We start from the raw sequence: 72,089 nt of genomic DNA on the forward strand, positions 1-72,089 counted from the left end.
TGCTTTTTGCAAGTGACCGATGGGGATTTTGTCAATGCCAATGGCATGCAAGTAACACTCCAGATTATTTTGGAAGTATTATTATATTATGCCCTGTTGGGTCATTATTTCAATCCTTAGCTAAACAGAAAAACAGAATGACCGAGGGTGGGCAAAAAACAATGGGACAAAAGTGATTTTTGACTTCCTACTGGCTTCTCCATTGACCTGCCTTCTGGGAATGTGGCAGGAAGCATTGGAAACCTCCCTCCCTCTCTCCTCCTTCTTTTCTTTTCTTGTTTTCTTTCTTCTTGTTCTACTTGTTCTTCTTTTCCCCTTCCTTCCTTCCTTCCTTCCTTCCTTCCTTCCTTCCTTCCTTCCTTCCTTCCTTCCCTCCTCCTCCTCCTCCTTCTTCTTCCTCCTCTTCCTCTCTCCCTCCCTCCCTTTTTCTTCTTTCTTTCTTCCCCTCCCTCCCTCCCTTTTCCTTCCTCCCTTCCTTCCTTCCTTCCTTCCTTCCTTCCTTCCTTTTCCTCCTTCTTCTTCCTCCTTCTCCTCTCTCCCTCCCTCCCTTTTTCTTCTTTCTTTCTTCCCCTCCCTCCCTCCCTTTTTCCTTCCTTCCTTCCTTCCTTCCTTCCTTCCTTCCTTCCTTCCTTCCTTCCTTCCTTCCTTCCTTCCTTCCTTCCTTCCTTTTCCATATTCTACCCTACCCTACCCTATTTCTCCTCCTCTCTCCTCCCTCCCCCTCCATCTGCCCTTCCTTCTCCTGGGGGAGCTGTCAACATTGGGAAACATTGATGGCTACCGATCAGGGCTCACGTTTTATCTCCATAGAATCTCTGCCAGTTTTTTAATTTGTATAAAGAAGCCAAGATCCGCTTTCATAACCATAAATATGTAAATGCTTAAAAGGCCATTTGGTTGTCTTTGGATTCTTCTTTCATCAGTAAATCATTCATGGTCCTCTAATGTAAGAAACACAGAGATGTTAAGGTAAAAGAAGAGAATGCTTTCTCTCATTGTTAAAATAAAGTACAGTGATTTGTGTTCCATATCCAAGAACGATGAAGGCTACAGGCATTTCCCCTTGTTAAATATTTACTAAGTGAAGCCTGGTTCGTAGAGTATTGATGGCAGATTCACTATAGACAAGTATAACTTTCAGCCAGGGAGATAGAACTATTAAAATATAGGCATTACTCTTCTAAAACAGTAGCTGCATAAAGTTTGGGAGAACTTGATCCATCCATATGGGGTCACCAATTATATTTTATCATCATGTGTTTGGAGAACTGAGACCATGGGATCTGTTTATGATTCAAAAAAACCTCAAAAATTGAGGATTTATTTATTTACCCAAGATTTATTAATGAAATAAATCTTGGGTAAATACTGTCAGGAGAACAGTGGGGTTCTAATTCAAGCCAAGGGTTGTGAAAGAATAAATCCAGACAGCTGTGAGAAAAAAAAAAGATTTATTGATTTCCCAAAGCAAACTAGCTACACAAAAAATGGGATACAGACAAGCTGCTTTATAGGGGAGTTTGTCCTTGGTATGGGTCTTGAGGGGTGTATTCTAGAATGACATTTGAAGAGTGTGATTGTGTGTTGACTTCAGAAAAGGGGGCTTGATTAAATCAAGTGATGTGGATTGGATGTCTTTGTTTGAACGGGTGAGTTTTATCATTACGTTTACATTGCGTTAAATGAGTTTTGCATGTTTGCTTGTGTGTGTTTACAATTTGAAGTGTTTCATTAATTCTTATATTTGCTGTTAAGGTTAAAGGATTTTGGAGGCTGTAAATCAATAATTTTGTGGAAACTTGGGTTAGTTAATGTATAGAATAGAATAGAATAGAATAGAATAGAATAGAATAGAATAGAATGGAATGGAATGGAATGGAATGGAATGGAATGGAATGGAATGGAATAGAATGGAAAATATGGAATGGAATGGAATGGAAATAGAATGGAATGGAATCGAATGGAATGGAATAGAATAGAATAGAATAGAATAGAATGGAATGGAATGGAGGGGTGGGGTGGAGAGGGGAGAAGAGAAGAGAAGAGAATAACAGAGTTGGAAGGGACCCTGGAGGTCTTTATTTATTTTTTATTTATTTATTTTTGTCAATTGCTTACAAGATATTAGGTATAAGTAAAAACATAGTTATGAATACATGGATACATATAAGAAAAATAAAAAATAAAAGAAACAATAGGACATGGACAGTAGACACGTTGGTGCACTTATGCACGCCCCCTACAGACCTCTTAGGAAAGGGGTGAGGTCAATAGTAGACAGTCTAAGGTTAAAGTTTTTGGGGTTTGGGGAAGAAACCACAGAGTCAGGTAGAGTATTCCAGACATTGACTATTCTGTTGCTGAAGTCGTATTTCCTGCAATCAAGTTTGGTGCGGTTAACCTTGAGTTTGTATCTATTGTTTGCTCTTGTATTGTTATGGTTGAAGCTGAAGTGTTCATTGACAGGTAAGTCATTGCAATGTATGATTTTATATACCATACTTAGATCAGACCAAAGACGGCGTAATTCAAGGTTTTCTAGGTCTAGAATTTCGAGTCTGGTGGCATAAGGTATTCTACAACGAGTAGAGGAGTGGAGAACTCTTCTTGTGAAATATTTCTGGACTTTCTCAACTGTGTTAATATCAGATACGTAATGTGGGTTCCAGACCAGGGGTGGGATACAACAGGGTTAACTACTGGTTCGGGATTTATGAGCTTCCCTGCCCTTTTCTGCCTGCTGTGAGCCACGTGCCTGTTAATCGTCATTAGCACGCTGTGTGCCAAGAAGCAGCCTTTGAAACAGCCCTCTTTTCTTGTTTTTTTTTAACTGCAGCTGTGCCTCGTGAAGTTGAAAAATCAGGAAATAAAGATCAGGTAAGAGCCCAGGTGGGTGGGTGGGAAAAACATCAGCAGGCATAGAACCGGTTCTATGTCTGCTGCTCTTCAGAGCTACCGGTTCTACAGAGGTGGACAGAACCAGTAGAAACCCACCCCTGTTCCAGACTGATGAGCTGTATTCGAGTATGGGTCTAGCAAATGTTTTTTATGCTCTAGTTATTAGTGTAATATTACCAGAGAAAAAGCTACGTAAGATTAGGTTAACAACTCTTAACGTCTTTTTGGCTATGTAGTTATAGTGGGCTCTAACACTTAAAGAGGTTGGCTTTAATAGTGTCGTTGTTGCAGTCTTTACCATTAGGTCCTTTCAGGGGTGGGATGGACCTTGAGTCTTTTAGTTTGTTGTTTACAAAATTGTAGAAAGCACGGGTGGAATTGGTGCATAGAAGGTTTTCTTCTTGTTTAATGTGATAATTGGTGCATTCAGTTTTTATCTGGTGGCATAAATTTTTGTATTGGCTTTTGAAATTGGCAACGTGACCAGATTTGTTTTTCCGCCAAAGTGATTTCTTTTTGGATTGAAGCTTCCTTATTGTTATGGGTAATTTGTTTTTTTCTGGTTTTGGGAGTTGTTAATGGTACATATAGTTTGATGACTCTTTTGACTTCAAGTAAAAATATGTTGTAATGGTCTTCTACAGTATTGCATCCAGTGAATAGAAATTGCCAATCAAGGGATGAGAGATCATTGTTTATAAGATCATAGTTGCCTTTTTTTAAGTTATAATTGGGGATTCCGTCTTGATGGTTTCTGTGTGGACGTATGTTGAGACAAAAGTCTATCATGTTGTGGTCACTGTTGGAAAAGGGTTCTTTAATTTGTATTCCGTAAATTGAATTCAAACTATTGCAGAAGATGAGATCAAGGCAGTTGTTAAGTCTACTGTTGTTGGTTACTAGTTGTTCCAGTCCCAGATTTGTTACTGCATTGTAGAAGGTTGCATGTGTGGGTTCAGTTGTACATTCGTTTCGGGTCCAGTTAATATGAGGTAAATTGAAGTCACCAAGAAAGATAAAAGCGTGTGGGCAGGATGCTGCCCATGTTAGTAGTGTATTTAGCTTGTTTGCATGTTTGATGTCATAATCAGGGGCTCTGTAACATAGTAAGAACCGAAATGTGATATTTAAGGACAGTTCACAGACGATTGTCTCAGGAATAGCAAGCTTCTGGGTAACTTGGATGTTTTTTAGATGTAGGGACTTTTTACAGAAGTTAGCAACACCACCTCCTCTGCGGATTTCACGATCTGATCAGTAAACATGATAGTCTCTTACTGTGGTAATGGAGTCAGAGAGAGATGCATTGAGCCATGTTTCACAGACAAATATTATAATGTCGAATTTAGCCATATTTAGTAGGAGGAGAAATTCAGGTATTTTATTTACAAGGCTTCTTGCATTGAGTTGCTTGCATTTAAAGCCAGTTGTGGTTGGAATAGAGGTAGTTAGGGGTGTGCGTGCCTAGTTTTGAGTGATGTTGGATTGGATGGGGTGGGGTTGTAAATCAATAACTTTGTGGAAACTTGGGTTAGTTAATGTATAGAATGGAATGGAATGGAACGGAACGGAACGGAACGGAACAGAACAGAACAGAACAGAACAGAACAGAACAGAATAGAATAGAATAGAATAGAATAGAAAATATGGAACGGAACAGAACAGAATATGGAATGGAATGGAATGGAGGGGAGGGGAGGGGAGGAGAAGAGAATAACAGAGTTGGAAGGGACCTTGGAGGTCTTCTAGTCCAACCTCCTGCTTAGGCAGGAAATCCTACACCCCTTCAGACAAAATGGTTATCCAATCTCTCTTAAAAACTTCCAGTGTTGGAGCATTTACAACTTCTGGAAGCAAGTCGTTCCACTGATTAATTATTCTGACAGTCAGGAAATTTCTCCTTAGTTCTAGATTGCTCCTCTCCTTGTTTAGTTTCCCTCCATTGCTTCTTTTCCTTCCCTCAGATGCTTTGGAGAATAGCTTGACTCCCTCTTCTTTGTGGCAGCCCCTGAGATATTGAAAGACTGCTGTCATGTCACCACTAGTCACTTCTCTTTTCATTAAACTAGACGTACCCAATTCCAGTAACCGTTCTTTAGATGTTTCCCTATACATTATAAATTCTTCCCACAATGCATTATGCAAACATTCGTCAGCTAGTTATTTAGTCTGGCTGTCCCTGGGATAAGAATGCCCCCCCTTTTATGGACAACTCATATTTACAAAGGGGCTGCTAGTTATTAAAAATGATGGACCACATTTTCCCTGTGAAGAAGGGTCTTTTTAACATGAGCATGATGTCTTTACAGCTTGGGCCGTCAATCATCCTTGTATCACTGACTCGTCCTGGTCTGACTTTTAATTCCAGAGGTGCCATAAAAATCTGGACCAACAATTCTTTCTTTGGAGAATTCAGAATCTTCAAGAGATTTTTTTAAAAAAATAAATTATCCTTAGAAGATTCTTTGAAGAACCATCTTTCTCATCCAATGTTCCATACTAGGCAACATAGAGACTTCTGTGTTAAATTTAATCCATTTTAATAGCTGATTTCCAGGCTATATATTTATTGAACAATTTAGGGACATAAAGAACTTCCTTAACCCTGTTGTGGATTATCACCAACAGATCAACAGATCACACACTGATAGAGATCCAGAAACATTCTTTCGTAGCAATTCTAAGCCTGTTATTAATCAACCTCTTTGGGCAAATTCAATTCCTAAAACTGCATTATGAGAAGAAGGAAGGGGGGGAAAACACCTTTTTCCAATACAGAGATGATATATCAAGGTGTGCGCTGAAGAATCCAGAAGCCCCTCATAATTATAGAAGGCAGGAGTTGTGTCTAAACCTCTGATTATTCTTAAAACTGTAAAATTGTGATCCACTTCTGATCACCTCTGGTCATTTGCTCACAGAGCCTTACCCATCAAGATTCCTGTGTTGTGGTTCGCTGGCAGCCTGTGCAGACAGCAGCAGAATCAGAAAGTGGAAAAGAACTGGAACCAGTCCAGGAGTCTGGAGAGGACTCGGACGAGGGTCCTGTGTCCGAAGCAGAGATGGGGCCAGGACCATCTGGGAGTTGTGTGCTGACTGGCAGCAGTGAGGCAGAGGAACAAAGGGAGCCTGTTCCCAGTGTGCATGTGCGCAGAGCTGCTAGAAGGCAAGAGCAGCTGAGACAAAAGGAGCGACTCAGGAGTAAGGCTTGGAGGTGATTGCCCCTCCCATAAGATATAAAGGAAGTGCAAAGGTAGAGAAACCTTTGCAGGAAGCAAAGTCGTTCGCTCTGTTTGGATTAAACCTTGAAACTCTGTGTGGACTTTGTACTTCGGTTAGTTTTTTACAATTAATTTGGCACTTTAGTTGTTGGCAGCAATTCAAAGGAGAGAAAGGTGGGTGCTTATCTCGAGGGACTGTTTATGGGCTGGGAATGAACATAATTCCCAGCGTTGAAATAAAAAGAGACTTGTTTGGACTAAGCGTGTGCTTAATTATGGTCTCAGGCAGCCTTAGTCAGAACTCCCTGTGGCTATTTGGCATTTTTATTTTACAGGTTGTCCTTGAGTTATGACCACAACTGAGCCCAGAATTTATGTAGCTAAGTGAAACATTTATTAAGTGAGTTTTGCCCTATTTTATGAATTTTCTTGGCGCAATTGTTTAAAGGAATTGTTACATTGCTTATGTTAGAAACATGATTGTTAAGTGAATCTGGCTTCCACATTGACTTTGCTTGTCAGAAGGTCCCCAAAGGGGATCACCTGGACACCGCAACCGTCATAAATGTGAGTCAGTGGACGAGCACCTGAATTTTGATCATGTGACCATGGGGATGCTGTAATGGTTGTTAAGTGTGAAAAATATAGGCAAATTAATTCCACCCTGAAACTAAATGAGATTTGATCTTTCTTTATGAATAAGGTAAAAGGTAAAGGTTCCCCTCACACATACATGCTAGTAGTTTCCAGCTGTAGGGGGCGGTGCTCATCTCCGTTTCAAAGTCGAAGAGCCAGCGCTGTCCGAAGACGTCTCCGTGGTCATGTGGTCGGCATGACTAAATGCTTGAAGGCTCACGGAATGCTGTTCCCTTCCCACCAAAGTGGTCCCTATTTCCCCACCTGCATTTTTACATGCTTTCGAACTGCTAGGTTGGCAGAAGATGGAACAAGGAACAGGAGCTCACTCCGTCACGCAGCGCTCGGGATTCGAACTGCCGAACCGCCGAACTTTCTGATCGACAAGCTCAGCGTCTTAGCCACTGAGCCACCACGTCCCTGTTCTTTATGAATATGTGACTGCAATAATAATCACTCTCTTACTTCTTCCCTTTTACTCCTTCTTCTATGGGATCGATCTTTTGATCATTGGCCCAGGGCCCTTAATTCCCAACTTCTCTTTCATTCCTCTCTTCTGAATGCTTCGATAATTAAACCCTTCCTTCCATCCATCCATCCATCCATCCATCCATCCATCCATCCATCCGCCCACCTATGTATCCATCCATCTCCCAGCTCACGCGAGTGAGCCAGGCAAATGGAGCTGGTGGTATTTTTCACAGCGATGAGGCGCACGTTTCCTTGTCACTTAATGGGGGCCTGTGCAATCCCACGCAGGGAACATAATGCGTCCCCCCAGCGAAAATTTGCATAAAGGATAAATAAGAGAATCACAATGTGAAGTTTATTCATTTTTAAATCCTGCCGTGTTTGTGATTGAAGGCCCAAGCTCAGATGTTTTCCTGATGTGTACCATTAAGGCTCAGGGCTGTGCCTAATGCCTCTTCTGGTACTCCAAGGGGACATAATGTGGACATTTCCCACACTGGGGTCTCATTTTCAGCATGTACCACTTGACTGGGGAGCATGTGTGTGTGTGTGTGTGTGTGTGTGTGTGTGGTGTGTGTGTGAGCTACATTATCTTGCAGCAGGCCCGTTCTCTTTAATTTGCTATAACTGAGCCAGCACATTAAATACAAAACATATTAATGTTTTCAAAACAATAAACCCTGGAGGGTCTTTACCCCTTTTGCATCAAAGGAGGGGGTTCATTCCTAGAGGGATGGTGCAGGCATTTTGCCAGGCCAAGACTAGCATGGAGGAGGCTGGCATGAATGCAGCTGACGGAGGGACGCTTTCCCGTTGAACCGACTTAGAGGAGACGGTGAGAACCAAAACAATCTGACCGCCGTACTGAAGATATGGGTTATTACACCGACTTGCATTCGTGGCTGTGATCCTATTGGAGATATTTTAACAGTCCAAAAAGGTATTGTGATGACCCAGGGTGGGATACAAAATAAACAAAGGCACAAAAACAGGTGAAGTCCCTTTAATTCCTTCCACTTGGCTTCAAAGCTCCAAATATCCTTGATTAGAGACAAAAAATCTCCCCCACAAACAGTTGCAAAAAGGAGGAAATACCGTTTAAACTAAAAATACCTATAAATTATAAATAGAAAAAATAACACAAACCACACTGAAGCAATCAAGGGAACCAGGCAAGATAAGGGCTTGAAGACGTCCACAGATATTGGAATACACACTGGGACAGACACCAAACTCAGCTAAGAAAGGACAGACTAGAAATATTTCTACACTTTGTTTCCAGCACTGGCCCATACGCATGTCCGTCCTTTTAACCAGTTCTCAGAACTGCAGCCCATGAAGGGGATCAAGACCCTTTCCTCCACTGTAGACCACACCATTCACATTTCTCCCTTATTCTCTCCTCCCTGCGTGCCCTAGGATGGAGAAGGGATGGGCCTGGCTCCTCCTCTGACTGCCCAGCTGGCCTGTGCCCTTCCCCAGCTTCCTCCACAACCTCCGGAGCCACACTTCCACTCCCAGTTGGCTGTTCCTCCTCTCCCTCGGAGTCAGTCTCCAACAGGGGCATGACAGTATTCTGGTAAAGACACCCATGTTGGCAGCTGGATTAGATACTCAGCAGATACCCACATAGTGTAGAAAATTAGAAAACTCACCATGCACAACTAAGAAGGAAAGAAAGAAGAAAGAAAGAAAGAAAGAAAGAAAGAAAGAAAAGAAAGAAAGAAAGAAAGAAAGAAAGAAAGAAAGAAAGAAAGAAAGAAAGAAAGACGGAGGGAGGGAGGGAGGGGGGGGAGGGAGGGATGGGCCTGCAAAATGTCTGAATGTGTCCATGCAATACGGATGTGAAACTAATGGGATTAAAAACTGGAAATATAATTTACCACAATAGCAAAACTAAGAATAATGGCTTCTTGTTCTACCTGAACACTACTAACGTTAATCTATCAATCAGAATAGAGCTGGAAGGGACCTTGGAGGTCTTCTAGTCTAACCCATGCTCAAGGAAGAGACCCTATACTATTTCAGACAAATGGCTGTCCAGTCTCTTCTTAAAAGCCTCCAGTGATGGGGCATCCACAATTTCCAAAGGCAACATCTGTTCCACTGATTAATTGTCCTCCCTGTTAGGAAGTTTAGTTACTTCTCTCCTTGTTTAATTTCCATCCATTGTTTCTTGTCCTGCCTTTTGGTGCTTTGGAAAATAAGTTGACCCCCCTCTTCTTTCTGGCAGCCCCTCAAATACTGGAATATTGCTATGGTGTCACCTCCAGTCCTTCTTTTCTTAACAGATAACAGATAATCAGAGTTGGAAGGGACCTTGTAGGTCATCTAGTCCAACCCCCTCCCTAAGCAGGAGACCCTACACCATTTCTGATAGATGGCAGTCCAGTCTCTTCTTGAAAGTCTCAAGTGATGACGCCCCCATAACTTCCGAGGGCAACTTCTGTTCCATTAGTTGATTGTTCTCACTGTCAGAAAGTTTCTCCTTATTTCCAGGTTGAATCTGTCCTTCTTCAGTTTCCATCCACTGTTCCTTGTCTGGCCTTCAGGTGCTTTGGAAAATAGCTTGACCCCCCTCCTCTCTGTGGCAGCCCCTCAAATATTGGAAGACCGCTATCATGTCTCCCCTGGTCCTTCTCTTTACTAGACTAGCCAAGCCCCTGTAAGCCAATTATTTCCCGTGATTCATTAAATCAGTGGTTTAACAGCATCTTACAACCGGGCTGATTCTATGTGTCTCTAAAAAGTAAAAAAAGAAGAGGTTTGCAGGCCAACTCCCTTTGGCACCAGCCATAAACCACCTTTGCACCTGCAAATATTTGAAGATGTTTTATCGGAAACTATTTCCAGCGTTTGGAAAGTGGCAGTGACACCTGGTCAGATACCCTGAAGGAAAAGGCTGTGCGGCTTCCTTTCGCCTATCTCCTCCCACCTGTGACTGTATGACTGTATGACTGTAACTTTGTCATTTGTATCCTTACGATTTATATTGACTGTTTCCTAGTATGATTTGATTGCTTATGACTATCACTAAGTATCGTACCTTATGATTCTTGACTCTTGACAAATGTATCTTTTCTTTTATGTACACTGAGAGCATTTGCACCAAGACAAATTCCTTGTGTGTCCAATCACACTTAGCCAATAAAAAGAATTCCATTCTATTCTGTTCTGTTCTATTCCATTCCATTCCATTCCATATTTTCTATTCTATTCTATTCTATTCTATTCTATTCTATTCTATTCTATTCTATTCTATTCTATTCTATTCTATTCTATTCTATTCCATTCCATTCCATTCCATTCCATTCCATTCCATATTTTTTATTCTATTCTATTCTATTCTATTCTATTCTATTCTAGTCTAGTCTAGTCTAGTCTATTCTAGTCTAGTCTTTCTATTCCATTCCATTCCATTCCATTCCATTCCATTCCATATTTTCTATTCTATTCTATTCTATTCTAGTCTAGTCTAGTCTAGTCTAGTCTATTCCATTCCATTCCATTCCATTATTTTCTATTCTATTCTATTCTATTCTATTCTATTCTATTCTATTCTATTCTATTCTATTCTATTCTAGTCTAGTCTAGTCTAGTCTAGTCTAGTCTAGTCTAGTCCATTCCATTCCATTCCATTCCATCCCATTCTATTTCTATTATTATTCTATTCTATTCTATTCTATTCTATTCTATTCTATTGTCCTTAAATATATTCTCATGCTTTCTACAGGCATAGTCCATTTCTACACTCGTCCGAAAGAGTAGCGGGGGATTTATGGGGGGCGGGGGGGCGGCGGAGTTGTCTGTCTTGAGTAGAAACGCTTGCCTGTGTGCACCCGAGTGTGAGTGAGCGTGAGTGTGTGTGTGTGCGTTTTCCCGTTCTCTCTCTCTCTCTCTCTATCTGTGTCTACCAGCTTGACTGGCTGGCTGGCGCTGTCATCAGCTGCCGTTTTGGTAAATGGCGAGTTAAACAGATATATCCAAGCGTAAAATCTAAAAAATGTTCCCCGGGGGGGACCCGGGGGGCGTTGTTTGAAATCAACTACATATCAATTGAGCGTCGGCGAGCGGATCCGATGATATATTCCGGGCCACAGACGCCTTATAAATTACTTTTCCTCCTCTCTCTCTCTCTCTCTCTCTCTCTCTTTTTCTTCTAATTTTCTTTCTCTTTCCTCGACCGCCAAGCCTCGCCTCCGCTCCCCAGAGGCCTGCGATGGAGCGCGGCGATGAGGTCGGAGAAATGTTTGCGCAGCTTGAGAGCCAGGAGTACCATTAAGTGTGTGGGGCTCCACGGGCCGGGCGGCCAGCGCCCCCTCCCCCCAACTCCACCCCAGCCGGCTCCCCATCATCCCCTTCCCCTCTCCGCCTTGCTCTTCTCTCCCCTCACCCTCCGTTCTCCCTCCCCTCCCTCTGTAAGTACAAGGTTAGATTAAATTACCGCGGGCTCTATTGTCTGTTTGTAATTCTCCGCGCACGCCGTGCTGCTAATGAACGGGCAATTTAGGCAATTCTTGGCCGCGGCGGCTGCGAGGCGCATCAAGCCACTTAATTACTCCCGGCTTGGCCGCTTTAAGCTTGGAGGGCATCGTCGTCGCTCCGGAGGTTCCCGGGCCGGGCGGTTTGAAACCGATTTAACAGACTAACAGAGTTGGAAGAGACCTCGTAGGTCATCTAGTCCAACCCCCCTCCCCATACACACGCCCAAGCAGGAGACCCTACACCATTGCTGACAGACAGATTCTTGAAAGCCTCAGATCCAGACTTTGAGATGTCCATTGTCAGAAATGGTGTAGGGTCTCCTGCTTGGGTGGGGGTGGGGGGGTGGGGGTTGGACTAGATGACCTATGAGGTCCCTTCCAACTCTGATTATCTGTTATCTGATGAAGCTCCCACAGCTTCTGAATTCCATGGAAGGAAGGAAGGAAGGAAGGAAGGAAGGAAGGAATTCTTTATTGGCCAAGTGTGATTAGACACACAGGGAATTTGTCTTGGTGCAAATGCTCTCAGTGTACATAAAAAGAAAAGATACATTCGTCAAGAGTCAAGAATCATAAGGTGCAACACTTAATATAGTCATAGGGTACAAATTGGTTGATTGTTCTCACTGTCAGAAAATTTCTCCTTTTATTTCCAGGTTGAATCCCTCCTTGTTCAGTTTCCATCCATTGTTCCTTGTCTGGCCTTCGGGTGCTTTGGAAAAATAGCTTGATCTCCACCCTTTTGGGGGCAGCCCCTCAAATATTGGAAGACCGCTATCCTGTCTCCCCTGGTCCTTCTTTTCCCTAGGCTAGCCAGGCCCAGTTCCTGCAACCGTTCATCGTATGTTTTAATCTCCAGTCCCCTAATCATCCTGGATGCTCTTCTCTGCACTTTTTCTAGAATCTCAATATCATTTTTTTCGGAGAATTTTTTTTTTAGGAGAAAATACTTCCCTCAACACTGTCCAACTATTTACAAAGTCTGCACTATTATTGCTATTAATCTCCTCATCACTCCTTATCACCCATCCCCTCCCACTTGTGACTGTATGACTGTATCTTTGTTGCTCGTATCCTTACGATTTATATTGACTGTTTCCCAGTATGATTTGATTGCTTATTATACCCTATGACTATTATTAAGTGTTGTACCTGATGATTCTTGACTCTTGATGGATGTATCTTTTCTTTTATGTACACTGTGTGTCCAATCGCACTTGGCCAATAAAGAATTCAGTTCTAATTTAGCCTTCTTGACCACTAGTTCTGTGGTAAGGATACCATTTGGAAAGTCCCCACCCTGGTCTTGGATTCTTGGGCTGCGGCAAACATTCCAGTGTTTCCTACTTTAGGGTTGGCCCAGGATGGAATAGGAATTCTTCATGCACAAAATTGCTTTCTCTCAGCCTAACAGGAGAAGAAGCCAAGATGCCAATAAGGCAACTCACTTTCCCCCTAGTTGACCAGGGTATCAGACGGAATAGTAGAGGTTCCAATTTCATGTAGTTTACGTCATAGATACTGACAGATGCCAGGTATGCACCAAAGAGTAAGTCACCTGGGATTTCTCCTCTTCAGTGAATTTACACTATAGGCTGGCCCGCAAATGAGTTGCGCGACGTGTAACATAATCGTCCTTTCCTTGAATTAATTTCAAAAGAAACTAATTCTGGTAACCTCTGTAGATGTAGCTAGACAACGGCATCCATGTAATCCTCGAGTTACGACTGTAATTTGGACCAGAATTTCTGTGGCTAAGCAAGGTGGCTGTTAAGTGAGCCTGGCTAGATTTCGCAACCTTTTTTTGCCACCATTCTTAAGTGAATCACTGAAGTGGTTAAGTGAATCATGAAATGGCTAAAATAAATTGAGCTTCCCCCATTGATTTTGCATGTCAGAAAGGTTGCAGATGATGATCACATCTCAGGGACGTTGTAACTTTGAATAGTTGCTAAACGAATAGTTGGAAGTTGAAGAGTACCTGTATTGAAAACATGAAGGTGAAGCCACCAAAGGAACCTGCAGTTACAAAGGACCGGGCATTTGTAGACAAAATGTGGTAAGAATAGTATTTTTAGTAATGCAGAATAATAGCTCTCTGACTCGGATTTTCCACTTGGTGATGCTGCCAGATTAAATCTTAGGAAAGAGGGAATTTCTCAAGATTCAACTAAAAGTTGATGGAGATTCTCAGTCCTCCAGGTCATGGTTGTCCCAAAGGTGCTTTTTTCAGGAGGCAACTGGACTTTCTGGTTTCTTTTCTTTTGAAGATGTTTCGCTTCTCATCCAAGAAGCTTCTTCAGCCTCTGGATGGTGGATGGTCCGTTCCCCATCCTTCCCTTCCCCACCATCCAGTCAGAGCTGAAGAAGCTTCTTGGATGAGAAGTGAAACATCTTCAAAAGAAAAAACAAGAAAGTCCAGTTGCCTCCTAAAAAAGCACCTTTGGGACAACCATTTTTATTTTATTTATTTATTTGTCAATAGCTCACAAGATAATAAACGTAAGTATAAATGCAGGAAATGGGTACAAATAATTGGGGACAATGGGACAGGGATGGTGGGCACGATTGCGCTTTTATGCACGCCCTTTATGCATGACCTGGATGACTCAGAATCTCCATAGACTTTGAGCTACACAATTTGGGATGGACACCCTTTGAATGGTGTGGGAGGAGGAATGGATTTCCAGCAGAGGTGCTATTCAGCAGGTTCTGACCATTCTGGAGAACCGGTAGCGGAAATTTTGAGTAGTTCGGAGAACCAGCAAATCCCACCTCTGACTGGAGATTTTATCCTTCCCTTGCCATGCCCACCAAGCCACGCCCAGAGAACTGGTAGTAAAAAAAATTGAATCCCACCACTGATTTCCAGAGGAAAAATTGCAGACTACAGGAACCAGGAACACCACTCAGGTGACCCTGAGGACACAGATAAACCTCCAAGTGGCCTCAACGACTCTCTAAAATATATGCAAATGCCCAGCTGTTTGCAAGGAATATTAATCCTTCCATTTTCCACCATCCAGTCAGAGCTGAAGAAGCTTCTTGGGTGGGAAGCGAAACATCATCCAAGAAAAAGAAGAAAGTCCAGTTTGATTTGTCAAATGAAAGTGATATGATTTTCAGCAGTATTTTTTCAACCTTGGCAACTTGAAGAGTTTAATTCCCAGAATTCCCCAGCTGGCAGTGCAGGCTGGGGAATTTTGGGAGTTGAAGACTGCACCTCTTCAAGTTGTTGAGAGACACTGTTTTAGAGAATTGATTCAATAAAAAAATATTGTGCGCATCAATAAAGGCCCATTGAATCCCTGGAACTAGTTTTGAAGACACTCAGTCGATGTGTTGAATCAATTTACTTATTTGAACAAAACAGTGGAAAGTCATGGAGGCTTCCCCTAAAGTTTGTTAAATGTAATAGGGTGTTAAGGATTCTTAATAGAATAGAATAGAATAGAATAGAATAGAAGAGAAGAGAAGAGAAGAGAAGAGAATTCTTTATTGGCCAAGTGTGTTTGGAATTTGTCTTCGGTGCAGGTACTCTCAGTGTACATAAAAGAAAAGATACATTTGTCGAAAGTTAAGAATCATCAGGTACAACACTTAATGACAGTCATAGGGTACAATAAGCAATCAAATCATACTAGGAAACAGTCAATATAAATTGTAAGGATACAAGCGACAACGTTACAACCATACAGTCACAAGTGGGAGGGGATGGGTGATAAGGAGTGATGAGAAGATTAATAGTAATAGTAATGCAGACTTTGTAAATAGTTGGACAGTGTTGAGGGAATTATTTGTTTAGCAGAGTGATGGCATGTCTAGTTGTTGTGGTGTGCAGTGCTCTATAGCCTCGTTTTGAGGGTAGGAGTTGAAACAGTTTATGTCCGGGATGTGAGGGGTCTGTAAATATTTTTACAGCCCTCTTTTTGACTCATGCAGTATACAGGTCCTTGATTGAAGGCAGGTTGGTAATAATTGTTTTTTCTGCAGTCCTAATTATCCTCTGAAGTCTGTGTCTGTCCTGTTGGGTTGCAGAACCAAACCAGACAGTTACTGAGGTGCAGATGATAGACTGAGTAATTCCTCTGTAGAACTGGAGCAGTTCCTTGGGCAGTTTGAGCTTCCTGAGTTGGCGCAGACATTCTTTGTTGTGCTTTTTTGATGACATTTTTGTTAGGTGTCCATTTTAGATCTTGTGATATGATAGAACCTAGATATTTTGAAGGTCTCTACTGTTGATACTGTCGATACTTAAGTTACAGTAACACCTCAATTTAAGCCATTCAGTGGCTGGAGATGTCCATTGAATCCAAATGTCTGTTAAATGTGAAATGATTTGTGTCATCTACTTTATCCGTGTGATGAGGTTCTTGATTTTTCACAAAATTCAAAAGTTATCCTGCTGATGGATCAACAGAGTTCCTTTGCTTTTTATTTCCAAGTCTTTTTTTTTTAGTTGTGTGTCTTCATCATTTCTGGCTTCACTCTCTATTTCCTCCAATCTCACTCACAGAGACATGAATGAATGTAACCAACTATGGAAATAAACTACCTGTCAATTCTTTGATAGTCCAGGCATTTTTACTTCACGGGGCAGAAGAATAGAGTGAACCAACGTAGAACCTGAATTGATTTATATTGCTTTAAAAAAAACTTTTTTTTGCTGACTGCCCAGAGTTGCATTAGTGAGGTCAGTGGCATATCAATCCATATAGATAGATAGATAGATAGATAGATAGATAGATAGATAGATAGATAGATAGATAGATGATAGATAACTTCTCCTTTGATCCTCTGCAGGTTCGTTTCTACTCATTTTTTACCTCAAGAACTAGCAATCATCCAAACTATAGGCCTAGTATGTGATACAGGTAGTCCTCGACTTACGACCACAATTGAGCCCAAAATGTCTGCTTTTAAGTGAGACCTTTTAAGTTCAGTGAGTTTTGCCTCATTTTACGACCTTTCTTGCCACCATTGTTAAGCGAATCACTACGGTTGGTGTTAGCAAACCGATTGTTAAGTGAATCTGACTTCCCCATTGACTTGGCTTGTCAGAAGGTTGCAAAAGGGGATCATGTGACTTTGGGACATAGCAACAGTTATAAATATGAACCAGTTGCCAAGAGTCTGAATTTTGATCACGTGATCATGGGGAATCCTGCAAAGGTCATAACTGTGAAAAACGGTCATAAGTCACATTTTCAGTGCTGTTGTAACTTTGCTATGGTATACTAAACAAACTGTTGGAAGTTGAGGTCTACCTGTCCTGTTATACAGTATAAATTGAGCCTGTTTAATATGTTTACAGATACATGTTCATTCAGTAACCAAGAAAAATATATTATGGGGACCTTGTTTCTATATTATTCAAGGCATCCACTACTAGAGGAGTCCAAAAAAGTCAAAATGAGTGCTGCAAATGGACAGAATAATAGAATAACAGAGTTGGAAGGGATCTTGGAGGTCTTCTAGTCCAACCCCTGCTCAGGCAGGAAACATTATGCTATTTCAGACAAATAGTTGAAAATCTCTTCTTAAAAACTTCCAGTGTGAGAGCATTCACAACTTCTGAAGGAAAGGCGTTCTACTGATTAATTGGTCTGTCAGGAAATCTCTCCTTAGTTCTAGATTGTTCTCTCCTTAATTAGTTTCCATCCAGTGCTTTTGGTATTGCTTTGAAGAGTCTTTCTTTCTTTCTTTCTTTCTTTCTTTCTTTCTTTCTTTCTTTCTTTCTTTCTTTCTTTCTTTCTTCCTTCCTTCCTTCCTTCCTTCCTTCCTTCCTTCCTTCCTTCCTTCCTTCCTTCCTTCTTTCTTTCTTTCTTTCTTTCTTTCTTTCTTTCTTTCTTTCTTTCTTTCTTTCTTTTCTTTCTCCTCTTTCTTCTTTCTTTCTTTTCTTTCTTTTCTTTTCTTTTCTTTTCTTTTCTTTTCTTTTCTTTTCTTTTTTTTGTATGCTGCTTTACCAAGTCCTTTACCACCTCTACCAAATGATTCTGGGTTGTTTACAAAACCATAAATTAAAGAATGAAACAATTGCAGGTTTAAAACATTAAAAGGTCAGGCATCAAGACTTACAACCCTAACATTAATATTAAAACTGATAAAAGAACCAAGAGGTAAATGAGGTAGAGGTGAGATTTATAAGCATCACTTGTCCCACACAAGTAAAAAAAGTGGGGGCAGGCCATGTCTGATACAAATAACCAGGAGCATCTGTTGAGTACAAACCTTAGAAAAGTTTATTATTGCTACCCTAATACAGGAATCTGGTCAACCAAGAGTCAAAGCTTAATTGGTGCTAGTTAAGGGTCAACAGAATTCATGGGGATGGAGGGGTGGACTGGACTTAGGACTTTTCTGACAATGCAATGACTCCCAATTGATGATACATTTAACCCCTCCTTCCAGCTCAGCTTTTTCTTCTTTTACAGACCCACATAGTTGTGGCTGCCATGTTGATATTCCTGGAGAGATTCTACCGTTTGATCTAATTGATCTAACCATTATCTGTGCTTCAAATCTGACCTCCTTATGTAGCTCTTCAATCAGAGGTGGTATTCAGCAGGTTCTGACCAGTTCTGGAGAACCGGTAACAGACATTTTGAGTAGTTCGGAGATCCAGCAAATCCCACCTCTGACTGGCCCCGCCCCCATCTATTCTCTGCCTCCCGAGTCCCAGCTGATCGGCTGGGTCTTCTTTTGTTGCCCTGCACAGGAGAACGGAGCTGGAAAGCAGGTTAGTGGGGTGGGAAGGGAATGGGGATTTTGCAATATCCTTCCCCTGCCATGCCCACCAAGCCACACCCACAGAACCGGTAGTAAAAAAAATTGAATTCCACCATTGCTTTCAATGTTTTGTTCCTGACTCCTGGGCCATAAAATAAAATTTAAAAAAACAACGCCACCCCACAACGCCACCTTTCACTACAGGTTTAGTGGCAAAATTATTCCAACTGAGTCTGATTGAAGGTCAGAAATAAACACTTTCCTTTGAAGATCTGGGACCGCCAAAGGTTATGACTCTAAACAAAGTCCACTTTGTGCCCCCCCAGAAAACCCAGTTTATTTATGGAAATGAATGTTATTCAATTCCCGTTTATCTCTCTTCTTCTCTCCCAACCATCTAATGAAAGTGAAGCAGACAAGAGACTCCGCTCAGGAAAAAAAAAAGTGAATCTTTAGCCCTTCAGATCTGCGTCTCTGATGCTTTGTTATAATCCTTCATTGGAACTGACACTTTGATAGCAGCAGTTTTTCTAGGAAGTGACCTTCAGTGCTGTCCATTGATTCCCAGTGGCTATCAACCACTCGCAATTGGACTGACAGGCAGGGTGAAAGGTCAGTCCTTAAATAAGGCTCCTGGATTACTAAAACACCCGAAGTTCAGATGAAAATGGAAATCTGCCACCTCATTTTATGTGACAGGTTACCACTAATGATACTTTGGGAGTTGGGGACGATGCTCCCTCTTTAACCCACATGCACATTTTGATCCTGCTTACTACTCTGATGCAAGGTTTCTTGGCTAGTTCTCACTAGGTTTGGCAGGACAGGATTCCAGGGGGGGAAAAAGAAAAATCCTTGAAGCTTTTGGAAATAATCCCCGTCCCTTTAAAAAATCTGCTGATCTTTTAGAGTGTTTTTAATAGGAGGAGAATTCTGAGCCCTTAGTATATTTGAATAATGGCACAAACAATTTTTTTCATAGGTGTCTCACATGGGATACAATAAAACTATAAAGAGCTTCAGAATAAATAATTGCAGTATTAATCCTTCCCTTCCCTTCTTCATCCTTTTACGCCCTTCCCTTTGTCACCCATTTATTCTGTTCCCTTCCCTTCCCTTCTTCACTCATTTATTCCTTTCCCTTCCTTCGTCACCCATTTATCCCCTTCCTTTCCATTCTTCACCCATTTATTCTGTTCCCTTCCATTCCCTTCCCTTCGTCACCCATTTATCCCCTTCCCTTCTCCACCCATTTATCTCCTTCCTTTCCTTTCTTCACCCATTTATTCTGTTCCCTTCCATTCCCTTCCTTTCTTCACCCATTTATTCCCTTCCCTTCCTCATCCCTTTATCCCCTTTTCTTCTTCACCTATTTATTCCTTTCCTTTCCTTTCCTTTCCTTTCCTTTCCTTTCCTTTCCTTTCCTTCCTTTCCTTCCTTTCCTTCCTTTCCTTTCCTTTCCTTCCTTTCCTTCCTTCCCTTCCTTCCTTTCCTTCCCTTCCTTTCCTTTCCTTCCTTTCCTTCCTTTCCTTCCTTTCCTTCCTTCCTTCCTTTCCTTCCTTTCCTTCCTTTCCTTTCCTTCCTTTCCTTTCCTTTCCTTTCCTTTCCTTCCTTTCCTTTCCTTTCCTTTCCTTTCTCCTTCCTTCCCTTCCCTTCCCTTCCCTTCCTTCTTCACCCATTTGTCCCTTTCCCTTCCCTGTCCCTGGGACACTGCAATCATTATAAACACATACCAGTTACCACTGAACCACTGAATTTTAATCAAGTGGCCATGGAGATAATGTGACAATTGTAAGTGCAAGGAGTGGTTGTTGTTTTTTTAATGCTATTGTAACTTCAAACAGTCACTAAATGAACAGGTGTAAGTTGAAGGCTACCTGTATCCAACCCCACAGAAACAGGTGGAGCCTAAAGGAATGAATGCCACAACAGTGACACACTACCTTTTAATTCAATGGCAATTGACACGGTATGAACGAGATTCTGATATGGATAGGTATGAACTACAGCAGTTGCCTAGTGTTTTCTGGCATACACTCCTTCAATGAGAAGAAAATTCACTTATATTTAATGCCATGAATTCTGTACCCTGCCCTAATAAAATTGACACCACGGTTCAAGAGTGCTATAGTGTGCTTTTAATTCCCCCAAAACAAAAACACTTCAGAAGATTGTCGACAACCGTTCTGCTTGATATACGTTGGACGGTCTGAATTTGTAGCTCTAATTTCTTTGCAACGGTGCCTGTGAGTCTCGTTACAGTTAAACCTGTGTCAGCATTATCATTACAAACTGAGCTTTGATTTATCACTCTGGCCATACAAATCTGCTCCTGGCTGAAACTTGGCAGGAGGTCTTAGAGTCAGAGAAAACTGTTTCCTTCCTCCCTTATTATTTTGTTGTCATTCCTTGAAGATACTTGTCTGAAAGAGGTTTTGCTCCATCCAGCACGGAATGTCAGAGTTTTCATCCCCTACCTAGATATTTATTTATTTATTTTTATTTTATTTTATTTATTTGATTTGCCAATTGTTTACAAGATAATAAGTATAAGTGTATACATAGTTGTGAATACATGAAATGGGTACATATAAGAAAAATAAAAGAAGAATAAGAGAAACAATAGGACAGGGACGGTAGGCACGTTGGTGCGCTTATGCACGCCCCCTACAGACCTCTTAGGAAAGGGGTGAGGTCAATAGTAGACAGTCTAAGGTTAAAGTTTTTGGGGTTTGGGGAAGAAACTACAGAGTCGGGTAGAGTATTCCAGACATTGACCACTCTATTGCTGAAGTCATATTTCCTGCAATCAAGTTTGGTGCGGTTAACATTGAGTTTGTATCTATTGTGTGCTCTTGTGTTGTTATGGTTGAAGCTGAAGTATTCATTGACAGGTAGGACATTGCAATGTATGATTTTATATACTATACTTAGATCGGACCGAAGGCGGCGTAATTCAAGGTTTTCTAGGTCTAGAATTTCAAGTCTGAGGGCATAAGCTATTCTGCAACGAGTAGAGGAGTGGAGAACTCTTCTTGTGAAATATTTCTGGACTTTCTCAATTGTGCTAATATCAGATACGTAATGTGGGTTCCAGACTGATGAACTGTATTCGAGTATTGGTCTAGCAAATGTTTTGTATGCTCTGGTTAGTAGTGTGATATTACCAGAGAAAAAGCTACGTAGGATTAGGTTAACAACTCTTAATGCCTTTTTGGCTATGTAGTTGCAGTGGGCTCTAGCACTTAGATCATTAGAGGTGAGTATTCCAAGGTCCTTTACAGAGCTTGTGTCATCAACAAGATCTTGACTATTCAGCTTGTATTTTATTTTCTGATTTTTTTTGCCAATATGTAAGACAGAGCATTTATTTGTTGAGATTTGAAGTTGCCATTTGTTTGACCATTCTGATACATAGTCAAGATCTTTTGTAGGGTAGCAGTATTGTCTGTGGTATTGAACAGCTTTACATCATCAGCGAAAAGAACGCAATTGCTCTTAATATGATCACAGAGGTCATTTATGTAGAGTATGAAGAGAGTTGGTCCTAGAACACTGCCTTGGGGGACACCACTATTGACAGGTACAGAATTTGATAGGACGCTTCCAATTTTGACCATTTGTTGTCTGTTTGACAGGAATGCTTCTATCCAGTTATTCAGTTGTCCAGAGATACCATAGGATTTTATTTTTAGGAGTAGTTTGTCGTGTACCACTGAATCAAGGCTTTACAGAAGTCTATGTAGATTGCGTCTATTGCTTTGCCCTGGTCGAGTTGTGTCGTCCATATGTTTTTGCAGTGTAAGAGTTGCAGATTACAGGATAGTTTTTTTCTGAAACCAAATTGTTTATTGGAGAGTAGGTTGTTTGTCTCTAAGTGGAGGATGATGGATTGGTTAATAATTGATTCCATGACTTTACAGGTGACGCAGCATAAGGAGATTGGTCTGTAATTTTCAACTAGGCTTGGGTCTCCCTTTTTGAAGATGGGGATGACTGTGGCTTGTGACCAAAGGTTAGGCAAGGAGCTGGTCCTGAAAGATTTTTCAAAGATTATGCTTAGAGGTTTGGCTATGGCAGTGGATAGCTTTTTTAAGAAGTAGGCACATATTCCATCCAGTCCAATAGATAGAGATGGTTTTAGATTGCATAGTGCTTTTTCAACATTGTCTTCTGTAAAATCGATATGTATTAGATCATTGTTGTTATCTGTGGTACAGCTAGGAAATACTGGGCATGATCCATTGCTGTTTACAAATACTGAGCCGAAGAATGTGTTAAAGAGGTTGGCTTTAATGGTGTCGTCGTTGCAGTCTTTACCATCAGGTCCTATCAAGGGTGGGATGGACCTTGAGTCTTTTAGTTTGTTGTTTACAAAATTGTAAAAAGCACAGGTGGAATTGGTGCTTAGAAGGTTTTCCTCTTGTTTAATGTGATAATTGGTGCATTCAGTCTTTATCTGGTGGCATAAATTTTTGTATTGGCTTTTGAAATTGGCAACGTGACCAGATTTGTTTTTCCGCCAGAGTGATCTCTTTTTGGATTGAAGTTTCCTTATTGTTATGGGTAATCTGCTTTTTTGTTTTGTTTTGGGAGTTGTTGTTGGTACATATAGTTTGATGACTCTTTTGACTTCAAGTAAAAATATGTTGTAATGGTCTTCAACAGTATTGCATCCAGTGAATAGAGATTGCCAATCAAGGGATGAGAGATCGTTGTCTATAAGATCATAGTTGCCTTTTTTGAGGCAACTATGATATTGAGCTGTCAAGAATGGGAGGGCAAGAATGGAGGAGGCAAAGGTATTTCTAAAGGGCTATTGTAGAGGTGGAGAAGATGTAGAACACAGAACAGGCTATCAAATGTACTGCATAGGTACAGTATAGGTGGTACCTGGCTCAACAGTGGTGACTGGGAGAGGGATCTTGGAGTCCTAGTGGACAATCATTTAAATATGAGCCAGCCATGTGCTGCAGTTCCCCCCCCCCAAAAAAAAGCCAACACAGTTCTAAGCTGCATAAACAGAGGGATAGAATCAAGATCACAGGAAGTGTTGATACTACTTTATAATGCCTTGGTAAGGCCACACTTGGAATACTGCATCCAGTTTTGGTTGCCACGATGTAAAACAGATGTTCAGACTCTAGAAAGAGTGCAGAGAAGAGCAACCAAGATGATTGGGGGACTGGAGGCTAAAATATATGAAGAATGGTTGCAGGAATTGGGTATGTCTAGTCTAGTGAATAGAAGGACTAGAGGAGACATAATAGCAGTGTTCCAGTATCTCAGGGGCTGCCACAAGGAAGAAGGAGTCAAGCTATTTTCCAAAGCATCTGAAAGCAGGACAAGAAGTAATGGATGGAAATGAATCAAAGAGAGAAGCAACCTAGAATAAGGAGAAATTTCCTGACAGTTAGAACAATTAATCAGTGGAACAACTTGCCCCCAGAAGTTGTGAATGCTGGAAGTTTGGTTTTGATATCCATTTGTCTGAAATGGTGTAGGGTTTCCTGCCTAGACAGGGGGTTGGACTAGAAGACCTCCAAGGTCCCTTCCAACTCTATTCTATTCTATTCTATTCTATTCTATTCTATTCTATTCTATTCTATTCTATTCTATTCTATTCTATTCTACCATATAAAGGATGGGATAGGGCAGCAGCCTTAAATACTTTGTGCTGAGATAATAAGGATGACTGTTTCAGGGATCTGTTTGTGGCCTTACGTAGTCCTGGCTCTAAAAAAATGCCTTCTCTAAAAAGTTGGACCAACAGTTGGGAGTGACTGTGTATGTATGTATGTGTGTGTGAGTCAGAGAAGGAGAAGGAGGAGGAGAGGAGAGAAGGATGAAAGGTGGGGAGGAGGGGAAAAGGAAAAGAAGGATGACAGAAGAAGGATTAAATGAGAAAGAAGGAGAGGAGGTGGAGGAGAATGATGAAAGGAGAAGATGGAAAAGGATGACAGAAGAAGGAGAAGGATGAGAGGAGATAGAAGAGGAAGGGGAGGAAGAGGAGGAGGGGGAGGTGAAGAAGAAGGATGAAAAGAGAACATGGAAAAGTATGACAGAAGAAGGAGGGGGGAGGAGGAGGAGGAGGAGGAGGAGGAGGAGGAGGAAGAAGAAGAAGAAGAAGAAGAAGAAGAAGAAGAAGAAGAAGAAGAAGAAGAAGAAGAAGAAGAAGAAGAAGAAGAAGAAGAAGAAGAAGAAGAAGAAGAAGAAGAAGAAGAAGAAGAAGAAGAAGAAACAACTTATATTATATAGCAAAAAAAGGAGGGGTATCCAATGACATGCAAGAAAACAAGTGGAACTGAAGTGGGTCCCAAAGGTAATTTGCAAATCTGCTGAAATCCCGAACAAGCTTTGATTTAACCGAAGCTTGAAATAGCTTTTATTTACTGTCTATTGTGGAATAAATGACATCTCATAAACAGGTTTTATCCATTACCCCAGAATGGAGTTCACTGTGTTAGGGACATTTTTATCCTTTTGATACAAAACAAGATATGCTATTGTGTGTTATTACAAATAGAAAAATCAATGCCGAGGCACACACCTCTGAAATTTCATTGTTGACAATCCTTATTTCAAAAAAGGAAGAGAGAAACGAGCATTTTGCTAATAAATAAAAGGTTCCCCCACCACCAACAACATTTTTCTGAAGGGATTTACAAAACACTAAGCAACAAAGAACAACAAGCAACCATTTCAAAGAGGGATGAATTAAGTAAATTCCACCTAGAATCCTGGCCACAAAGTTGCATGCATTTCAGCCTGCTGTTTTGAATTCCCACTAGCCAGGGAAATAAGGGGTCGAAATTAACTTGTGCAGCTTTCTAGGGGGAAAAATTGTGACTGAGGTTGTGTGCTAATATCCATAAAGGACATTCTCCTTCACGCCTAAGCAATCAGTAGCAGAACTGTGCAATGCTTCAGTGAGAAAGTGTGCCTTAGGTGTGTGAGAAGCATGCATGTCGTTGCACCTGTCTAGAATTCCTTAAGCCAGGTGTGTCTTTTTCCAGGATTGTGCTAAAGCTGGGGAGGCAGCCAATGTACTTAATTCATGCCCCCAATCCCAAGATTCAGTTGCTTCAAAATGTGGTGTAGCTACCAAAGATGTATCTCTGAGCATCTTTCTGCATACAAATTTGAAGCACTGCAGAGTCCTAATAAGTTGCAAAGCAGGTTTAGTCTAGTCTTCAATTTGGAAGCCATTCTCCTGTCTAAATATCAGCAGAAAGAGACTAACAGAGTTGGAAGGGATCCTGGAGGTCTTCTAGTCCAACCCTGTTGGGAGAAATATCCTTCTGGGTTCAATTCCAAGTGGAAAAAAAGACACTGGAAACATGGAGGCTGTTTGGGAAGATGGTTTAATGGTGGACAGGATTACATGCCTCGGAGCTCCAAAGTGAAAAGAATGATCACATGCTTCAAGATGAAGGAAAAGAAGGAAGGGCTGATATGCTGAGTGTGCCTGGGTTTTATATCCTCTGTTGGGATTTGAATTTGAGCTTGTATTCTGATTGGTTGTCAGGCTCCCATGGGGTCATGCAGGGGCAACTCTGTAGGCTGTCCTGAGTCCCAGGCTTGGTTGAGCCTTGGTGGAGGATGATGTAATGAAAGGGCTTTGGGCAATTCCTATAGCTCTACCTGGAGATCTTTGTTATGTAAAATAGGCTGGCCTAGGCCAGAGTAATGGCCCATTAGCAAAGGGGGGGAGCTGAGTTTCTGCTTCTGCTTCTTTCTACTCTTTTTAGGGGAAATATTCTGCTTTTTAAACTTTTCCTAGGATATTTCATTTTTCTAGAAGAGCGGTGGACGCTAACTTCCTACTACCCCTTCCTCAAGCAGAAGACCTGATATCATGTCAGACACATGGTTTTCCAATCTATTAAAAACTTCCAGTGTTGGAGCATTCACAACTTCTGGAGGCAAGTTGTTCCACTGATTAATTGTTCTAACTGTCAGGAAATTTCTCCTTAGTTCTAAGTTGCTTCTCTCCTTGATGGGTTTCCATCCCTTGCTTCTTGTCCTGCCTTCAGATGCTTTGGAGAATTAGTTGACTCCCCTCTTTTTTTGTGGCAGTCCCTTAGATATTGCATCAATGTTGAAATTGCTACCAGCTCTCAGTACAAAATTTACTATTAAATGTGTAGATATGCATTCTTGCTTTGATGTGACCACTCTCTCTCTCTCTCTGTGTCTGTGTCTGTGTCTGTGTGTCAGGAGAGAAGGGACTCAAACTAGAGATGCTGAATGCAATTTCACAGTCATGTTTTGGTACAGAGAGTCCTCAACTTACGACAAAATTGAGGCCAGAATTTCTTTTGCTAAGCGAGACATTTCTTAAATGAGTTTTGCCCCATTTTACGATTTTTCTAGCCCCAGTTGTTAAACGAACCACTGCAGCTGTTAAGTTAGTAACACAATTGTTAAATGAATCAGGCTGTCCCATTAACTTTGCTTGTCAGAAGGTCGTAAAAGGGGATTACATTGTTGTGGTTCGCTGGCAGACGGCAGCAGAATCGGACAGTGGGGAAGAACGGAGACCAGTCCAGGAGTCTGGGGAAGACTCAGATGAGGGTTCTGCATCCGATACAGAGATGGGGCCTGGATCATCTGGGAGTGGGGTGCTGACACCGGAGCCTCTATAATCTGGCAGCAGTGAGGCAGAGGAACAAGGGGAGCCTGTTCCAAGTGCATGTGTGCACAGAGCTGCCAGAAGGCAAGAGCAGCTAAGACAAAAGGGGCAACTTGAGAGTAAGGCTTGGAGGCGATTGCCCCTCCCATAAGATATAAAGGAAGTGCAAAGGTTGAGAAACCTTTGCAGGAAGCAAAGTCGTTCGCTCTGTTCAGATTAAACCTTGAAGCTCTGTGTGGACTTTGTACTTTGTTTGGCTTTTTGCAGTTAATTTGGCACTTTAGTTGTTGGCAGCAATTCAAAGGAGATAAAGGTGGGTGCTTATCTCAAGAGACTGTTTGGGACTCATTACGGACTGGGAATGAACATAATTCCCAGCGCTGAAATAAAACAAGAGTTGTTTGGACTAGGCATGTGCTTAATTATGGTCTCAGGAAGCCTTGGTCAGAACACACATGACCCCGGGACCCTGCAACCATCATAAATATGAGTCAGTTGTCAAGAGTCTGAATTTTGATGACGTGACCATGGGGATGCGGAAATGGTTGTAAGTGTGGAAAACAGTCATAAGTGACTTTTTTCAGTGCTGTTGTAACTTTGAAGAGTCACTAAATGAACTATTGTAAGTCAAAGACTATCTGTATTGACAGTAGAAAGTTAGAGCATTTCTCACTGGATGCCCTCCAGATAGGATAGCATGAAAACACACAGCTTTTGCCCAGAATTGGAAAAGTGACAGCATTCCCTCCGATATTATGATTTAAAAAATGGTTTTGGAGTGTGCAGAAATGGATAGGCTTCCAATGGAAATGAAGGAGAGAGAAGAGACAGAGTACTACGAAATTTGGAATTTATGGTATAATTGGCTGCAAGGTAGACTAGAGAGATGAAATGAAAGGTTATGGTATGATTTAATAATTTGGTATGAATAGGCATAACCAGAGGTGGTATTCAGCAGGTTCTGACCAGTTCTGGAGAGCTGAAAGCAGAAATTTTGAGTAGTTCAGAGAACCGGCAAATCCCACCTCTGACTGGCCCCGCCCCTATCTCTTCTCTGCCTCCCGAGTCCCAGCTGATCGGCTGGGTCTTCTTTTGTTGTCCTGCACAGGAGAACAGAGCTGGAAAGCAGGTTAGTGGGGTGGGGAGGGAATGGGATTTTTCAGTAACCTTCCCTCCACGCTCACCAAGCCATGCCCACCAAGCCACACCACACCCACCAAGCCACACCACACCCACCAAGCCACGCCACGCCATGCCCACAGAACCGGTAGTAAAAAAAATTGAATCCGATCACTGGGCATAACTATGTATACTTATGTATAAATATGAAAATAACTATGAAAATATATGAAAATATGACATAAATCAAATGTAAAATAATTTAGTATTTAGTAATATTCTATATACTTAAGAATATGTCAAAGTGAGTGAACACTATTACGAATATGTTGCAATGAATGGAAATAGGTTTTTAATTGTTTTTTAATTGTAGAATTTGTTTAATAAAGTTTTTAAAAGATTTTTTTAAAAAAACACCCAGAATTTCTAACCAGCAATGGCTGGGCAGTTTTTGACTACTCCAAAAATAAGCCCTACTTAAGGCCCCGCCCACTCCAGGGTGCACAGGGTGGAGTGAGGTGCACGGGTAAAAATTAAGCTCGGATGGGGTGGGTGGAGCTGCCCTACTTACCTGGCCTCGCACACCCCAATACCTGCCTCCCCTTGCCAGGCCCACTTCTTCTGCAGCTGCTTGCCGCTGCTCGCACATGTCACCCTTGGTGTCAAATATGGCTCCATTCAAAATCCAAGAACGAAAGCCTTAGACTTTTCTTTATATTTAATTTGGATGTCTTTAGTATTTGTACTTTTTATTGTTTTTAAAACGTCCTTAGTATTTTTAATTGTAATGTATTTTCTGAATTGTAAGCCGCCCAGACTCATTGATTGAGATGGATGGCTACAGAAATTGACTGACTGACTAACTGATTAACTAACTAACTAAATATTATTCCAGTTTTCTGTTAAAGACAGAAATTGACTGACTGACTGACTGACTGATTAAATATTGTTCCAGTTTTCTGTTCAAGACAGAAATTGACTGACTGATTGACTAACTAAATATTATTCCAGTTTTCTGTTCAAGACAGAAATTGACTGACTGACTGACTGACTAAATATTGTTCCAGTTTTCTGTTCAAGACAGAAATTGACTGACTGGCTGGCTGACTAAATATTATTCCAGTTTTCTGTTCAAGACAGAAATTGACTGACTGACTGGCTGACTAAATATTGTTCCAGTTTTCTGTTCAAGACAGAAATTGACTGACTGACTGACTAACTAACTAACTAACTAAATATTGTTTCAGTTTTCTGTTTAAGACAGAATTTGACTGACTGACTAACTGACTGACTGGCTGACTAGCTAGCTAGCTAAATATTGCTCCAGTTTTCTGTTTCAAGACAGATTTATTTTTTCTCACTCTCCTGGATATCTGTACATAAGCGGTTTGTGGCAAAGGGAAAAAAAAGTTTAAATAGGATTCCAATATTATACAAAAATGGATAAAGCAAGCAGACAGGGGGAGAAAGAGAAAGAGATGGGGGGGCGGGGAGAAGTGGAAATAAGCGTTTTCCAGTCTGAATCAGAAACTTGCTGAGAGGAAACCCTCTCTCAGCAGTTTTAAGCGGCGAGTTTTCTATTTCCATGTAAAACTATCTGTCGAAAGGTCAAGCAACATTTACAATAAGGAAAGTTTTATAGTCTCGTCTGCACACCAGCACTTGCTTGGGAAGAGGTGGAGAGGGGAGGGAGATTCAATTTACTTTTCAGCTGAAATGCTCAGATTCCCATTTAAAAATCTAAGACCCTTGATTATTTATCGATGCCTTTCTGTTCTTCTTTGCCAGAGCCTTTACTTGGCTGCTGTGTGGCCTAAAGGATTTTTTGAATTAAGTTCTCTTGAAGTTGCTTCCCCCTGGGGGGGTGGGGGGGGGATAGTTGGCAGGGCTGCATCCAGCCAAATTTCTCCTTTTCAAATAGTTCCAGGGTTTATTTTTACATCCATATCTATATTTATACTAATCTTTATCTAACATCTATGTCTATCTGAGATAACATTGAGCAAGAGCAGCCAGCAAACTATTGATTTGGCATCTTTCCTTTCCATTCTATTCCTTTCCTTTCCCTTTTTATTTCCCTTTCCTTTCCTTCTTTCCTTTCCTTTCCTCTTCTTTTATCTTCCTTCCCTTCCCTTCCCCTTCTTTTATCTTCCTTTCCTTTCCCTTTTTCCTTTCCTTTCCTTTCCTTTCCTTTCCTTTCCTTTCCTTTCCTTTCCTTTCCTTTCCTCCTCTCCTTTCCTCTCCTCTTTCTTTCCTTTCCTCCTTTTATCTTCCTTCCCTTCCCCCTTCTTTTATCTTTCTTCCTTCCCCTTCTTTTATCGTCTTTCCCTTCCCCCTTCTTTTATTTTCCTTTCCTTTTCTTTTCTTTCCTCTTCCTTTCCTTTCCTTTCCCTTTTTATTTCCCTTTCCTTTCCTCTTTTATCTTCCTTCCCTTCCCCCTTCTTTTATCTTCCTTTCCCTTTTTCTTTCCTCTTCCTTTCCTTTCCTTTTTATTTCCCTCCCCTTTCCTTCTTTCCTTCCCTCTCTTTACCTGGAACAAATCTGAAAACACCTGATCCACACCCTTGTTGTAAAACATTTAATATTTTAATACAAGTTCTTGTTAGAAGGTTTTTACTGTGCTATTCTGCCTCTTTTAAATGTACGGTAAATTTCTTGTTCATTGGTCCTGTTTGGGGATTTGTTTGGAACAATGGAAAATGGGAACTCTTTTTAGAAATGACACCAAAGGGAAAAAAAATTACAGGTAGTCCTCAACTTACAACCACAATTGAGCCTCAAATTTATATTGCTAAGCGAGAAATTTTTTAAGGGAGCTTTGCCCCATTTTATGACTTTTCTTGCCACAGTTGTTAAGTGAATCACTGCAGTTGATGTTTGTTAAATGAGTCTGGTTTCCCCATTGACTTTGCTTGTCAGAAGGTTCCAAAGTTGCTTTTTTCAAGAGGCAACTGGAATTCCTGGTTTTTCTTTGAAGACGTTTTGCTTCTCATCCCAGAAGCTTCTTCAGCTCTGACTGGATGATGGGGAATGGGAATTCTTCAATCAGAACTGAAGAAGCTCCTGGGATGAGAAGCGAAATGTCCTCAAAGAGAAACCAGAAAGTCTGTGACCTGGATGATGGAGAATCTCCACAGACATTGTTAGAAAGTTACCAAAGGGGATTGATCACATGACCCTGAGGCCCTGCAACCATCGTAAATGTGAGTCAGTGGTCAAGCCTCCAAATCAGTGGTGGGATTCAAAAATTTTTTACTACCGGTTCTGTGGGTGTGGCTTGGTGGGCATGGCAGGGGAAGGTTACTACAAAATCCCCATTCCCTCCCCACCTCACTAACCTGCTTTCCAGCTCCATTCTCCTGTGCAGGGCAACCAAAGAAGACCCAGCCGATCAGCTGGGACTCAATGGGAGGCAGAGAAGAGATGGGGGCGGGGCCAGTCAGAGGTGGGATTTGCCGGTTTCTCTGAACTACTCAAAACTTCCGCTACCGGTTCTCCAAAACTGGTCAGAACTGGTCAGAACCTGCTGAGTACTACCTCTGATCTTCCTTCTTTTGGAAGAAATGTCCATCTGGGTTGAGTTCCAAGGGAGGAGAAAGACACTGGAAACATGGAGGCTGATTGGAAAGATGGTTTAATGATGAAGCAGAACTACATGGGTTTGAGGTCCTGGCCAGCTGAACCAATGGAGTGGAGAGGGAGGGTTATTTATACCATCCCTTGGGCCTTGCCCTAGACCAGGGGCGTCAAACTCTAAGGCCCATGGGCCAGATGTGGCCCACGAGGTACTTAGATCTGACCCATCTGGAAATAGCAAAGGACTGGCTTGCGGTGCCTCTCCTAGCATAAACGGGGCACTGGGGCATGGGCAGCACCCCTGTATCCCATTTCCCCCATTTTGGATGGCCTCCTGCATCCCCTTGTCATCCAAAATGGGAGCCCCGTGCCCCCCCCGTGCCCTGTTTTGCCTGACAAGCTGCTTGCAGGAGGTGTCTATCCCATCCGCTGTCCATTTCACCTCTCCCCACCCGGCTGGCCCACGGAGGACAACAACAATGGTTGATACGGCCCTCCAAGAAATCCAGTTTGACACCCCTGCCCTAGAGCTTTCTGTTCCTGTGCAAGAAATGTATTCTATTGGCTATAGTCACACTCCCATGGGGCCATGTGGGGGTCACCCTTTATCTGAGCCAAGTTTGGTTGAAGTGTGCTGGGTGATGCAATGTTTTTAGGAGATTGTGCAATGCAGCGAGCTCTGCTGCTAGATAATCCTATTATGTCCCAGATAGTCCTGTTTTAACCCCATCACTCTGGAGCTGAGGGTCTTTTGTCTTGTAGATAGGCTGGCCCAGTCCTTCTTAATGGGCACCCAATATCTGCTGGATATGCTGAGTTTCTGTCTCCCTTAAGATTTCCATTTCTCTTTTAGGGGGAAATATAATAAATATTTCTCAAATATTTCATCCTCCTAGGAGGGGTGACTTCCCTCAGTTCCCATCCTTCAGCAAATAGGGATGTTAATCAGGATGCGAATTAATGTTAGTGACCTGGATCTTGACATACTTTCATTTGGCTTCTACTTAACCAGCACGGGAGGAAGGCCCAGAAGAACTCTTAAGAGAAGAGTGACTACATTTAGAAAAAGAGAAAAAAAACCCACCCACCCATTAAGCAGAGTGCATCCCAGGCCTGCCAAATTGTACAAAGTGATGTCACGAACGGTCCATTACTATATCAGAATCTCTCTCTCTCTCTCTCTCTCTCTCTCTCACACACACAGACTTGTTTTTCCAACTGTTCTTCTGCGGAGGTTTTCCATCTTAAGTAACCAATAAAATATTTAATGGCAGTAAGATAGATCTTTGCCTCAGAGGTCTACATTTATAGTTCAGGCAGGCAAAACCTCAAAATGCCATTCAGTATCCCGATATAGTAGCAAATTGCTGATAATTATGTTAGGGCACGCAGAAAGAGAGAGCTGGTATTATATTGGCAGCTCGTACTGGAAGGATGCACCAACCTGGTGCACTGTGGGAGCACTGGGATTATAAGTAGCAGTGACTGGGATTTCTGAGAATGTACTGGTACAGGTAGTCCTCGAATTACAGTTATTCGTTTACTGACTGTTCAGAGTTATAACGGCATGGAAAGAAGTGATTTATGACCATTTTTCACTTGACCGTTGCAGCATTCCCATGGTCACATGATCAAAATTCAGAAGCTTGGCAACTGGCATGTACTTAACGGCGGTTGCAGTGTCCTGGGGTCACTTGATCCTCTTTTACAACCCGCCGACAAGCAAAGTCAATGGGGAAAGCCAGACCCACTTAACAACCGTGTTACTAACTTAACAACTGCAGGGAATCACTTTGTAACTGTGGCCAGAAAGGTTGTAAAATGGAGCAAAACGCACTTAACAGGTGTCTCGCTTAACAATATAAATTTTAGGCTCGGTTGTGGTCATAAGTCAAGGACTATCTATAGTCCTCTATTTCTAACCACAGTTGAGAACCAGAATTTCTGTTGTTAAGCAAGGCAGTTCTTAAATAAATTGTGCCTGATTTTACAACTGTTTTGTTGAATGAATTCTGCATTCATTAAGTGAATTCTATATTCATTAAATGAATTCTACGTTCATTAAGTGAATTCTGCATTCATTAAGTGAATTCTGCATTCATTAAGTGAATTCTATGTTCATTAAGTGACTTCTGCATTCATTAAGCGAATTCTGTGTTCATTAAGTGAATTCTGCATTCATTAAGTGAATTCTGCATTCATTAAGTGAATTCTGCATTCACTAAAAGAATCTGTCTTCCTCCATTGACTTTGCTTGTTGGAAGTCATCTGGGAAGGTAGCAAAAGGTGATCCCATGACCCTAGGATGTCCCAGATGACAGGTGATCCCATGACTCTAGGATGCATCCCGGTTGCCAAGCCCCTAAATTTTGATCAGGTGACCATGGGGATGCTGCAACGATTAGAAGTGTGAGGACCAGTCATGTCACTTTTTTCAGCTGTTGTAACTTGGAACAGTCGCTAAACAAATTGTTGTACATCAAAGACTACCTGTAACACCAATTAACATGAAGGCACCTAGTTGAAGGAAGGTGACCTGGATCACGACTGAGAACCCAGCAAGATTGCTTTCTGTTTTGCTCTCTAACCATGTATTTATTTCTTGGGGACAAACAGAGCAGTCACTGAGGTGGGGGCTATAATTGCAAATTGCCCTGGGGATCCCCCTTTGTTAAGCATCAAACCAATCTACACCAGAATTTCTCAACCTTGACAACTTTAAGATGTGTGGACTTCAACTCCCAGAACTCCCCAGTAAGCATTCTGGAGCATTTTGGGTGGGGAATGCTGGGAGTTGAAGTCCACACATCTTAAAAGTTCTCAAGATTGAGAAACACCGCCACACCTGTCAGACCTGTCCCAGCTTGAACCTCTAAGTAACTACAGTCCTTAACTCCATTTAGTTGAGAAAGGTATTGTCTCCTAGAAGTCAAGCCGATTACAATAATAGTGCAAAGCCAGAACTGAAATTCGCGTGCCAAATTCCCCAAGTGCAACTTTCTCCATCTTAGTCCCTTCCTGTTACTTCCTGTCAGAAATGGTGTAGGGTCTCCCACTTGGGCGGGGGGTTGGACTAGATGGCCTATAAGGTCCCTTCCAAATCTGATTATGTGTTGTCTTACCTATTGCTTGTCCACCTATCGTCCAATCATATTTGAAGAAGATATTTTTGAAACGGTTAATGCAGTGGCATTCCATTCCCAGCAGAGGTGGGTATTCAGCAGGTTCTGACCAGTTCTGGAGAACCGGTAGTGGAAATTTTGAGTAGTTCGGAGAACCAGCAAATACCACCTCTGACTGGCCCCGCCCCCATCTATTCTCTGCCTCCCATTGAGTCTCAGCTGATTGGCTGGGTCTTCTTTGGTTGCCCTGCACAGGAGAACGGAGCTGGAAAGCAGGTTAGTGGGGTGAGGTGGGAATGGGGATTTTACAGTATCCTTCCCCTGCCACGCCCACCAAGCCATGCCCACCAAGCCATGCCACACCTACCAAGCCACGCCCACAGAACCAGTAGTAATTTTTTTTAAAATCCCACCACTGATTCCCAGATGTCATGGCCTTGAAGTCATGTCACAGGAAAGCACGGTGAACAGTGTAGTTCCCCCCCCTTCCATCCAGCTCCCTCCCCCAGAGTTCATGGCAGATGTGGCAGCTCCGACATCTACACCGTCCAACCATGAACATTCAAGATTCCACAAAGGCAGGAGATAATGACCGAGCAATGCAGTGGAGGTGGGCCTGAAGTTCTTGGTGATATTTGTGGCCAGAAAAAACTGTTTCTCTGAATTTCTCAAGACATTCTCAGGACATTCTCCAGTGATTTTCCTCAGAATCTCCTTTCACGGTGACAGGAGCCCCACTGTAAGGGGAAATAATCCATGACATGATTTCCTTCTGATGGTTTTGGTGGGATGTAATGGATTGTCCTTGCCTTCTTGCTAGGATTATTCCTTCTAGTTTCAAACGGAGGCTGCATATCTACAATACCAGGGTATCTCCCATTCCAGTACATGGGACATAGAATCATAGAGCTGGAAGGGACTTCAGGGATGTTCTAGTCCAACTCCCTGCTCAAGGAAGGAGATCTCATGCCATCTGGGTCAAATGGTCGTCCAATCTATTTTTGAAAATCTCCAGTGACGGAGCGCCTGCAAGATAGCAATAGCACTTAAGACTTATACACTGCTTTACAGTGTTTTGCAGCCCTCTCTAAGCAGTGCACAGAGTCAGTCTATTTTCCCCAACAATCTGGGTCTTCATTTTACCCACCTCGGAAGGACGGAAAGCTGAGTCGAAGCCTGGTGTGATTTGAACTGCCAAATTGCAAGCAGTCGGCAGTCAGCAGAAGTAGCCTGCAGTACTGCACTTTAACCGCTGTGCCACTGTGGCTCAATATATTCCATGGATCAATTGTTCTTGGTGTCAGGAAATTTATCCTAACTTCTAGGCAGGATCTCTCTTCAACAAGCTTCGACCCATTATTTTTTCAGAGAATAAATCAGAGAGGGAAAAAGGGAATAGGGAAGGGAAGGAGAAAGAGGAAAGAGAAGAGGAAGGGGAAGAGAAGGAGGAAAGGAAGGGAGAGGAAGAGGAAGGAGAAAAAAAGGAAGGGGAAGGGGAAGGAACACTGTATGCCAATGTTTCTCAACCACGATCACTTGAAGATGTCTGGACTTCAACTCCCAGAATTCCTCAGCCCGTTCAACTGGCTGAGGAATTCTGGGAGTTGAAGGCCACACATCTTAAAATTGACAAAATGGAGAAATACTATTGAATACTATAGCACCGTGGTCATTTGCAAATGGATTCTGGCAAATACCTACTGTGTAGTGGTGGGATTCAAAAAATTTTACTATCAGTTTTGTGGGTGTGGCTTGGTGGGCGTGGCTTGGTGGGCGTGGCAGGGGAAGGATACTGCAAACTCCCTATTCCCTCTCCACTCAATTAAGCTCCGTTCCAGTTCCGTTCTCCTGTGCAGGGCAACTAAAGAAGACCCAGCCGATCAGCTGGGACTTGGGAGGCAGAGAAGAAATGGGGCCAGTCAAAGGTGATATTTACCGGTTCTCCAAACTACTCAAAATTTCTGCTACTGGTTCTCCAGAACTGGTCAGAAACTGCTGAATACCACCTCTGCTACTGTCCCAGTTGTTACTACTGGATTGTTCCTACTTTCTGGTTACTCAGGTTAGAATGTGGGTTATATGGAGACTCCCTGACCCAGGCCTGGATTTCACTCAGGGGGTCAGCTTTTATCCCTCACCAGCGAGAACTATCTGAATTCAGTGTTTTGTCAGAATACAGTGCCCATAAAAGGGGACCGACGAACTTAAGGTGATGTTCATGAAACAAGGCCTCCAAAACTTATGAAATACATTAAGCCTCAATTTATTTATATCTCAACTCAGGAAACTCAGACGAGAAATCTGCCGGTATGCCCAAACGCGGCGCTTGGGGGAAAGGAGCTGTGTGGTAAGTGTATTTCTTTCTTTCTTTTTTTAAAGTTATAATCGTATTAGAAGGGGCTCTCTGCATTATTTACAAGCCTAAGGCTTAAATGCTCACAGAGCCAAACGATTTGTCCGGGGTTAAAAGTAGTAGAGATTTCACCCATCTCGATCAAAATCTCTAAGCAATGGCCTTTTCCTAGCACCGTAATTACTGACATTGATTATGTTCTGTCACTGCAGCTCCTCTGGTTGGTCTCTGTTTAATATTTAAGGTACATAAAGAGATGCATCTCGGAATATTCAAGAGGTTAAGAGATATTTCGGAAAGAGACAGAGAGAGAGAGAGAGAGGAGGGAGGGAGGGAGAGAAACGAAGAAGAACAAGCAAACTGTTCCTAATGAGGTGGAAATACAGACCGGGCTATTGATATTTCACGAAACTACTGTGTTTGGGATAGATGTTGTCTGATAGATGTTTAAAAGGTGGTAAAATGCCTTTTAATATACACAGCCTTTGGTCTTTAGCACTGTGGTATTTTTGCCCCCATTTTGTGCTTGTAATCCTAACAATAAATATTCGGTCAATGCTCGCATTGATGATGTTACCTAGTTTGGATCGTGAAACGTCTGCAAGAAAACAACCAAGCTCAGAAAGCACCAAGGACCCCACAGTTCCACCCCGAGCTAAAAATATTCTCCTTTGTGAGTATCGGTAGTTTTGCATTTTGTGCAGGATTTCATTTCCCCACCCCCTTCAAAGCAAAGTTTGAGGTAGCTAAACAAACGTGAACGATCGTAAAGACAATAACAACAGGAGCTGTCACTCAAATGAGAGGCAGTTTGCAAATTACTATTTTCAGGATGAGAGTAGTCCCCGAGTAGGGTTGCTTGGAAAAATATCCACAGGGGTGCCATCCCGTGGTGCCTCTGCTAGTGAAAACCGGGCATGGGAGGGGGGGCTTGGGCCGCCCCCTCCCCTGCAGCACCCAACACCCTGTTTTGGCTGGTACAGTGCTGCAGGAGGCCATTGAGGCTGTAAATGGGATGCAGGAGGGGCACCTGCAGGCCCCCCACACCCCATTTTGGCCAGCAGGGTGCTGCAAGAGGCATCCATCCCACCTGCCATTCATCCCATTCCTCCCCTCCCCATGTCCTCCCCTCCCCATGGAGGACAACCACAATGCTGATCCTGCCCTCCAAGAAATCCAATTTGACACCCCTGGATCAAGGGTGGGATTCTACCGGTTCAGACCGGTTCTATAGAACCGGTTGTTATGGTTCTGTGAAGTTAGGGAGAACTGGCAAATCGTGCCTCTGGCTGGCCCGGCCCCTCCCTGCCCAGTCAGTCCTTATCACACAGGTGCAACATTATGCGCATGCCTGACATTGCTGACTGCATTCTTCCTGGCCCAGTCACTCCTTAAGGTATTCCCCCCCCCTGTCCCGATGAACAGCTGTTCCTATGACCAGCTGTGTCGGGATTCCCCTCGCTTACTCACTTCTTCGCCCAGGGGGCTTCCCTGAGGCCCAGGAAAGCAAAAAATGGGGGGTGCCCCCCCATCCCCTCAATTTTTTTCCTTCCTGGGCCCCAGGGAAGCTTTCTGGGAGCAAAAACGCTCCCCCCGGAGGCTTCCCTGAGGCCCAGAAGGCCCAAAAATTGGGGGCGGGGAGGTTGCTGCAAAAAAAAAAATGAAGAAGAAGAAGCCATGCCCACCTAGTCACATGACTACACCCACCTAGGCACGCCCAACTAGCCATGCCCACAGAACCAGTTGTTACAATATTGGAACGCCACCCCTGCCCTGGATATCCACAAGAAGGGCTCAGGAGTACCAGAAGCCACACCCATGGGATCAGAGGACACTCCCCCCCTTTAAAAAAATATATACTGCATGTGCAACTGTAATAGTGATGCAGAAGACCATTGTTATTCCAAGGAGTTTAGTGGCCTATTTTGAGTTCTCCTTCATCTTAACAAAAATCTAGACGTTTTAGGGTTCATTCTGAGCTGTCCTACTTTTTTCTTCACTCTTGTTTGCTGGACAAAGGAGGAGATGGGGTGGAATCTTCCCATGGCTTCAAATCCTTTCCCACTGTGAATATCTCAGAGTTTCGATTCCCATCCTGGAGGCATGTGCCCAGGCCAGATCTTGCAGTCTCCTGACTCCAGCAGGGCCATGAACTCATGGTGCCAAGCTTTGATAAACACTGTAGGGTTTTTGTTATTTGTAGGGAGCTTCTGTACAGAACCGAGCCCTGGGTACTGGGGAAATTGGTCACTCTTGGGGTATCTCTGCTGCTGTCATTATTCACAAGCTCTTGGCATCTCATAAGAGATTTGGATATCACCTTGCTAGGTATGTATGCTTTTTAGCTAATAATAAAGCTTAAAGTGGGATGTGGTGGCTCAGTGGCTAAAACACTGAGCTTGTTGATCAGAATGGTCGGCAGTTCGGTGGTTCGAATCCCTAGCGCCGCGTAATGGAGTGAGCTCCCGTTCCTTGTCCCAGCTTCTGCCAACCCAGCAGTTCGAAAGCATGTAAAAATGCAAGTAGAAAAACAGGGACCCAAAACAGGGAAGGTAACAGTGTTCTGTGCACATTTGGCCTTTAGTCATGCCGGCCACATGACCATGGAGACGTCTTCGGACAGCGCTGGCTCTTCGGCTTTGTAACGGAGATGAGCACCACCCCCTAGAGCCGGAAACGACTAACACGTATGTGTGAGGAGAACCTTAAAGCTTAAAATTCCTTTATTTGCTTCCATCCTTCCGAGGTGGGTAAAATGAGGACCCAGATTGTTGGAGGCAATAGGCTGACTCTGTAAACTGCTTAGAGAGGGCTGTAAAAGCACTGTGAAGCGGTAGATAAGTGCTATTGCTATTTTATTAATTATAATGGTCGCACATAATTCTGAGGTTCACAAAAACACACAGGTGACTGTTTCTAAACATATGACATATTCTAAAAATTATAGAAAGTAAGGAGAAAAGCCTCTTCTTACCAATAAATTACATTGCACAGAATTGAAATGCAAAGCAGTTTCATTAAAATGATATGGGAAGGCCAAAAATCTGGACAAAATCTTCGAACCTCACTTGGGGGAGGGAAAAACCCTCCATTAAAACAGACAGGTGCATTCCCAACACTTGTGAATAGAATATTTCTGGAGGAGGATGCTCAATATTTTACAAATAGAAATATAGTAATAAAGTAGCAAGTTTTAACGAGCTCACCTGTCCACAGAGACAAGTGTACCTTATGCAGGAAGGTGAATTTTGGACAACAGCTATTCAACATATTTTCCAGGAAATGGAGGTTTATCTCATCTAATCGGCAGTGTCTTTCCTTCAGCTAAAAACGAAACTCATCTCATGTTAGAAATGCAGGAACTAAAAAGGGGAAAATATTAATTTAAAGTTTAAAAGATTAAAAACTAATAAAAACACAAGTCAAAAAGAGGGCTGTGAAAATATTTACAGATCCCTCACATCCTGGACATAAACTGTTTCAACTCCTTCCCTCAAAACAAATGCTATAGAGCAGGGGTCCCCAACCACCGGTCCGCGGACCGGTACTGGTCCGCGGAACAAGTCCTACCGGGCCGCTGGTTGCTGGGCGCCGCCATCTTTTTTTGATGAAAAAGTGCTTCCGGTGAGCTTTTCCGGGTAGAAAGCTCACCGGAAGCACTTTTTCATCAAAAAGATGGCGGCGCTAGCGTTCAGTGAGCTTTTCCAGGTAGAAAGCCATTTCTACCCGGAAAAGCTCACCGAGCGCTGGCGCCGCCATCTTTTTGATGAAAAGTGCTTCCGGTGAGGTCACTGGAAGCACTTTTCATCAAAAAGATGGCGGCGCCCAGCTGATGCTGGTACCGGGCCGCGGCGCCCAGCTGATGCCGGTACCGGGCCGCGGCATAAAAAAGGTTGGGGATCACTGCTATAGAGCACTGCACACCAGAACAACTAGACACAAGAACAGTTTTTTCCCAAACGCCATCACTCTGCTAAACAAATAATTCCCTCAACACTGTCCAACTCTTTATAAAGTCTGCACTGCTATTACTATTAATCTTCTCATCACTCCTTATTACCCATTCCTTCCCACTTGTGACTGTAGGAATGTAACTTTGTCGCTTGTATTCTTACGATCTATATTGACTGTTTCCTAGTATGATTTGATTGTTTATTGTACCCTATGACTATTATTAAGTGCTGTACCTTATGATTCTTGACTCTTGACGAATGTATCTTTTCTTTTATGTGCACTGAGAGCATTTGCATCAAGACAAATTCCTTGTGTGTCCAATCACACTTGGCCAATAAAAGAATTCTATTCTAATTCTATTCTAACATAGATTTATAAGTTCTGAGGGGATGCTACGGCTCAACGGTTAAAGACACCGAGCTTGTCAGCTGGAAAGAACCGAGGGTGAGCTCCCATTACTCGTCTCAGCTCCTGCCCACCTAGCAGTTTAAAAGCACGCAAAGCTCGGTGGGAAGGTAACAGCATTCCATGCATCTTTGATGTATAGCCATGCCGGCCATGTGACCATGGAAATGTCTTCAGACAATGCCGGCTCCCTTGGCTAGGAAACAGAGATGAGCAGCGCCCCCTAGAGTCAGACACGGAGGGACAGGGGAAACCTTTATAATTCTAGCCAAAAACTGGGCCACGTTGATGGCGGGAATATTTTCAAGCAGGAAGCCATTCTGTGTTCAGGTCAGTCCTGGACAGGGGTGGGCTGCTACCGGTTCTCCCTGGTTCAGGCGAACTGGTAGCTAAATTTATCATTTTTAATGACCGGTTCGGCGAACTGGCAAATCCCACCCCTTGGCTGGCCCCACCCAACCTGCCCCTCCCCTTCCAGGAGTCTCCATGCAGCCTGTTTTGGATGCCAGGTAAGTACAGGGCCCACGTGAAGGCTCGGGGAGAGCGAAAAACGGGCCTCCCAGAGGCTACGGAAAGCCAGAAACTGGCTCGTTTCCAGCCACCAGAGGGCCTCCGGAGCCAGGGTAGGCCCTGACTCCCGGAGACTCAAGGAAAGCTTCCAGAACCTGGGGAGGGTGAAAAACCAGCCTCCCAGAAGTTCGAGAAGGCTGGAAACAGGCCCATTTCTGGCTTCCAAAGGACTTCCAGAGCCTGAGGAAGCTGTTTTAACCCTTCTGGAGACTCGAGGAAAGCCCCCGGAGCCCAGGGAGGGCGAAAACTCCCCCCCTCCCCACCGTGGTGCAGGAGGCTGACGAGACCACGCGCACCATGGCCATGTCCACCCAGCAACCGGGCAGAGAACTGGTTGCTAAAATTTTTTGAAGCCCATCCCTGGTCCCGGAGGGCACTGTAAAAGATGGATAGTTGTTTGAATATAGTGCTACATTTGCAGTAAATATCCTTGTCCTTGGGGAGGATCCCCCATGTTAACATGTCTTTAGTTCTAGCCAAACCTGTGCACAGTCTATTTAAACATCTCCAAACCCTCCAATTATGAAAGTGTTCAAAATTTATTTATTTATTTATTTATTTGATTAATTTAGGTCATGTTTATGTAGTGTATATTGGAGGTGGTGACCCTTTGAGAGCTGTAGGCAATGGAAATTTCATTTTAATGTATGCTGATTAGTGTACATTCCAAAGTAACAATAAAGTTATTCTAAGTCTTAAGTTGAACTTTCTACCTTTTTAGTCGTTCTTAGAAGAGCCGTTGTGGCACAGTGGTTAGAACGCTGTACTGCAGGCTACTTCTGCTGACGACCGCCTGCAAGCAGTTTGGCAGTTCAAATCTCATCGGCTCGAGGTTCACTCAGCCTTCCATCCTTCCGAGGTCGGTAAAATGAGGAGCCAGATTGTTTTGGGGCCAATAGGCTGTAATCTCTGTAAATTGCTTAGAGAGTTGGTCAAGGCTGGTAAAGCACTGTGACGTGGTATATAAGTCTAAACAGTACTGCTATTTTGGTGGTATAGTAACAATCTCCTTGGAAGGAAATAAAAAGACCAAATTTCCTCTCCAGCAATCAACACCGAGATTAAGTAGAGATTAACATTAAGATTAATGCTAAGCTAACCATTAAGGAGTAAACAACAGCCCAATCAAGAAACCACCAAGTCCATTCTCACCAACTCTGACAAGACAAGTCACTAGTATATAAAAAGAAGCCGCATTCCCTTCTAGCACTGTTGATGTTACTTAATTGGGTAATGAAACGTCTGCAAGAAAACAACCAAGGTCAGAAAGCACCAAGGACCCCATAGTTCAACCCACAGCTGCAAATATTCTCAACTATAGGTATATTTCCCTTATCTCTGGGTCATTCAAATCCCTTTACACAGTGGCAGATAGGGCAGCGCTCCAGAGGGTTAACGTCATTGCCCAGAGGATCATGGGTTGCCCTCTCCCCTCTTTGGAAGAGCTTTATAGCTCTCAGTGCCTTAAGAAAGTTCAAAATATTCTCAAAGATCCATCTCATCCTGGGCACCCTTTTTTTGAACTGTTACCATCTGGCAGATGGTACAGGATAATAAAAACAAGGACAAACAGGCTGAAAAACAGCTTCTATCCCAGGGCAGTATACTACTGTATAGTGCTATATTAATGCAATATCAGGGGTTTTCAATTCAACTGTATAGAATGTGAAGGATGTGTGTTTTATTTTATGTATAAAGTACACTGAAGATTGCATTTAATTTCGCTGTATGAGATTCAATGACAATAAAGTAAACTAACTTTAATAAGAAATTGCTGACAAATGGGAATTGACCATTTCAATTGATCAGTGTGATCTTCTTCTCACCTAGGGTGAAATAACAAGGAAACCATCCCAATTTCAGGGAGGTTTTCAAAAACCAACCCATTGCGACCACCATTAATATTTCCTGTAGAGTTGTAATTGCAGGAATGTTCCAATCTCGGATGGCAAACCTCAGATAAAGAATGTTTCCAAGCAAATACAACTCAGGCAAACAAAGTCACTAATCTAAAGGAGGATTAGAGAGAGGAAGTAAACATATGTTAGACTTTAACTAGAGATAATTAATTGTATTAATTACTGTGCTAAACAGTAACCAAAGTTAAGCAGTAACCAAAGTTAACCAATGATGGAGGATAACTAAAAATGTGTATAAATGCAAGACTAGACTCCAATAAAGATCATCATGATTCAGTTGTTCATGAACAAACAACTCGACTGCCTCGTCATTACAACAATTTCCAGGGGATCAAGCCGCATTTTCTCTTCAACCAAAGGTTGAGAAGCCATTCCTAATCATCTCTATCCTTGTCTCAGATTCTTAACTGTCCAGGAACAGCGTGGAAAGATAATGGCGAAGTTTAACAGAAATTCAACTTTCCTTTTGCCGTTTTGTTGCTGAGTCCTTAAAAAAAGAACGGGAAGAAAAATCCAGGAAGAAAAGGTTGCATCTACCAGACCCCAGAAAGCAAATACTAATTCAGGAGTCTACTCTCTCTGTCAAACATTTAGTGTATCAGGGGTTGATTGTTCCCAAGTAGAAAGGGGTTGGCTATATCTAGCAGGCCTTTTGTCATGTTAACTGCTACCGATCAATGAATTGAGGTCAAGACTTCTGATGTAGGTGGAAGCTTAGAGGGAAAAAAGTCTCAAAGATTCATTTTTCCTCGTCTGGTAACACTCCGGTCACTTATTTTTTTTCTCAGTTAGCCTCTGCTGTTCTAAAGTGGATATTGATCAGTGCTTTAATGCAAAGCTGTCAAATTAATTTTGCAGAGTTGGGATATGACTGGTCGAAAATGGCTTCTCCATCTGTTCTCGACTACAAACCTATGAATTTTAATCATGACCAGAATGGGCTGTTGGCTTTTTTTGTTCGAAACTTGAATAGGAAAGGTTTAAACTGTAAATGCCACGAAATGGTGCTGTTTTGTTCTTTTCAGAGGCTCATATGGCTGAGGTCAAAGAAATTATTATGTCGGCACATTCTTGTCAGATGCTTGGTATCTTGGCGGACGTGTTTCTCATTCTTTCTTCCTCCCTTCATTCATTTTTCTGACGTTCCTTCATTCTGGCTTGTGTTTCTTGAGGTGATTTTGTCACCTCGCAGTAAAGACAAGTGGTTAAACATTTGCAGGCCAATCAGAGAATAGCAATCTTCGTATTAGAATTCATGTTTAATTTTCCTTGTCTGCCTTTCCTAGTTTTTCCTGGACTACCTTATTACAAGAAGTTTATCCGTCTATAATTTAGGGAAAACGGCTACAAATGGACATGAACGTACTAGAAGGACAAATGAAGGGACAGAACTGCTATTTTTAGTTACTTTTTAATGAATCAATTGCCTATCAATCTTATGAAGGGAGATATCATTGGATAAATTCAGGCATGTCACTGTTTCTTGCTGTTCTGTGACCAGTTCTGAGTATTTTAAGAAGGACACAGAGAAAGGAAAGGATGTTCAGAATAAGACGACGAGAATTAGGACTCACGAATGAAGGCGAATATTGTATCCCAGATAATTTTGCCAGTTTGGGTCAACCAGTTCCAGAGGTTTAGTCTTCTGAGTTTTGGACTCATCAGTGGTGGGATTCAAATTTTTTTACTACCGGTTCTGTGAGCGTGGCTTGGAGAGCGTGGTGTCGCTTGGTGGGCATGGCGTGGCTTGATGGGTGTAGCTTGGTGACTATGACAGGGGAAGGATACTGTAAAAGGTCCATTCCCTCCCCACTCCTGGGGGAAGATTACTGCAAATCCCCATTCCCTCCCCACCCCACTAACCTGCTTTCCAGCTCCGTTCTCCTGTGCAGGGCAACCAAGGAAGACCCAGCTGATCAGCTGGGACTCGGGAGGCAGAGAATAGATGGGGGCGGGGCCAGACAGAGGTGGCATTTGCCGGTTCTCCGGACTACTCAAAATTTCCACTACCAGTTCTCTAGAATATTCTCATAGAATAGCCCAATAGTTTTGGACATAGAATAACCCAATAGCTTGGGACTATTCTATGCACACTGTGCATAGAATAGCCCAAAGCACACATTTTGGTAGCAAGAACTTCCCTGAGCATAGGGTCCAGCAGAAGTCCAAAAGCTCAGAAGAGTAGAAGCTTCTGGTCCCAGTGATTGACCCAGATTGGATCCTAGCAGTGGTGGGATTCAATTTTTTTTAACTACTGATTCTGTGGACGTGGCTTGGGTGGGCATAGCAGGGGAAGGATACTGTAAAATCTCCAGTCAAAGGTGGTATTTACCGGTTCTCCGAACTACTCAAAATTTACGCCACCGGTTCTCCAGAACTGGTCAGAACCTGCTGAATACCACCTCTGGATCCTAGAATTAGGAAGATTTTGAAGATTTTGAAAATGTTTGCTCTGTTTAGCCCAGAAAAGAAGAAGGGAGAGAATATCACTGCAAGATTTCTGTAAGAGATATGGTTGAAAAAAATCAAAAGGTTAGCCGCAACACTGAAATTGAATCTCTTCCTGTCCCTTCTTGCATGCTCAAATGCAAAAGGGGAAACGTGTCTCCTTTTGTTTTGTTTTTACTTTGTTTTGATAGCCCTCTGCGTGTGGCCTCTCTGAACTCCGCTTTCACTGGCAGATGCACTGTAGGCCACTCCTTTGCTGTTTCCAGGCAGGTTCCATGGGCTGGATGTAAGTATACCATGGGCTGGTTTCGGCCCATGGGCCTTGAGTTTGACACCCCTGCACTAGTGCTACACATATTAAAAAAAATAAATGGAGTTTTGGTCATATTTGCATGGCTATCAGCTTGATTTTAGGCCATATCCAGGGGTGGGATTCTACCAGTTCGCACCTATTCGCTGGAACCGGTTGTTAACATTCTAAGCAGTTCGGAGAACCGGTTGTTAGAAGAAATTACTGGCCTAATCCTGTAAGGAAGGCAGGAAGGAAACGTTCTGGTGTTGCTTACAGAAACTGTCTCTCTGTTGACCCTTATTACGTTCTTGGCAGGACTAGACTTCCGGTCTCAGGAACGCCTCTGGAGTTTTTTTCCTCTCCTTTGCTGGTACTTTGCTTGTGTGGAGTGACCATTCAAAGTTACAATGGCACTGAAAAAAGTGACTTATGACCATTTTTCACACGTACGACTCTTGCAGCATCCCCACAGTCATGAGAGGCCAGGCGAGGAGATGCGTGCCTCGATGCGAGCGATGTTGAGTTGGCCACACCCAGCCAATAACATGACCACCAAGCCACGCCCACCACCTAAGCCATGCCCACAGAACCGGTTGTTAAAAATTTGAATCCTATCCCTGACCATATCTTCCAGATACACCTGGACTAGTAATAAACAAGTAAAAGATATCTACTACATATAATCCTCCGCTTTCAACCATTCATGTAATGACTGTTCAAAGTTGCAACAATATTGAAAAAAGTTACTTACAACTGGCCCTTGCATTTATTTAGATCACACGATCCAAAATGAGTACTTGGCAGCTGGCTTGTACTGTCTCTATGATGGTTTCAGCATTCTCTGGTCTTGTGGTCATCATGTGTGACCTTCCCAAATGGCTTCCACAAGCAGAGACAATGGGGGAAGGCAGATTTGATTAATGACTGTACAATTCACTTTACAATTGCAGTGTTTACGTAACCACCATGGCCCAAAAAAAGTCACAGGATTGGGCATGACTTGCTTAACAACTGCCTTGCTTAGCAATGGAAATTCTCATCTCAATTGTGGTCATAAGTCAAGAACAACCTGTGTGATTGTCCCAAAGGTGCCTCTCAAACATCTTCAAAGAAAAACCAGAAAGTCCAGTTGCCTCTTGGAAAAGCACCTTTGGGACAACCTTGACTTGGATGACTGAGAATCTCCATAAACCTGTACGATTCTTCATCAGAAGTGTATGGTTTGCCAGGATGGACTGTATTGTGAGGTTATCGACTGGGAATGAATAAAAAAGACTTCCATGTATGCTATCATCATCTTCATTTAATGACCCTTTAATCCCTTGTGGGGTGGAGTCTGGGCAACTGAATGGAACTAGCGGAGTGCTTTAATGGCCGGATGCCCTTCCGGTTGCCAATACGGAGTTTTATTCAGCAGATATATTCTCATATCTGCCTCTACCTAGGATCGAACTCATAGCCTCCAGATTGTGAGGCAAGAGCTCGACCTCTAGGCCATCGCACCACTCTTTGCTATGTAGGATATGATGCTCTGCAGAAATTCATGTAGGGAGGCACATATTTGGAAAAGTTCGCCCTTCCCACACAGATGGGGTGCGTTTTGCAATTATTCGTTAAAAAGGTAAAAGTTTCTCCTGCCCAGTCGTGTCTGATTGTAGGGGGAGGTGCTCATCTTTGTGTCCAGCATGACTATATGCTGAGGTACATGGAATGCTGATATCTCCCCACCGAAGTGGTACCTATTTATCTACTGTTCTGACCCAAACCCTTTTCCAATAAGACAAACAATAACCAAAGGGAACAGAAACCTTTTAATGAGTCTTAGGAATCCCTGGTTAAAAGGCTGCTGCAAGCTAATTAACTTCGATAAGCACAAACCTTGCCAAAACTGTATGAGACTCCAAGAATCACAGATAAGAAATATTTTACAACACGAGAGTCTTCAAATACCAGCTTAAGATACTGTAATGTCCATGAGGCTGAGTTTCAAAACGTCTTTGCTTCCTGAAAAGAACGTTCGCTTCACAGCTGGCTTTTATCTTTTTGAAGGAGGGGCCATTACCTTGCAGCCTTACTCCCGAGTCACCCGTGCTGTTGCAGCTGCTCTTTCCTGCAAGCAATCCTGTGCTCATGCGCACTTGGCACAAGCTCCTCGGGAACCTCCTCATCGCTGCTGCCAGCCCCCACAATCTCTGAAGGCAGCAGTCCACTCCCTAATGGTCCTGGCCCCTCATCAGAGTCCTCGCTCTCCTCAGCCATCCGCACCTGCTGCCGGCTAACCACAACATCTACTCGCATTTACATGCTTTCGAGCTGCTAGGTGGGCTGGAGCTGAGACAAGGAATGGGAACTCACCCTGTCATATGGCATTTGAGTCTCGAACTGCCCACCTTTTGGTTAACATGTGGGCAATTACTGACAATATTTATGCCTTTTGAAAATGTATTAAGATCAATTGTGTTTAAAAGTTCTACATTAGAGGAGGCTGTGTACAAAATTAGATGCATTAATGAAAACCGTGTGGGAAGCGATCTGCATTATGAAAAGTGTCAAACCAGAGTGAAGATGTTCTGGTTTTTTCCCCATCACCTGCATACCTGCATACTAGCACTAGAACAAATTTAGATGCATGTTGATAATTCTTTTAAAATAACTGAAGAAGATTGAATGGATGAAGTGCCCTCTCAGCTTGTGTTCCGACCCACGCCCCTTTCCAACAAATCAAACACAATCCAAAGTGAACAGAAACCTTTTAATGCTTCTGCAAAATAATTAGCTGTGATAAGCACAAGCTTTGCCAAACTGTGCAAGACTGCCAAAAGATAACAGACAAGAAATAATTAGCAATACAAGAATCTTCAAATACAAACTCAGGATACTGGAATGTCCACGAGGCTGGAGTTTCAAAACGTCTTTGCTTCCTGCAAAGAATGTTCGCTTCACAGCTGGCTTTTATCTTCTTGAAGGAGGAGCCATTACCTTGCAGCCTTACTCCCGAGTCGCCCGTGCTGTTGCAGCTGCTCTTTCCTGTGAGCAATCCTGTGCGCATGCACACTTGGCACAGGCTCCTCGGGAACCTCATCGCTGCTGCCAGCCCCCACAATCTCTGAAGGCAGCAGTCCACTCCCTAATGGTCCTGAGCCCTCACCTGAGTCCTCGCTTTCCTCAGCTGTCCACACCTGCTGCCGGCTAACCACAACATCTACTCGCATTTACATGCTTTCGAGCTGCTAGGTGGGCTGGAGCTGAGACAAGGAATGGGAACTCACCCTGTCATATGGTATTTGAGTCTCGAACTGCCCACCTTTCGGTTGACATGCTTAGCTATGTGGGCAATTACTGACAATATTTATGCCTTTTAAAAATGTATTAAGATCAATTGGGTTTAAAAGTTTTACATTAGAGGAGGCTGTGTACAAAATTAGATGCATTAATGAAAACTATGTGGAAAGAGATCTGCATTATGAAAAGTGTCAAACCAGAGTGAAGGTGTTCTATTTTTCCCCATCACCTACATATATTCATACTAGCATTAGAACAAATTTAGATACACGTTGATTGTAGTTTTCAAATAACTGAAGAAGATTGAATGGATGAAGTGCTCTCTGAGGTTGGTTTGTTTTCTTGCAGATGTTTCATTACCCAAATAAATAACACCATTATTGCTAGAAAGGAGGGGGGTTGTGGAAAGGAGGAGGAGGAGGACTGTGGGGTCCTTAGTGCTCTCTGAGGTTGGTTTGTTTTCTTGCAGATGTTTCATTACCCAAATAAATAACACCATTATTGCTAGAAAGGAGGGGGGTTGTGGAAAGGAGGAGGAGGAGGACTGTGGGGTCCTTAGTGCTCTCTGAGCTTGGTTGTTTTCTTGCAGACATCTCATTGCCAAAGTAGGTAACACCATCAGTGCTACTAGGGAGTGGGGTTTGCCCTCATTTTATATTCTCGTAGCTTGCCCTGATTGGATGAACTTTTGTACTAGAGCAGAAAGCTGATATAGAACCAGAAGCTGGAAACTAGAGGACTGCAGGACTCAGCCAAGATCAAGGGAAACTTCAGAAGCATAAGAAATTGTTGACACTGGAAAACTTATTGTGAGAGATGAACTTTTCTTTCTTGCAAATATTCAAACAGACTTTGGCAGGGCAACTTATGGAGATATTACAACTGCCTTTTGCATTGTAGATCCTTCACTGAGCACAGAGTGAAACCCCATCACTTTCAAGACTCTTTATCATTATTTGACTATTTGATGCAAGAGTACACAACCATCTCTGCTACAAAGTGTTGCATTGTGGTGAAGTGAAGCAGTATAAAAATGGTTCTTGGGTAATCTTTCATGCCTCATTCACATGTGGGTCCCAGTTGGGGAACAGCCCCCCTGGGGAGATCAGGCAAGCTCCCTCTTCACTGCTCTTTTAAAAACTTCGGGAGGCCAAGAGAACTTTCCTCGGATATGATGTCACCATCTTTAGCTGCTATTTCTCCCTATTTTAATTTTATTTTTATTTTACACTTTGCTAGGGCTGCACTGGCGTTTTTTATCTTTGTGTCCATAAGTCTTGAAGCTGCCACGTTTGAAGACGCCTGCACCAGAGGGAATCAGTGGTGGGATGAGACCGGTTTGCACTGGTTCTAGCAAACCGGTAGTTTGGGTGAGCACTTGGCCCCGCCCCAACCACCCCTGCCATTTCCTGTCCTATATTTCCCTGTTTTTTAGTTCAGCTGATTTACGCAGCAGCGCAAATTGCTGCGCCTCAGCTGTTTTACTCACCATCGCTGACATAGAAGGTAATTTTTGAAGCTTAAAATGGGCGCTTTTTGAATGCTGCACGCACACGCAAAGCACACGCAAAGCGGGCACACAAAGCATGCGTTCACTGAACCAGTTGTTAAGTCAGTTGCAGCCCACCACTGGAGAGAACCTGGAAAAAATGCAAGATTATATTAAAGGAAAAGAGACCGATTAATACAGAACGGAGCAAATTAATCTGACTTTGGAAGAATTCAAGGATTTTGGGGAACAACTGAAATCTTACACAGCTGTCAGGAACCATATCAGATTGTCTTGAAGGTCATGGCCAACCAGGCAAGTCGACACCTTCATAGCAGAATATTCAAAACTCTCCTTGGCCACAGTTGAACTTAGAGATAGTGTCAAGAGTTAAACATTGGCAGGTACATGCCTCTTGTTTTAACTTGTCATTAGAGTAAGGAGGTGTAAGGTGTTGATTACAAATGGGTTAGTTGAAGAAACGAAGCTTCTATAGTTCCACCGAAGCTTGTGAGAGTCTGGAAACTTTTCAAGGATATATTAACAGGTGCAAAGAAGGCAGATGGTTTCCATAACAAAGAGAACTTGTTTACATGGTCTATTTATTTTATTTATTTATTTATTTGATTTGTCAATCACAAGATAATAGGTATAAGTATAAACATGAGTAAGAATACAGGAAATAGGTACGAATAAATGGGGACAGTGGGGCAGGGACGGTAGGCACGATTGTGCACGTATGCACGCCTCTTACAGACCTGTTAGGAATAGGGTGAGGTCAATAGTGGATAGTTTGAGGTTAAAGGAGTGGGGGTTAGAGGATGGAACAACAGAGTAAGGTAGTGCATTCCAGGCATTGACCACTCTGTTGCTGAAGTCGTACTTTCTGCAATCAAGTTTGGAGCCGTTTACATTGCGTTTGTATTTGTTGCGTGCTCTTGTATTGTTGCGGTTGAAGCTGAAGTAGCCATTGACTGGTAGGACATTGTAGCAGATAATTTTGTGGAAGCTTTGGCTGGGAAAATCATTGTTTAATACTGTGAACCGAGAATTTCATAGTTAGTTTTACCTTGCCATTACCATAAAACATATTCAATAAACAGTAAGATTTTCAGAAATGAAATAATCCTGGCCTTTTATTTGGACACTCAAGCTGGATGTTGACAGATAGTTGATGCCGTGCATATATCTTGATTGCCAGACAATACATACCAAATTGCAACTTTATGGCTTTTCATGGCCAGCTATCAACTTTGTGGGCTATGAATAGATGCTTGGTTGATCTCAAACTGTGGGCTATTGATCTAGAGTTGCAAGCAGACTTTCCAAAAGCCCTACACATGAACCCTTGCTCATCTTCTCCAACCAGTTGGATATTTAAGCCACATAACAATCCCCAAATTCAGAAGGGCCTTATATTTAGCCAGGATTCAATGCCTTCTCAACAATGTTACTGAAGGTAGATACCAAAAAACAGAACAAAACTATAAAAAAAACAACCCAACCCTTCAAATAGTCCATGCTATGGAGGAATAATTACTACAGTTACAGTCTTAACCAATAAAACTCCCCATTCTCATTCAGCACTCAGAAACAAAATTCATCCAAGTAAGAATTTATTAAAGAAGTCACACTGGCACATCTGGGAAAACCTAAATCGGAGAGTTCTGGGTTTTCCTTCCCAAAAGAAATTCAAAGATCCATCCCCTGCACCCACCAGTCCATCACATGGTCCAATCAAACATTGTCCCAACTGGAGACCTTCCTCCATACAATCCTATCCAGTGCAGGGCAACATGTCCTTGACTCTCTGAGAAAGAATGTTGTTGAGTCTAATCTTCTGCCTCTCTCTATGAAATCCCCCCTCCCAAATTCCCAGGCACTAAATGTGGCAGCCTCGAAGCTTCTAAGTAAAATATGGCTTCCAAGGCTGACACAAGGTTATTTTGTATTGTGAATGCAGCTTCTTGGTCTTCAGCTAAGCCATTTAAGCAGGTTGTCAGAATCTGGGAGACTTGGATCCAAAGCATTCAGAGAGCATTACAGGGGGAAAGGTTGGCTTACCAATTGTGATGTACAAAAGTCACACAATTCTGGATGACATCCATTTTGCTCCGAACGCTGGATTTGATTTCTATCAGACTAGTATGAAATGGCATTGGACGATCATTATCCAACCTAGTTTTCAGCGTCAATTGTATGGTAAATGTCATATTTGTGATGATAGATGAATCTGACATGTGTTCAGCTGGTGGGTGGAGACAAGGAAAGGACAAGGGACTTTCTGAGTTACCACCACTGGGTCTCTTAAATCAATCCAGGCAGAAAAAAAAAGCAAAAAAAAAAAAGCAGGAGAACTGGAGATGGGAAGGAAGAACAAAGCGAGACCATAAAAAAAATCAATAAATGTTCCCTATAAAATAAATTGAGATTTGTGAAACTTACTTCCTGCGGATGTCAGAGGTGCAAATGCAGGGAATTCATTTAAAGCCAAATTGAAAACTTATCTCAGCTACTCTCTTGTGGTCCATCTCTTCTGCTGTTTACTCGGAAGGGCCTGTTGAGGAGCTGGCAGCACAGCTGGACAGCAGTGAGGAGGTTGGGGAGGAACCTGGACCAGTCTTGGAGGCTGAGGAGGGTTCGGACGAGGGCTCAGCATCGGAGGCATGGATGGGGCCAGGGCAGGCTGGCAGTCTTCAGACTCAGACAGCAGTGAAACGGGAGTTTCTGGAACTGCATGCGCAGGGCTACCAGAAGACAAGAACAATTGAGGAAGCAGGGTTGACTCAGGAGTAAGGCCACAGCTCGGAGATGATTGGCTCCTCCCATAGGACCTAAAAGAGCAGCGAACAGGATGTGAGTTTTTGCAGGAAGCAATTAGTTCGTCTGGTCGATTTAAGCTCTGAAAAGTTCTGTTTGACTCTGTGTCAAGTTTGGCCTTGCCCTGCGCCTGGCAATTAGTTCTCTGGCCGCATTCCAAGTGCGATAAGGTGGGTGTTTATAAACATTCCCCTGAAAGACTGTTTGTGAAGCCTTGCAGGCTGTGAATGAACGTAATTCACAGCTGTGGAAATAAAAGAGGTTTTGCCACCACTAAGATTGTGTTTTATACTTTCTAAGGAAGCCTAGATCAGAACAGGACCTCACTGCTTGATTATCTCAAAGATGCTTTTTTCAGGAGGCAACTGGACTTTCTTGTTGTTGTTTTTCTTTTGGAGACATTTTGCTTCTCATCCAAGAAGCTTCTTCAACTCTGACAGGATAGTGGGGGATGGAAGGATTGATATTCCTTGCAGTCATCTGGTAATCTGCATTCTTTTAGAGCAGAGGTGCCAAACCTGATTTCATTGAGGTCCTCATCAGGGTTATGTTTGACCTCGGGGCGGGGGAGGGGCTGAGCGTGTGGCTGGGGTCGGGTGGCCAGGATGGGCATGACCAGCTCGACATCCTGCAGCCCTCTGCCAGCAGAAATGGAGCCCGGGAGGGGAGCTCTGTTTTTGCTGGCAGAGGCACTGTGGGCCGGTCCTTCACTGTTTCAGGGCGGCCACGTGGGCCAGATCTAAGCAACCTGCAGGCCAGATTTGGCCCAGGGGCCTTGAGTTTGACACCTGTGTTTTAGAGGGTCATTGAGGCACTTGGAGGTTTATCTGTGTCCTCAGAGTCACCTAAGTAATACTCCTGGTTCCTGTCGTCTGCAATATTTTCCCTGGAAATCCATTCCTCCCCTCACACCATTCCAAGGGTTTCCATCCCAAATTGTATAGCTAAAAGTCTGTAGAGATTCTCAGTCATTCCAGTCTCAAAGGACAAACCACAATCTTCAAAAGAGAAAACAAGAAAGTTCAGTTGCCTCCTGAAAAAGCACCTTTGGGACAGCCATGACGGAGAATCTCTACCGACTTACTGCTGATTCTTTCTGGAAAATCATATGGATTTCAGAACAGTATGCTTTAGTTTAGTTTAGTTTAGTTTATTGTCATTGCACCTCATACAATGAAATCAAACACCATCTTCAGTGCACATCATGACCATGAAAATAAACACAAACACACATCCTTCACCCTCCACACATTGAACTGAAAACCCGCAACACTGCACCAACACTGCACTATATAGCAGAATTCAAAAGAGCTACTGCCCTGGGATAGAAGCTGTTTTTCAGCATATTTGTCCTTATTTTTATTTTTTTTATTTTAGCAAGGGAAGCTTACAAAAAATGGTCAGCTGGAACAATAATTGCATGCATGTCCTGGATTGACTGTAAGTAGCATTACTGCCAAATTCTGAGTGCACTCCAGAATCACTCCATGTGCAACACTGTAATTTGAACACCCTGCAGTGTTCAGTTTAGTATCCTCAAACCTTTGATTGATCTTACTTGGGTCCCTTTAGAAAAGAAGAACCAGACAAGAACTGGTCTACCAGCTGTGCTTTGCTTGAACAAGTCTTGCTCAGCATTTGATGTGATCCAATCACAGCTAGTCATAGGATGTCTACGTGATCTAATTGTCCAGTTAGTCTCTTTTCAGGGCAAAGCGCTCCTGGTTCAGGGAATCTAGTTCTTTTATTCAATCAATAATCAATTCCTTTTCATTTCATCCTTCCTTTGATACCAATTTGCTTATCCTTGGGTCCTACCATCCATTTTGTCTCTGGTCTTATCCCACATTTCTGTCAGGTTGCTTATGATTCAGCAACAAGGATGATTAGGGGACCGAGGCTAAAACGTATAAAGAACAGTTGCTGGAATTGGGTATGTCTAGCTCAATGAAAAGAAGGACTAGAGGGTGACATGATAGCAGAGTTCTGATATCTCAGGGGTTGCCACAAAGGGGTCAAGCTATTCTCCAAAGCACCAGAAGGCAGGACAAGAAGCAATGGGTGGAAACTAATCAAGGAGAGAAGCAACTTAGAACTAAGGAGAAATTTCCTGACAGAACAATTAATCAATAGAATGACTTGCCTCCAGAAGCTGTGAATTCTCCAACACTGGAAGTTTTGAAGAAGAGATTGGACAACCATTTGTCTGAAATGGTATAGGTTTCCTGACTGAATGGTGGGTTGGACTAGAAGACCTCCAAGGTCCCTTCCAACTATTCTATTCTATTCTATTCTATTCTATTCTATTCTATTCTATTCTATTCTATTCTATTCTATTCTATTCTATTCTATTCTATTCTATTTCCATTCCATTCCATATTTTCTATTCTATTCTATTCTATTCTATTCTATTCTATTCTATTCTATTCTATTCTATTCTATTCTTATTTAGCATATGATGAGAACATGACAGAAGAGACAGTGAATTCTACTGGTGCCTTAGGCATGAAAGCCAGCTGGGTGATTTTGAACAATCACCAGAGGACAGTGAGTTCTAGTCCTGCTTTAGGCATGAAAGCTGGCTGGATAACTTTGGACCAATCACCAAGAGACTGTGAGTTCTAATTCCATTTTTGGCATGAAAACCAACTGGGTGACTTTGGGCCAATCCCCAGGAGACTGTGACTTCTAGTGCTGCCTTAGGCCCAAAGCCAGCTCACTCTCTCTCTCAACTCTTGAAAGAAGAAGACAAAGATCTTGTTATGAAAGCTAAAGGGTCTTGTCCAGGCAGTCACTAAGAATGGACATTGACATGAAAGTGCACACTGCCAAGTCCATAAGGATCTCTTGGTTATGTTGGGGTGAACACTAAAGGTCTACAAATAGATAAATAAAAATCAGTTCTCACCTCTATCTTCTTCAATCTCGGCATCAGCCTTGGAGGACATATTTTACTCAGAAGCTCCGAGGCTGCCCCAATTAGTGCCTGGGAATTTGGGAGGGGGGATTTCAAAGAGAGAGGCAGAAGATTAGACTCAACATTCTTTCTCAGAAAGTCAAGGACATGTTGGCCTGCACCTAGAGGGGAATGACAGGAGGGATGTCTCCAACTGGGACAATGGTTGATTGGGCCATGTGATTGATGGTGGGTGTAGGGCAGGGGTCTCAAACTCGCGGCCCGCGGGCCAATTGCGGCCCGCAGGATGATATCCTGTGCCTCCACTGTGATATGAAAGTATAATATTAGTGCGGCCCGCAGGGGAATGGACCTCTGAAGGAAGTCCCGCCCGCCTTCCTCGTCGTGGCTGAAATTCGGGCCCGGCAAGTCCGAGCAGCCAGCACATAGAACAGGGCGGCGCCAGATGTTGGAGAAGCAGAGCGGAGCCGGAGATCATTAGCCGCCTCTTTCGCAGCACAAGAAGCCTCCCCAACTGGCCAGCTGCTCTCCTCCTTCTCTGCCTGTTTGTTCTGTATGGCCGAGGAGGAGGAGACCTGCCCGCTGGTTGGGGGAAGCTTTCTGCGCTGAAAGAGGCAGCTACTAATCTCCGGCTTTGCTCCGCTCTCCAGCGCCCGCAGCAGCAACAGGCAGTTCCGCCCGGCTCCGCTCAGGTGTCTGGCTGGGGCTGTCAGGAGTTGCTACCGCTGGCGCAGCTCTGCGCGGCTCCAGTCCGCGTTGCCTTGGGAAGGGAAAGGCAAAACCAGGAGCCGCTGACAAGTAGAAGCCGAGCGGAAATGACGTCTGCAGTGCCACTGTGGAATCCCTTATGCGGCCCAGCCTCACCCAGCCTCTGCCTCCAGCGGCCCCCAGGTAAATTGAGTTTGAGACCCCTGGTGTAGGGGATGGATCTTTGAACTTCTATTGGGAAGGGAAAACCTGGAACTCTCAGATTTAGGTTTTCCCAGATGTGCCAATGTGATTTCTTTAATAGATTCTTACTTGGATGAACTTTGTTCCTGAGTGCTGAATTGATACGGGGAGTTTCGTTGGAACGTTGACACTCGGTTCCTGTACCACTCCAGTCCCCAACATTTTTGGCACCAGAGACCCGGTTTCTTGAAAGACAATTTTTCCATGGACCAGGGGTGGAAGGAGAGGAGGAGTGTGCAACCTGGTTCCCCAGCATGCACAGTTTACAGTAGGGTTCACGGTGACAATCTGAGGTGGAGCTGAGGCAGTGAGGTTAACACTGGGGGAGCAACTGCTAATACAGATGGAGTTTCCCTCACTTGCCCACCGCTCACCTCCAGTACTGCAACCGGACTACGTTGGGGGATGTTAGGGACACCCCCTACTCTACCAGAGGCCTGGGACTTTGAAGGTTCTGCACAGGATCTTAAGCTGTTTCTAACACCGCACTTTTCTGGGCAGAGAGCTCTGATGTTGATCCTGAGAGTTATTGACGTCCCTTTCTTAAGAGTCACTGCCTGAGTGGATTTACCATCACTGGGACCCCTTTGATCTTGACTTTCTACATCCACTCTAGTTCCCTTTCCTCTCTCTCTTTCTTTCTTTCTCTCTCTCTCTGTCTCTCTTTGTCTCTGTCTCTGTCTTTCTCTCTGTCTCTCCGTCTCTCTCTCTCTCTGTGTCTCTACCAGTCTCTGTTTCTGTCTCTCTGTCTCTGTCTCTCTCGTCTTTGTCTCTGTCTCTCTGTGTGTCTGTCTCTCTGTCTGTCTGTCTGTCTGTCTGTCTCTGTCTCTGTCTCTATCTCTGTCTCTGTCTCTGTCTCTCTCAGAAGCACAATATACTCGTGGGACCATGGAGGACAAGCACAGACTTAGAAAGCCAAAACAGGCAAATAAATCATCTGCCGGTGTGCCTGTTCTGGGAAGGTTAACTTTGGCTTTCTCTGCTCTGCCCCTTCTGTAGCGGAAAGTAGATTCTGCATGTGACCTCCTCAGATTGAATGTTCACTTTAGCCTAGATTTGCTGAGCTATTTGTTAATGCTTGCATACCGAGGCGGTTCTCTCCAGGGTTTTATAGAAAAACCTCATTTCAATGTAAAATTCACAGCATCAGATTGAAATTTATTTTGAGAAGAGTTAGCATTCCTGATTTTCAGGCCCTCACAATCACATCTATGTCAGATGGTAATTACATGGTTTTTGTGCATTGGTAGGCCTGAGAAAGTGGGGAAAATGGAAGATAATGTTGTTCCATTGAACAAGCGAAAGTTCTTTTGTGTGTTTTTTTCTGCCCAGAGAGATTCTTAGCAGTAACAGGAAAGAGGCTACATCACTATTCATCTATTACTACAGACAAAATCATTTTTTTAAAGACTCCTGTTCTTAGACCAAAATGTCCATTCTCTCTGTGATTCTTCAGTAAAAAATTTTTTATAAAAGGATATCATGATGCCAAACCATAGATACTTTAAGCTCTGTCAAGTGAAATTTATTAAAATATGATGATCATAAACATAGGACAAGCAATTTTGGCTAAAATCAGGAGAGAAAAAAAATACTTATAACATGCTATACTTATACTAACCTTATTTACCTATTACAATAATTACCAGCATTCAACTAGGGCAGAGGCTATGTGTTTAATGTTAATTTTATATTTCTTATATCCACTTTTTTCTCTTCTTTTTTGGGAGGCTTTGTTTGTAATTCTTGTTTTGTTGTTTTTTAAAATGTATTTTATCTTCAGGAAAAAATAAAAATTGCAATCTCTCTCTCTCTCTCCACCCCCTCTCTCTCTAACTCCCTCCCTCCCTTATCCATCCATCCATCCATCCATCCATCCATCCATCCATCCATCCATCCATCCATCCATCCACCCATCCATCCATCCAGCTATCTAGCTATCTAGCTATCATCTATTTATATCCAATACATATTTTCACCCAAGGAGTTCAGGATATCTATATGTTTGGTTCTCCATTCTGCCCTCACACCAGTATAGATGGATGATCTCATTGTGTCTTGTCTTGTCTTGCCTTCAGGTACTTTGGAGAATAAATTGATGCTCTCTTCCTTGTGGATGCCCTTCAAGTATTGGAAGATGCTATCATGGCTTTCCTAACCCTTCCTTCTTTCCTTCTTTCCCCTTTGTCCTCTGCTCTCCTCTGCTCCCTTCCCTTCCTATCTCTCATCTCCTTCCCTCCCTCCTTCCTTCTTTCCTTCCTTCTTTCCCCTTTGCCCTTCCTCTCCTCTGCTCCCCTCCCCTCCCCTCTCTCTCCTCCTTTCCTCCATCCCTCCCTCCCTTCCTCTCAACAGAAATATATATGACCACCTGAAATATCTTCCAGCAATTGTACTTCAAATAACCGGTTTCAGTTTACAGTTTCAGCTGAGTAATAAAATACGATTAGCAATTATTCCTTCTGGACTGTATTTAAGAGTTATTCCCTCCCTCTTCTGTCACATTATATGTTATCACTTTATTGCAACTTATGGAAAGAGCCTTGGGCCTCTTTGCAAACACAGTAGGAGGACCTTAATTCCTTTTGAGGATTCTCAATTGAACACCTTAGTTCAAAGGTTCCTGGTGCATGCACTACAGCCATGCGTCATCAGACATTAAACTTCAAAGCTTAATCCTGCTTCATTACATGCTTAGCAATTAACTTTTCTACATATTTTCAATATTAAAATTTAAATCTCCCCAAATCCCCTTTTCAATTTTATATCTTGTTTTTTTTTTTTAAATCTTAATCATCCTAGAAGTATGAATGACTTGATAGGACAAAATGAAACTCACCTTCTGCTGAGAATATTTTTCCCATGTATTTACCTCATGAATATTTCTCTCCATCAGGTGCAAGTCATTTACCTTTACCGAGAGCTTCTCCTGACCTTGAATTCTGTACTTTTCACATTTCTGTGAAACTACCTGAGGTGTACCTATAGACAAGAAGGTGCAGTGGCTTGCTGAATGCATGGTGAAATGCAACGCTGGGCTTCAAAAATTTCACCAGTCGATTCTCTGCCCAGTTGCTGGGTGGGCGTGGCCTAGTCGGCCTCCTGCACCACCGGTGGGGGGGAGTTGTTTTCATCTTCCCCAGACTCTGGAGGCTTTCCTTGAGCCTCTGGGAGGGCGAAATCAGCCTCCCCTGGGCTTCGGAGGTTCTCCAGAAACCAGAAACAGGTCCACTTCCGGCCTTCTGGAGCCTCCGGGACAGAGGTGGTATTCAGCAGGTTCTGACCAGTTCTGGAGAATCGGTAGCGGAAATTTTGAGTAGTTCGGAGAACCGGCTAATCCCACCTCTGACTGGAGATTTTACAGTACCCCTTCTCCTGCCATGCCCACCCAAGCCACGTCCACAGAACCGGCAAAAAAATATATTTGAAGGCCACCACGGCTCTGGGAGAGCCGTTTTTCGCCCTCCGTGAGCCTCCACGCGGGCCCTGCACTTACGTCACATCCAAAATGGGCTGTGTGGAGACTCCTGGGAGGGGTGGGGTGGGTGGGGCAGGGCAGGGCCAGCCAGGGGTGGGATTTGGTACTTCACTGAACCGGCCTGTGATGACCCGGAGCGTATCAAAAATATAACAAAAACCGAAATGTAAATAAAGGCCCTTTAACGCCTTCAAGTTGGCTTCCCTGTTTAATTGTTCACAGCTGAAGATTAAACTATTTTCAAAATAACATTCCAAACAAAAGAAATACAGTTCTAATTCAAAGAGCAGATAACGAAGCAAAACCCAAAAACAAACCGCACTGAAGAAAGTTCCACGACAGACCAGGATAAATAATTACAAACTTCAGGACGATAACCAGGTACAGTCCGTTGGAAGAATGCCAACCAAGATAAACCTCATCCAGGAATAAAACACTAACTTGTCTCCAGTGTTTGTTAGCACGCAGGTCCAAATTCTTGTGCAGATCTCACACCTGCAACCCACGGAGAAGATCATGGCCCTCTCCTCCCAAGTAGACCATGTTTTTCCCTGATCCTCTCCTCCCTGCGTGCCCTAGTGTTGCAGCAAATCTTGCTTCCAAATCAGGACACAAGACCACGAAAGGTTAGAGAATACAGGTTTTATTTGTGCAAAGTGTTCAGAGCATTAACACGACAAATTCTGAACCCCCAGCTCATCCTAAGACAATACTTTTATACCCATTATGACCTCAGCATAGACCTGGGCATTACTCTTACTACATTTTACCAAATAAGGACAATATTGCATACATTTCTACAGATCTATAAAGGAAGTATAAAGAGGAAATAACAAGTATATTTTTGACTACTCAGTTATCTTACACCATCAATTATTTTCCATGTTCACCCTTGTTTACAGTAACGTGGTTAGTTCAAGTTCCTGAGTTCAGCAATATTGTGGGTTTGCACAATGTTATGTTAAGAAAAGCTTATGGGAAACTGGGATCTTGGCTAAATATGACTTGTTGACCTGTGCTAAACGTAAAATGTGCTTTATATGCTCTTCTTCAGCTGCTTCACTAGGATGTATAGGGGATGGGCCTGGGTCCTCCTCTGACTGTTCAGCTGGTCTCTGCCCTTCCCCAGCCTCCTCCACCACCTCTGGAGCCACCCTTCCACTCCCTGTTGGCTGTTCCTCCTCTCCCTCGGAGTCAGTCTCCACCAGGGGCATGACACGGCCATAACATTAGCTAGGGGTTCTCCCGTAGCAGCCCATCCTTGGTGAGATGGTTCAGAGACCCATCAAGAGTGGTCTTGGGTCCAGCTTTACAGAAAATCTTATTCAAAAGCATTCTCCATTTGAAGTGATATCTGATTCAAGTCCATTTAAAAAAGACAAACACCCTTTGTGCAATTTAATATTATACAGGTAGTCCTTGACCTGCAACAGTTCATTTAGCAACCGTTCAAAGTTACAAGGGCACTGAAAAAAGCAAACTTACGGTCATTCTGTACACATAACAACTATTGCGGCATCCCCATGGTCACGCAATCAAAATTGAGACGCTTGGCTCGCGTTTATGACGGTTGCAGTGATACCTTTTTGAGACCTTCTGACAAGCAAAGTCCATGGGGAAGCCAGATTTACTTGACAGCTGCGTTACTAACTCAACAACTGCAGTGATTCATTTAACAACGGGGGCAAGAAAGGTCATAAAATGGGGCAAAACTCACTTAACGACTGTTGGTTAGCAACGGAAATTTTGGGGGGGTAATTTCTGGTCATAAGCTGAGGACTACCTGTATTATCTGAAATTAGGAAAGGAAATTTCAAATCTGTTTCATATCACTTCTGAGAAAATATCGTTCATGGTCTATCTTGACAAAGAAAACTAATATCAATCTCCATTCAGATTTTGTTAGGCAATTGTGATGCTCAGAACTGGACAAGGCACATGAACAACTACTATGAGAGAGATACAAAATATCTTTAAAACAACAATAGGAAATGCTTCACATTTTTGTGTTTATAAGCATTCAAAGTGATCACCATCAAATACTAACATTTCAGTAGTTCATTCTTGTAGAGTAGAAAATTGGCTCTTGATCCATAACATTGGGATTTTCCCTATCTTCTACTCAGAGGGGCATGAAATGGCCTGGTATGTGTCCATCAAGACTTTCTAAAAGCGGCCATTCAGAAAAAGAAATAACAGAGTTGGTAGGGACCTTGGAGGTCTTCTAGTCCACCCCCTGCACAAGCGGGAGACCCTATATAGCATTTCAGACAACTTGACTGTCCAGTCTCTTCTTAAAAGCCTCCAGTGATGGAGCACCCACAACTTCTAGTGGCAAGTTGTTTCAGCTGATTAATTGTTCAGGAAATCTCTCCTTCGTTCTAGGTTGCTTCTCTCCTTGACTAGTTTCCATCCATTGCTTCTTGTCCTGCCTTCAGACGCTTTGCAGAATCTTCTTTGTGGCAGCCCCTGAGATATCGGAAGACTGCTATCATGTCTCCCCTAGTCCTTCTTTTCATCAAACTAGACATACCCAATTCCAGCAACCGTTCTTCATATATATATATATAAAGACTTAGTAAGATGACACCTGGAATAGTGAATCCAGCTTTGGTTACCACGTTACCAAAAAAGATGTATAGACTTTGGAAGAAGTGCAAAGAAGATGATTAAAGGCCTGCAGACAAAAGCAGACGAAGAACGGTTGCAGGATTTGGGTTTGGACATAGTCTAGAGAAAAGAAGGACTAGGGGGACATGATAGCAGTAATCTCGAAATATTTGAGGGGCTGCCACAAAGAAGACTGTTGGGGTCAGCCTGGCGCCCAGCTGATGCCGTACGGGCGCGCAAAAAGGTTGGGGATCACTGCTCCAGAGCACCAGAAGGCAGGACAAGAAGCAATGGATGGAAATTAATCAAGGAGAGAAGCAACCTAGAACTAAACACAAACTTCCTAACAGTGAGGACAATTAACCAGTGGAACAGCTCGCCTTCAGAAGTTGTGGAGGTTTTTAAAAAGAGACTTGTCAGTCACTTGTCTGAAATAGTATAGGATCCCCCTAGAAGACCTCCACGGTCCCTTCCAGCTCTATTCCACGCCCACTAGTCATTCTTGTTGCTCTTCTCTGCACTCGATGTAAAGTCTCAACATCTTTTTTATAGTGCGGTGACTAAAGCTGGATATTCCAAGTGTGGTTTTACCAAGGCCTGATAAAGTGGTATTAACACTTCACGTGATCTTAATTTCTGTCCCTCTACTAATGCAGCCCGGGACTGCATTGGCTTTTTTTTTTTGGCCACTGAGACAACACAAATATCTCCATTACAAGCTTGCATCCCGGCGTCGGATGCAAGTGGGTCTGTCACACATTTCTTCGTCGTATCTCTTTTAGCCTCTTCCCTTTTGCAGAATCCCAGGAGAGAAAACTGACGCCCCTTCCATTTTGTCAAACCCCTGGCCAACAGCATTACACTGATATTGAAATGACCGCAATAATTTCCAAACTTGTTTTTACACCTATAAACGTACACCCACACATTGCATGCAAATTGATGTCCTCTCTTACCCTTTTGGTAATGCATTGCTTCTTTTTTGGGGGAGATATTTTCATCGATGGTGGGTTTGGTTGTGTTTTTTTTTGAGGGGCAATGCTTATAAGAAACGGGAGGTGGGGGGGGGTTCTCCTCTTGGTTGTTTCCCTCTTTTTCCAAGGAAAGATAAGCATTTTCTTTTTTTCCCCTTTGCTGCAAAGAAACTCAGACATCTCAAATAATATATGTAGCTTTGGGGTGGTTTCTGACAGTGCAATATTGTGTATAATAACAATTACCAATGACCTCTATTAGGTTGTCCAGTCACATTAAAACCAGCACATTTGGTATCTGCCATAGTCAATTTGCCTCAAGAGAGGTTTTATTCGGGGCGATATGATAGAGCTGTAAAGCAATCTTTTTTCATTTAAATAGTTTAATTGAGGAATGCTATCCGATGTCTCAAAATTTAATGTATACAACAATTTGTTCCTCCTCCTTGTCTCTCTCTTGCTCTCTCTCTCTCTCTTTTTCAGAAATGAGTTGGAAGGAAATGACATCTGATTCTTATAGTAAGAAAGCAATTACATTTCGGCGTCTGCTTTGCCCATCTGCATGTTTTTAAACATAAAAAGAAAATTCTTAATATGTAATTGTCAGGTAATAAAAAGAAGGAAATATTTTACTTTGCATTTATGAAGTAATTTTTCAAAAGCATCGAGGGAATTGCATGTTAATGTTCCAACGTTTATTACCATTTTCCTAATGCTGCAAGTTCAGATGTGTGGGAAAAGAATGGAGAGAGAGAGAGAGAGAGAGAGTACAAAGCTGGCATCTAAGTGTGATAAGGCACTGTAAAGTAATTAGGGACAGGGAAAATTATAGAGAGAGGAATTGGTGAACCTAAGCTCCAAGGGGTGATTCAAACACGGCTAACATCAAGGGGGAAAACTTTTGGCTAGATGCAAGAAGCTGCAATAGAATATTATTAGAAGTATTATTAACATTGAGGTCATTTTGGTCTTGCAAAATGGAGGTTTGATCTTGACAGAAAACCTTGCTGAGTGGTTGAATTTCTTTGATTTTTGTCTCTTCTTTGAAGAGGTGGTAAAATTCTCACAGGGAAGCAATTGGAAAGCCTCACTTATAATGCCCATCTTCTCCTCCTCCTTTGTGTTTTTCTTCTTCTATTCCTTTTTTCCTTCCTCTTCTCATTCTCCTTTCCTGCTCCTTCTTGTGTTCTTCCTGGCTGTTCTCCTTCTCGTCTCCTCTCCTCTCCTCTCCCCTCTCTTCCTTCTTTCCCTTCTGCTCTTTGTTCCATCTTTCTCCGTCTCCTCCTCCTTCTCCCATTCCTCTCCTTCCACCCTTCTCTTTCTCTTTCCTCTTCCTCTTCCTTCTCTCATTCCTTTCCCCCTCCTCCTCCTTTCCCTTCCACTCTTCCTTCCATCTTTATCCCTTTCCTTCTCTCTCTCATATGTTCTCCTCTCTGTTCTCCTCTCCCTCCCTCCTATCTTTCTTTCTCTTTCCTTCCTTTCATCTTTCTGTTCTTTCTCCTTCCTCCTCCCTCCTTTCCTCCTCTCCTCCTCCTCCTCCTCCTCCTCCCTCCTCCTCCTCCTCCTCCCCTCCATAATTGCCTTCTTAAAATACACTTTGGTCCTCCATTCTGACGTGCAACAGTTGAATACCTATGGCTCTGCCTCCGGCCCTTGAAGAATTGTGTTTTCTGCTCAGTCTGGGAAGCACCAGATTGCAGAAAACAGATCTCTTAACATCTATCCCAGCACAGAGGCTGTAGGCAGGGCTTGCATGGATTTGCTGGAGGGAGGCTGAAGCCCCATGCAGTTCCTAAATATCTGGCCAATTTTCAATTGCGACTTCAAAGTACCCCCTCTCCTGATTCTCCATTAGCCAGAGAAATACTGACTTTTCAAAATCCGATGCCTGTCATCTGAAGGATCATATTGCTCTTCAAATTACAGACATACTTAGATGAACAAAATGGATTATGCATTCATTCAAGAGGCCTCATCTGTGAAGGGAAAGGTTTTCTTTTTAAACACACACATACACGCACACAAAATTGAAAACGGAATAGCCTTTTTTCCCTATTTTTTTTTTTACTCTTTTCTTTTTAACTCCCAGTCCAGTTTTTAATCAAATTGTATCCAGCAGTATTTCTAGGTCCTATTTAAAGCTCACATAATAGCAGAATAGCTTTCTTCAGACTCTATATCCACTTAGTATTGCCTAACAAAGGAGCAAGGGAAAACCTCAAAGAAACTCTCGCAGATGCAATCTGCACAGCTGGGAGATACACACACACACACACACACAACACAACACACACACACACACACACACACACACCAATGAATGACCGACATAAATGTTTTTGCCTTCTATTTCTGGTATAGTTAAGATCATCATCATCATCATCATCGATTGACAACGTTTTTGGAACACAACATGACTGTGGAGAAGAAAAAAGAGTGGATCGTCAACATTGCCATATCTGGAGACAGCAGAATCGACAAGAAACAACTTGAAAAAATCACCAGATATCAGGACTTGAGAATCGAACTGCAGAGACTCTGCCATAAACCAGAGCAGGTGGTTCCAGTGGTACTCGGCGCACTGGGTGCTGTGCCTAAAGACCTAGGCAAGCACTTAAAAACAATTGGCACTGACCAAATCACTATTGGTTAGCTGCAGAAGGCCACCTTATCTGCTCACAAAATCCGCCAAGAAATCATGCAGTCCTAAACACTTGGGAAGTGTTCAACTAGTGATTTGTGATATGAAGCCCAGTACAGTTATCTTGTTTGCTGTGTATACTGTTGTTTTTTGTGTCTATTATTATTATTATTATTATTATTATTATTATTATTATTATTATTATTATTATTATTATTACTACTACTACTACTACTACTACTACTACTACTACTACTACTACTATTATTATTATTATTATTATCTTCAGAATTAGGCAGGCACCTGCCACTAACACCCCAGACTTAACAGTTGACGATAAGAAAGACCAAAAAGTCTGGATAGTAGATGTGGCAGTGCCTGGAGACAGCAGAAGAGAAGAGAAAGAATTGGAGAAGATAACAAAATACAAAGACCTACAAATAGAAATAGAATGGCTATGGCAAAGGCAATCAAGGGTAGTACCAATGGTAATAGGAATAGGCGCCTTGGGTGCAGTCCCAAAATAACTAGAGCACCACTTGAACACCATAGGCATTGACAAAGTTGCCATCAGTCAATTGCAGAAGGCAGTTTTACTTGAAACAGCTTCCATCCTGCACCGATTTCTGTAATACCATCAAACATCCAGATCTGCCTATCCGAGGTCCTTGGTAAGGACTCGATAGGTAGACAAAAATGCCAAACCCAGTCTGAACATCTGGCTGACTGTGATAATAATAATAATAATAATAATAATAATAATAATAATAATAATAATAATAATAATAATAATAATAATAATAATAATAATAATAATAATAATAATAATATTGCAATACCTGGTGATGCCGAATTGTAGACACACAGCAAGAAAAAATCACAAAGTATGAGGACTTACAAATTGAAGTTGAGCGACTTTGGAAAAAGAAATTGTGTGTTATTTCAATTGTAACTGGAGCCCTTGGAACATTACCTAAAGGGCTACCTCACTATTTGAAATCCTGAATTTATCAGACTTGAATACTCTGATTCTACAAAAACCACCCTACTTGGAACAGCTTATATCCTCCAACGCTACCTGAACAGTTCCTAGGTCCTTGGTTAGGACTCGAGCTGTTGAGCTACCAACCAGCCCAAAGGCTGTGAATCTCACTAAAGATAATAATAATAATAATAATAATAATAATAATAATAATAATAATAATAATAATAATAATAATAATAATACTATTGTGGAAAAGAAAAAATTGTGGATTGTCGACATTGCCATACCTGGTGATAGCACGAGAAACAACTTGAAAAAGTCACCAGATATCAGGACTTGAGAATCGAACTGCAGAGACTCTGCCATAAACCAGAGCAGGTGGTTCCAGTGGTACTTGGCACACTGGGTGCTGTGCCTAAAGACCTAGGCAAGCACTTAAAAACAATTGGTGCCGACAAGATCACCATTGGTCAGCTGCAGAAGGCCACTTTACTGAGATCTGCTCACATAATCCGCCAATACGTCACACAGTCCTAAACGCTTGGGAAGTGTTTGATTAGTGATTTGTGATACGAAAGCCAATATGGTCATCTCGTCTGCTGTGTATACTATCATTTTTGTGTAGTATAATAATAAAGATAATGATAATAACAATAATAACAATAATAACAATAAGTTCCCAAACTGGCTAGGTTGAGCTTTTATGTATTTGCTTGGGCCTTGCTAGCAATTTACAACATTAAGTAATTGCTGTAGCATTGGCTGGGAGACTTTTCAAAAAATCTGAAGTGCGAGAGACAAAAGGTAGGTCCTGAAATCCAATTGTGATCAGCTAGCCGACAGATGGGACCCCTATTTTTAATGCCATCCAATCTATTCATGGTGGAGGGATTGAGTACCTGGAATCTCCTAGTCCTTACGGTCTCAGCTGCAAAGAAGACAACCACGAATGGAAGGAAGGAAGGAAGCCCTGAAGAGGTCTACTCAGCTGAGAAAAGCAACTGGTTAAGCCAGGGCTCTGTGATTTTGCCTTCTTAATGAGATCAGAAAGAGTAAGAGAGGAACGCAAATAGGAGAGAATTTTTCAGGCGGTCCATTGTGTCTCATTGGATGTCACTTTTTGTTATTAACAGAATAATAAGAGTTGGAAGGGACCTCAGGAGGTCTTCTAGTCCAATTCTCTGGTTCAAGCAGGAAACCCTATACCAGGGGTTGGCAACCTGCAGCTCTGGAGCTGCATGTGGCTCTTTTAACCCTCTGCTGCAGCTCCCTGTCACCACCACAATTTTGAGAGGAGCTTCAGGTTTTGGGAGGTGGTGGTGTGAAGCACGGCACTCCAGGAGGAGACTTTATGTCAAGGCGGGGGGGTTTTCTGGTCAGCTCCACAATTGATAGGGCTTTCGGTTAGTGTGATGACCCAAGGTGGGGAACAAAAAAAACACAGTCACAGAAAACAGGTGAAGCCCCTTTTATCCCTTCACTTTGCTTCCAAGTTCCAAATATCCTTGACGCAAGACAAAAAACTCCCACACAAACACTTACAAGAAGAAGGAAAAAAGCAACACAAACCAGGCAAGATAAGGGCTGGAGGACATCCACAGATAACACACACTGGGAAGGACGCCAAACTCAGAGAGGAACAATAAACTAGAGATATTTCCACGTTTTGTTTCCAGCGCTCTCCTGTAGGCAAGTTTGTTCTCTTATTCAGTTGTCGCAGCTGCAGCCCATGAAGAGGATCAAGGCCCTCTTCTCCCCAGTAGACAATGTCTCTCCCTTATCCTCTCCTCCCTGCATGCCCTAGGATGGAGAGGGGATGGGCCTGGGACTTCCTCTGACTGCCCAGTCAGCCTCTGCCCTTCCCCAGCCTCCTCCACAACCTCCGCAGCCACACTTCCACTCCCTGTCGGCTGTTCCTCCTCTCCCTCAGAGTCAGTCTCCACCAGGGGCATGACAGTTAGGACAGGTAGAGGAAAAAGGATGCCGCACTAGGAGGAGACTCTATGGTGGGGGAACTGGACTTCCAGTTGAATTGAACGGTGGGCTTCCGGTTAGGACCTTTGTGGCTCTTTGAGTGTTTAAGGTTGCCGACCACCTATATTATTTCAGAAAAACGGTTGTCCAATCTCTTCTTAAGTGATGGAGCACCCAGAACTTCTGAAAGCAAGTTGTTCCACTGATTAATTGTGCTCTGGCTGTCAGGAAATTTCTCCTTAGTTTTAGTTGGATCTCTCCTTGATTCATTTCCATCCATTGCTTCTTGTCCTGTCGTCAGGCCTTTTGGAGAACACCTCTTCCATAAAACCTTAGTAACACCACCCCAGGAATACTGCATCCAGTTTTTGGTCACCGCATTACAAAAAGGATGTTGAGACTTTGGAAAAAGTGCAGCGAAGAGCAAGTAAGATATGGGATGTATTACTTGGAGCCTTGATATTAAGATGATTAAGGGCCTGGAGACTAAAACATCTGGAGAACAGTTGCAGGAATTGGGCATGGCTAGTCTAAAGAATAGGAGGACTAGCGGGGACATGATAGCAGTCTTTGAGTATTTGTGGGGGTCAGCTTATTCTCCAAAGCACCAGAAGGCAAGACAAGAAACCATGGATGGAAACTAATCAAGGAAAGAAGCAACCTGGAATTAAGGAGAAACTTTCTAACAGTGAGGACAATTGACCAATGGAACAGCTTGCCTCCAGAACTTGTGGGTGCTCCATCACTGGAGGCTTTTAAGAAAAGATAGGACAACCATTTGTTTGAAATGGTACAAGGTCTCCTGCTTAAGCAGGGGTATTGGACTAGAAGACCTCCAAGGTCCCTTTCAGCTCTATTCTATTCTGCTCTATTCCTAATTCATTTTCTATTCTGTTCTGTTCCTTATTCTATTCTGTTCCTAATTCATATTCTATTCTATTCTGTTCTGTTCCTAATTCGTATTCTATTCTGTTCTGTTCCTTATTCTGTTCTGTTCCTAATTCGTATTATATTCTGTTCTGTTTGTTATTTTGTTCTGTTCCTAATTCATATTCTATTTATATTCTGTTCTGTTCTGTTCTATTCTATTCTGTTCTGTTCTGTTCCCAGTTCATATTCTATTCTATTCTATTCTATTC

General features: G+C 42.8%; 1 long non-coding RNA gene across 1 annotated transcript; it reads left to right on the plus strand.

The window, feature by feature from the left end:
* Positions 1–1,476: 1,476 nt before the first annotated feature.
* Positions 1,477–60,743, plus strand: LOC148132614 (uncharacterized). The gene is made up of 4 exons (XR_015748280.1): positions 1,477–1,649; positions 2,837–2,877; positions 37,175–37,238; positions 60,370–60,743. It is a non-coding gene; the product is annotated as an uncharacterized LOC148132614 (long non-coding RNA).
* The last annotated feature ends 11,346 nt before the right edge of the window (positions 60,744–72,089 follow it).

Source organism: Notechis scutatus, chromosome 2 (genome assembly GCF_049901735.1).
Source record: "Notechis scutatus isolate UNSWTSFEM ecotype Mainland chromosome 2, rNotScu1.2, whole genome shotgun sequence".
Taxonomy (NCBI): Eukaryota; Metazoa; Chordata; class Lepidosauria; order Squamata; family Elapidae; genus Notechis; species Notechis scutatus.